Source organism: Prinia subflava, chromosome 2 (genome assembly GCF_021018805.1).
Source record: "Prinia subflava isolate CZ2003 ecotype Zambia chromosome 2, Cam_Psub_1.2, whole genome shotgun sequence".
NCBI lineage: Eukaryota > Metazoa > Chordata > Aves > Passeriformes > Cisticolidae > Prinia > Prinia subflava.
The window spans coordinates 37,293,777-37,365,865 of record NC_086248.1 but is presented as its reverse complement, the minus strand read 5'-3'; the positions used below and the strand labels follow the sequence as shown (position 1 = coordinate 37,365,865).

The 72,089-nt window shown below is 38.1% G+C and overlaps 1 protein-coding gene across 1 annotated transcript; it reads left to right on the top strand.

Annotated features, from left to right (window-relative positions):
* The first annotated feature begins 50,174 nt into the window (after window positions 1-50,174).
* LOC134547611 (U4/U6 small nuclear ribonucleoprotein Prp31-like) lies at window positions 50,175-51,857 on the top strand. The gene is given in 5 exon segments (XM_063391758.1): window positions 50,175-50,199; window positions 51,107-51,236; window positions 51,238-51,680; window positions 51,683-51,748; window positions 51,751-51,857. Coding segments are annotated over 5 exon segments (771 nt in total).
* Window positions 51,858-72,089: the final 20,232 nt, after the last annotated feature.

Here is a 72,089-nt window from a genome sequence, read left to right as displayed (position 1 = left end):
AGCTGACTCAGTCCACTGAGCTCTGTATCTCTTTAGTGTTATTGGTAGAAATAAGTCCTCACTGGATATTGAATTCTTCAGTAAATGGGGCCACCGGCTTACTATCAATCAGATTTAAAGTGAGCTTGGGTTACTACAGTTTTTTTCTCCTTGAAGTGTTAGAAACTGTTGGTTTGTGATATTAATCCAGTATTTGTTCATCCCAGGCCCCCTATCTAAAGTTTTGTTCAAGATGGCAATACTTCAGCTGAGAAACATCAAAGCTGTGACCTCAAAACTCTGCAGTGCCAAGGGACAGCCTAGAATCGATGGTAATTCTCTGCTGAATAGCTGGCAGCTGAAGGTCACCCAAGGACAGAGACAATCAAGTCTCCAAGTTTGAAGAGCAGCACTGTGGAAAGAGACTTGGGGATCCTGGTTGATGGCAAGCTGAACACGAGCCAGCAGTGCCCTGGCAGCCAAGAGGGCCAACCCTGTCCTGGGGGGCATCAGGCACAGCACGGCCAGCTGGGCAAGGGAGGGGATTGTCCTGCTCTGCTCTGAGCTGGGAGGGCCTCACCTCGAGTGCTGGGGGCAGGTTTGGGTGCCACAATGTAAGACACTAAATTATTAGAGAGTTCCACCTTCCAAAGGAGGGCAGCTAAGATGGTGAAGGGTCTGGAGGGGAAGCTTTGTGAGGAGAGGCTGAGGTCACTTAGTCTGTTCACCTGGAGGAGACTGAGGGGAGATCCCACTGTGGTCTTCAACATCCTCATGAGGGGAAGCAGAGGACCATGTACAGATCTCTTCACTCTCATGACCAGTAATGGGACTTGAGGAAATAGCATAAAGCTGAGTCGGGGGAGATTTAGGATGGATATTAAAAAAGGATTTTCACCCAGAGCATGGTTGGACCCTGGAACAGGTTCTCCAGGGAAGTGGTCACAGCACCAAGCCTGACAGAATTGAAGAACCATTTGGAAAATCCTCTCAGACACATTGTGTGACACTTGGAATGTCCTATGGATGACCAGGAGTTGGACTTGATTATTCTGATGAGTCATCAGAATCATCAGTCATCAGAATCATGAGTGCCTTTCAACTCAGCATCTTCTATGATGTTAAGTCCTAGCAAAAACTGAAACCACTTTGGTACTGGATACAAAAAAGGTTTAAGATATGAGTACACCAAGAGGTCATAATACAGAAAAAAAAAGCTCACCAGATCAAGTAGATACAATGAAGGAAATAAGTAAAAATGAGAAGAATAAAACCACAGATGACTGTGGGAAGCCTTCTGATGACACTGCTTACACTGAGTAGGAAGCAGTGAAAAACAGGATGGTGGGTGATGAAAGATGGGCAGAGAAAAGATGGGAACACAAAAGTAAGGTTTCCTGACCTAATTTTTGAGGAAATTTTTAGACCTAGAAATGGAAACAAAGCAGGAGCATTGCTCAAAAAAGGAGAGCATGAAATAAAAAGTCTAACATGAGTAGTCATAATTAACGAGCTGCCTTTGTTTGTTAGTATCATGAAAATCTGCCATGGGGAAAAATTTTAGCAGAACCTTTTAACATTAAGCTTTATCCATACACCACAGTTATTTTTGCATAGCTAGGCAGTTACACTTCGTTTTTCTCTTCTTTTTTTCCCTTTTTTTTCTTTTCTGTGATGCTTGCCAGCCGCATTTTTTCTCACAAGTATCTCACAACCCATTTATGCAATGAGGCTTATGGATATAATGGCTTGATGTTCACTCTATAAAAAAGCAAGGGCATCAGAACTACCATATACAATGCAGGGCAGCATCTTTAGCTTCAGCCTACTCATCTGACTCTTGTTTTTCTGTTGCATTTCTGTCACCTGTTACGTAAGTCATGTAGCCAGTTCTTTAAAACAAATACTTCACCTACCTAGATAAAAGGGTGTCTTTATTAAGTTGTAATTTCCATTTCTTCAAGCTCACCCAAACCTACAGCTAAGCTGGCACATATGATTTACATGTACATATAACATTCCTGGACACAGTAAAAGGATATGTAGGTTAGTTTTAACGTTTTAACATGAGTATCAAATATATGCTGATTGATACAAGTTTCAGAATGTTGATTCATTTTTCAGGTTTTGATATGGTCTTCTTTTTCCTTCAGTCCCACAGCCTGAGATAGCCTCTAACACAGAATGAACATTGTGCAACATTCAACACATTTGTCACAATGTTTATGCAAATAATAATGGTATGAGGTGAGAGAAAGAAGCATGAGGAGACAAGAAAAGATAAGGAAAGGACAAAGATTCCGTGTGTTTCACTCTGTGTCATCCCATATTCTAGAATTTTTTGGTTTTCTGCTTTTGAAATTTCTCTCAAGGTGAATATGTATTAGTGAACAAGAAAGCAATTATTACTAATAAATATTAATAAACAATACCAGGAAAAAAGGTTATGAAAAATAATTATATCCAAGTTCTCTAAGAAGCACCTGCAGAACTAGAACAAGTCCATCACTTGTTTCAATTTGGACAACTTGCCAGCCAAGGTATCTGCTACTAGAATTTATCTCTTTTGGTGCACCATAATGTTAGCACAATGTTTTACTGGAGAGGCTGAAAAAATTCATCTGTTTTTACTTTATTTAGTTAAAGGCCATATTCAGTGTGCCTCTTCCTCTAGTGATAACCTCTTTCTAATACGTTCATCTTATTTTTATCATATTCTATTGCTAGGATAAACACCAGCTTGTCCGCTAACTAAAACTGACCACGTGAATTCTCACTCTCTGTATATCTCAATTAATTTTGCTGCTGATAAAATGTACTTTAATCTTTATTTTTCCACAGCCAGCTGTTCCTCATTTTTCTCCATATATCTTGGTGACTCATCCATGGCTTTTTTCCTATTGGAAGCAAACAAAAATTCATTGATTTCTTGGGGAGAGGATACAACCGGTTTTGCACACATTAGGTGCACATGGCTCAGAAACATACAACTCCTTTTATAATACCTGTTATCTCCTTTAAAGTCTCAGATGGCAGAAAAAACACATGAGCTATTATTTTTATTTCTGAGTATTTGGGAGGCACTCATGCACTACAGTGCAGAGATCTACTTAAGTACATGGGCATAGAGATGATCCCATCAGCCTCTCCAACAATTCAAGTCTCTCCCCCGGTGACGAATAATAACACCAGTTAAGAACAGTACATAAAAATGAGATTTATTCCTCCCTCTATGATCATGATTAAAGGAGAAGGGTATTTTTTCCTAAGACCATTAGTTGTATCCTTCTGCCTGCAAGTCTTGTCTCTGAAGCAATTACTTATTGACATATAAGTCTAAATCCTAAGTACACCTTCTATTCATACCCTCTGTGACCCTCCAGAAGCCTGCAGATTGCTACTGTGTATTAAGAAATTCTGAGTCTGAACAGAGGAAATAAACGAATTCGTCTCTCCTTTATTCCCCTGTACAATGATGTTTTCTTCTCTGTTGAAGAGTCTCTGCTACCTCTCAAAGCTGCATGCCTCATCCATCTCAAAGGATCCATTTTTCTTTAAGAAAGTTGATCAAATACATAGTTGACTTTTTCTTAAGTTTTGCTTTTTTAAAAAATAAAATGCTTACATACAGATTTTTTTTTTCCTGGAAATGAAATTACCTAGGCTTTCAAAGTATATTAGAAGAAAGAATGGTAAAAACAAAAAGTGTTTCAAATCCCATTAAATGTAGCATCCCATTTAAGTGAGAAAATATCTTGAAGGAACTGCTGATTTTCTCACAACTAGATAAAATCTGATGATATTTAAGAAAAAAGAAAAGATCCAAAATACTGCAGCAAGTGTTCATCTTCTTTACATCATCTCTTGATCTTCTGTACAAAAAACACTGCAAGTTTGGGGTTTGGGACAGTATCCAAATAGTAGCATTCCCGAGGGAGATGGGACAGCAGTATTTCTACCAGAAAAAAATTGAATTACTTACTTAAAAATTGCTAACTCTGACATGAATTAAAAAAAAAAAAAAAAAAAAAAAAGCGTGTAAGCGTGTTCCAATAGCGTTTTAGACAAAATATTCAGAAGAGCAATGAATATGCACAACATTTTGGAGGAAATGGCTGAGCCAGCAAAGACCAGCACACACTGCTTCACAGTAAATGGGTTCCAGAGACTGCCGTGCTTTTTGCATTCATTCAGTGACAGATCAGTCTAGAGAATGGTAGCATCTGGATGAGGGCAGATGGCTAAACTGTCAAATAATGACATTTTACAAAACTTCAGCAGTCTAAGCGCAATATGGTTCTAATCCCAAAGGCAGACAGGTAAACAATGGTGCAGAAGTTATAGCACTAGCACATAAGATTATTCATTATAATTATTCTAGGGGAAAGAATTCTTCTCAAAAGATTAGGCTGACAGGAAGATTGAGAGTTCTCTCAGAAAGAATTAGGTAACATCTTCCTTGTTTTGTTCATACATCTATTTTGCTACATTTTCCCCTCAAATGAGTTTCTTGTGGTGTGCTAAAATAACATAAGCCTTTCAAGGTAAAGATGTTCAAATCCAGCATTTTTCTGCAATTCATCTTTCACTGCTAAATTTTATTCAGTTTCAGAAATTCACTCCTAAATCAAAGATAGCCATTAAGAGAAATCTTTGCCCTTACAACAAGAATGCACTTGGATCACTTGGATCCAAAAAAATCTTATCTTTATTGTTCAGAGGAGAAAAATTACTCACAAAAATACCAGAAAATGGTAGCTGATCCTGTGGAGAGAAACTAGAACATATTTCCATTCAGTTGAACTTACATAGAAGCAAAATTTAAAGTTTTGAACAGTCCCACCTAAATCTGTGTAAAATCAAACTTCTGTAAAGAACAAGGGAAAAGCTCCCTCTTTTTTTTTTTTTCTTTTTTTTTTCTTTTTTTTTTTTTCTTTTTTTTTTTTCTTTTTTTTTTTTTTTTCTTTTTTTTTTTTTTTTTTTTTTTTTTTTTGGTTACTGACATGTGTTTTGGAAGTGAAGTCACAAAATGGATCGTCTAGTCAAGAGAGTATTCTTCCATTTTATACTGGAATTTCTGTTCCTTTTTTAGAGGTCACAGCAAGGTACCTTAGCAAGGAAAAGTGAACCATAACCTGTAGTTCATAGCATCATTCTTGAAGAGCAAATGAAGAGTTTAACTGATTTTTTTACATTTGCCAACAAACACTGACACCGTTAGCTATGCAGCTACATGAGCGACAGCTAAGCCTTACAGAAGTGACTGAGGGGTTCTTCTTTCTCTGTGGTCCCTTCTCCTATGCTTAATGTACACTTGTTCCCCAGCCCATAATATTCTGGGATGTGTAGTTTTGGAGATTTCCTTCCCCTGAGAATGGCCAGAAACCTGTGAAGGGCAGATAGACAGACAGGCAGGCCTGTCAAAAGAGAAGGGGCTGGAGGAGAGGGAAGAAAAGAGCTGGAAATATTAATAATATTACAAATATAAAGTTTTCATCTGCTTTTCATTAAACTGCTATATATAAATTTCTGTGCTTTACAGTGCTTGACAGATGTGATAAAATTGCATGGATGGCATGAACTAGCTGAAGTTCAATCTAAATAAAACCAAAGCATTACTGATTGGCAAGGGAAAGACTTTAAAAGAATAAGGAGTAAAGGTATCTGTTTTTTAAAATTGTATCTTATTGCTGGTATAGCTCTTAATGTGCATTTCATACTAGATTTACTTCTTTCTGAGTTCATACTTGGCAACATTAGCTCAGAAGAATTACTATTCCTCTGAGATACTTCCTATACCATTTTTATTGACACAGGGAAAATACTGAGGCTATCTTCAGGAAAGATCGTTCTGCTTGGATATATCATGGCAATATCCATAGCTTTGCCATCTGCAGAACAGAATTACGTAACCTTGGTGTGTGTTGACCACCACACTGAATGGTGCCAATGCCTGTATCAATGTATATGCCATTAATTATGTAATAGTTTAGAGACAGTGTGCTAGTTCTGAATTACGTGTCATTAAACAATGAGGAATCTTTTTTCCCTTCATAGTTATGCTTTCACTCCTGACACATGGACTACAACTTCCAACGTTAGGGCCACCATTTTCCCAAGAAAACCACATTTCTTAGGAATTTCTCTTTCTCAGTAGAACCGTTACAGTCTAAAATAGGACTTGAACTTTCCGAATTACCTTGATAGCATGGATAACCATAGAGCAGATGCTTAGGTGATATAACTATACGTCAGCTGTATACAATGGAGCAAGCCCCAGATTGTCTGTGGTTTTTTGCACCAGGAAATCAGGTTCATTTTTCAGGTACACAAATTCAGATTTATCTATCTATAAATGACAGATATTGTTTACCTGTTTCTTCAAAAGAATTAAGGTAAGGTTCTATAGCATATATCCAGCATATATCCAGATATGACTTTGTTTGTATTAATAAAGAGTAAGCATGGTATTTATGGCATGGAGTACATGCATGTTTTAACTATGATAATAAAGGTTGAAGGATCTGCCCTCTACAGTACCAAGGATTTTGAGAATAATTGTACTGGCTATTCATAGAAGAGCCACCAAATACACTGTTGGACATTTTCATAGTGTGCTTGTTCTCAGAAAGAATTTTAATACTGATTACAGAATCTTCTGTCTCCTGTGGTGAGTGCTAAAATTTCAGAGCCATCATCCCAAGCATAAATTCTGAAGTAATGTTGATCATGCCTTATCTGCTCTGCGTATAATCAAACTCATAAGGTCATATTGCAGCTTGTTTCACTTTTACTGATTTTCCTAGCCTAAGATCTCTATATTTTGTTTCTTATTTCTAAATTAATTTACAACCTCCACTTAGGAAAGTTAAACAAGCAATTTCTTTCATACAGACCAAAAGAAAATAACACTGACAAAGAAATCAAAGAGTGATTTAATACATCCCCTTGTCAAAAAGAGTGAACTATAGTTGAAGTACTAAACACTACCATTTGACTAAACTTTTGTTAAAGCCTTGCATGGAGAAATTAGACAACCTGCTTTGGCAAATATATTTCTACAATCTTTGCTTTTTTACCTGTCCTAAATGTCACTAGCTGCAATTTAAGCCCTCATGAACCTCTTATTTCAGTTAGAAGTGGGATTCTACTATCTCTATAGACACCTAAAACCAAACTTCGTGAACCAGCTTTAAAATTCCTTGCTGACTACAAAGAAATCAAAAATAAAACATATGCATACAGGGGATGTAGCTCTTGCTTGTCATTCTTTCACACAGCAAACCAGGGACAAACACCATGGTAGGCAATACCAGAGTAACTTATTTTCAATGTTACTTTTCCTTAAAATAGGAAGACATTAAGCTGCTAGTGTATAAATATTTAAGGAAATAAAATGTCATCAACTCAGCAATCAAACTGTGAAAATGTGAAGGTGGGATGAATCCAAAACTACATAGCCATAAGCTAATTCATATTCATATTCTAAAACTTTTCATATTTAAAAGGATTTGTAATATATAAATGTCCCGGGGGAAAAAAAAAAAGTAGGAGAAATATAGGCTTGATAAAAATACCAGTCTGTAAGATCACAGCAATTGGCTAACAGAAGCATGTATTTTGGGGAATTTCAATAAGGCAGCTAAGTTAGTTATACGTGGTTCTGAATAATGATATGTCCATATTTAGGTCCAAAAATACAAAAAACCTTATGAGATCTAGTTTCTGTCTACCAATCACACTACACAAAAGAATCAAATCAAGTTGCAGTTGTACCTTCAAATTTATTCCTTTAGAAAAGGAGAACTTGCTGCCATGCCACACTGTATTAGCTCTGTGTCTGAACTTATTGCTTCTCCCTCCAAGTGTACTAGATTGTGAGGGAGATCTGATATCTTAAAATGTTACTAGAGATCTCTTTATCCCTCCAAGCTTCACCTGAGGTACCTAGCTCAGAGCAAGCTTAATTGCACACATTTATTGTTATAAAAAGCTAAGGACAAATAAAAGAAAAAAGGGTAGTTCATAGTAGAGATATTTTACCTAAGGCACTTTGTGAAAATTCCATCATGCAGGGCTTTAGCAAAAGTATAGACAAATGGTAGTATTTATTACTTCAGCTATACTTTATTCTCCTTTTGGCACAGAGATGCATCTTTATCTCATGCCTTGGGGCACAGGAGTGGATCACCTCCCTTCTGGATGGGCCTTTTCCCACAGTGTATGTCACTATGAGGTCAGCAGAGTACAGTGAATTTTACTTGCCCCTAATCACTTAATGGACGGTTGCTAGTGGCATGAGGCTGGTTTGGAAGAAACAGTGGTCCACAAAACAGCTGCAATGAACATATCAGGTGAAAAACTCCATTAAAAAGGTCAAGTAAAGAATGATTTTTTTAAATCAGATGTGATAAAACAGGTAGAACTTATGTTCATTATCGGAAAACTTAACAGAAATTTCAATTCCTTCAATTAATTTATTGAATGAGTATTGCTAAAGCCTGGGTCTCCAAAGAAGTCTGAATGGCTGGAAGGTGAGACAAGAGGAAGTTACTTATTTAACCAAAAAGACTGTGCAGAACCTATATGATGATGTAAATTAAAGACAATACTTCATTAATAAACACTAATTACTCAAATTCAGTATCTTTGTAAGGATGAGAAACAAAAGAAATTATGCACTTTAGTAATATCTCTCTTTAGATAAGGTGAGTTTATCAAAGCAAATAAATATATTAAGAGGATTTAAAGGAATGTAAAAATGTTAAATACTTTGTGTGGGTGGGGACTGCTTAAAGCCACTGGGTTTGATGCTTTTTAATAAGCAGTAATTGTATACTGCTTATTAAAAAAAAAGAAAAATTTTTAAAAGAGTATAAAAAATGCTGATGGGAAAAAATGAGATGAACAAAGACAATAGAATTTAAAACAGCCTGTGGGAAAAAAATAGTCTAAATAAGGAAAATAGAAAAAAAACAAAGGAGCATAAGAGTAGGAAATTTGAATTTAAAACCATCACACAACAGTCAAGGCAGAATAACAGAAAACTCCAGGCAGAGGCATAAAACTAATAATAAATATTTTCCTTAAACATGTTTAAAACAGAAAGCTTGTCAGTAAGATGACAGATGTGGTCAAGGTGCAAAGAGTCTCCAAGGAAGGCAAAGTTGTAGCAGAAATACTAAATAAATTCCTAGTACTTGTCTTCATATTGGAGGGTAATCTATATTTGGGGGATACTAGCTTGAACTTAAATGACCACAGGAGAAGTTTTAGAAGAGAGTGGTAAAATAAACAGTTCAAATTTCAAGTTTCTAACAAACTTCAGCACTATGAAGTCAAGTTCTAAAAGAATACCATATTGGTGAATTATAAACTCCTCTTGCAAGTTTAAATTAAAACTGACTTTAAATTAAAACTGACAATCTACCAAAGGAATAAAAAAATGCCATAAGGATGAATGTGTGAATGTTCATACTAGTCTGAATTCTTTAGTTAGCAAATTTGTTGAAATTAATATGAAGAATAAAATGAGTAGACACATGGATAAATGTGATATAATTGTGAAGTGGGAGCACAGCTCCTGCAGCAGTAAGCCATGCTTCACAAATTATTAATCACATTAAGAAGAATTTCCCAATATTTTAGGACAGCATTGCTAGAGATCCAACCCTAAATCACATAACCCTGAGTAAATGGCTGAGTTCAGCAGCGGGCAGAGACAGGAAGCTGCCTTTCAGAAACACAAACTAGCCCAAGTGCAGAGCCGTGCTGATGCATCTTATGAGTCCCAAAATGGGGTGAGAAGCTGTTCTGCAAAAGCTTGAGGTGCTCGGCATTGTATTTTATTGCTCATGGTAAACAAGACATCTGTGAAATCAGGACAGCAGTGAGTAAATACAGCAAAACACTACAAACACCTCTTGTTCCAGGACATATGCACAGTCAAACTGCTGCCCACACTTAGAACTAAGTTGTGTAAAGTCCCTTCAAAAACCACACAAGCAATCTTAACCACTTGACACAACCACAGTGGCAGGATGTGAGACCTCAGAGAAACTTTTCAAGAGATCCCTGCATGAAACATGGGCCACTTCAATCCTACCTGGCTGCGTTAATGTAAGAAATTCAAGAGGTCAGAAGATTATCATGCTAGGAAGCCTTCAGAACAACAGCAGAGAGCAAGGGGGAGTTCAGTGGCTCAGCTGTCCATCAAATGATAAACTGGTTTGCTTTCCTACAGTCAGACTGATTTTCTACTTCTGTCATGAACAAAGACAGGACAACTCAGCAAGATGTGCAAAGACCCATCATACAGCCCCAACACCTCCATGGACATCATCAGATCTAGAGGAAGTTCCAGAAACTTGCTTTATCTGGTGATTAAACAGCTCAGATTAAAAGGAAACATACTTGCTCCTTCTAACAGAAAAAAGAAAAAAAAAAAGAAAAAAGAAAAAAAAAGAGAAAAGAAAGAAAAAAAACCCTACTTGGCTTCCATTTTGTTTGTTTGCTGTCTTCTGTGTTTGGTAAACCTCTGTGCATTAAATTGACAAAGCAGAGAAAAATTGTGATGATACACCAGTGGTCAGCAAACCATCCTTCAAAGAAAAACACTGCTGATAAGATAAACAACTTGTGATGTACTTAATTACAATATTTCATACTCATTTAGCCATCTCCACATCACAGCACTAACAAAGTGGATTTCAAACAGGAAGAAAGACTCCTTCACACAAGCCCAGAGGGCTAATTATAAAATAGCAACCTACTTTTTTTTTTTTTTTGGTAGCATTTTTTTCCAGTAGAATTTATTGAGCTCATTACCAAGCTGCTTATAAAGTGATTTGAAATGAGGCAACATTAAAGCATTCTGAAAATCCCTTGTACTTAGTCATCTTGACACTTTGTTTGAACTTGAAGCATTAATATGAAATAACTGCAGAAGCCCCATATTCCTGATTCTATTGTTTGACAGTGCATTTAAAAGCTAAAAGATTATATGATCGAGGACTTTTAATCAGCACAGTAATTTGTAGGAGTGTCTCAAGTATTCATAACTTTGAAAAGACCAAAGGGACATGCATGTGAGAAACAAGACAGGTATAGCACATGTCAGACTAGAATAACACAGCAATATGAAACCAGGAGTACAAATACTGCTGGAACTGAGGGGGGTTTTATTGCTTTTTACAGGCAAGACTGAAAATTGAAAGATACACATCAAAGCCACTAAAGAATTCCACACATTGTACCTTATTAGCCTGATTTTACCTTCTGTAATCACATTATATAATATGCATCACCAGATTAACCTGCTTGGGGTCAGCAGAAGGGCCATCATAAATATATTTGAAGTGAAGCCTGTGAGGGTTTTCAAAGTGGTAAAAAAATTTATAGAGAGGAGTAGTAAAATCTATGGAAATCCATAGCACATTAAAGTGAAATCTGTGAATAGCCTTGCTTTTCATCGTTCCCCCCACACACCCCCATGAATTAGTGTCTGAACTAATAATTAGAGGCAATGGAAATGCTTCTGTTGAAAAAATGTTTAAGATCATCCTTTGCTGTAACTGCATTTTAATGTTCTGCCTACCTTATTACAAAGCCTTTAAAGGAAAGGTGAAATAATTTGTAAGAAAAGAAAAGGGGCATGAGCAGTACAAATACTGAATGTATCACATTGTGGTCTCTCCCACAAAAGGGGAAGAATCCCCAAATGTGGTTTATAACAAAGGAGGAGCAGATTCCAGGCAAATGTATGCAACAAGGGTACAAGGAGCTCCCTCCTCCCCCCAGTATTTTTTTGGGTGTAAGAGAGTGATTCAAACCCTTCGTGGGGTGCACTGTGAAATGAGATCTCAGCAGAACAGCTTGGAACCTGCAATCCTCAGCAGCTCTCTTAGTATGCTTGATGGCTTCTTATGCACAGCCTTAAACTAATAAGGAAATACTGAGATAGATGTGTTGGTCTGTAAGCTGGAAAGAATTCATTAGCTAAGCAAGATCTAGCCAAGTCATTACTTAGGAGACCCCCCAAGGAATTCCCATGCAGTTTATAGAAATGGTGTCAGGGCCCTGTTTTTCAAACCTGCACAGTTGTGTTAATAAAAGTGATGCCTGGGGAGGAAAAAACATAGTCCCTAAAAAGTCAATATATTGGGGAAAAAAAAAAAAAAAAGGGAAATAAGTAAAGCAGAAAGGAATAGGAAACAAATACAAATGCATTGGTTGGCCAGCTGCAACATTTGCATCTCCCCACCTGCTTAGCTGCTCTCGGGCTGGAGAATTCAGCACTTGATCTGGAAGGTGACTTGAGAAAGGGTTTCAGGAATAATGAGGTGATGCTTTTTTCATCATAGTTCCAAGTTTTGTACATGTTTTCACCAACTAGGACAGCAGCTTCCCCCCTCAGAATTCTTATAGTAGAGACGCACCATCATTTAGATCAATTTATAGTGGCATTTGCTATCTTAATGAGGATTTAAATGAAACTCTGAAACATTGATGAGATGTCAGAGATGGCTTGCATTTTTTGAAGTTTCTCCCTGCTTCCTTGAGAGGAGAGATGAAAGATCGCTATGTTGTGTTAAAGAAACAAGCATATAAAATAAAGAGAATGACCAGAGGATTTCAAGAAAAATGTGTATTTTGTGTTGCACATTAAATTTTTGTGAGATCAGATAGCATAAAGGTGACAAACTTGTACCTTTTCACTCTTGTTTCTTTAATTTGCATCCATGGGACTTCCATGTGAATGTGATTAAAAGCTGTGACCATCTTTAACTTAATATCTGGAATGATAACAGTTTTGCCAGGTTTTTTCTTGTATCAGTTCTAGAATGGTGGTACAATATCAGAAAATCTACATTATTGCAATTTATGCCCTTCTGTAGTAAGGAAAAAGAAAGATAATCATTAACATTTTGTTGTCAGTTCGGCATTTTATGGTTTTCTAAACAGTATTTAAAGATAGGGATTTTTATTTCATAATTCAGGAAAACACAATCTTAACTTTAAGCCCTATTATATTCCTTTTGCCCTCAAAGCAAATATATGCTTGCTTAGTAATCAACATGACTCATTTTTATATGTGTTTTCTGCTTTTAAAGCAAAAACTGTAAATATGAATAAAGTTACCTATTATATATCTACTTACCTGAAAGGTTAAAATAATACCACAATTTACACAACACAAAGAAATATTTTTATCTTATGGCATAGTTTTAATTGGCTGTTTTCCTTTGTGAAAGTTACAGTTGGTTTCATTTGTACTCCTTTGTGTGTTTTCCACACTTCAACATCATATTTAGGATGTATTTAGCTCTTTGATTTCACTTCTTAAGGGGAGAGCTAGAGCACTTCTCATCACTCACAGATCCCATGGAGGAACATGAATTAAATAGGAGGAGGTTATCTTCTAGATATGAGGTGTTGTGTCTCCTGATTTTAAAAGGGAAGTTGCTGTCTCAACGAGTTATCCACAGTTATTTACAACACTGCTGTTGCTGAAAATCCTTTTCTTTTTTCCAAATGAAATGTTGCTCAGGTCTAACTCAATGGGGTAATCCTTGTGCTCTGTTTAATGCTTACTTGGTATAGCAAAACCTTAATATTCCCATTGATTTAGTTTAAGTTTAAGTTGCTGAACTGGTTGAAAACATTATGATGGAGTTAACATATAAAGGTGAAGTGACAGTGAGAGTAGCAAGATAATTCTCCTGAGTGCAAAGTACCAGCAGGAGCAGAGCTAGAGACAGCATGGACCAGCTTTGCTCCCACTCCAGTTTTCCCTTGACAGATGTGTCAAACGGGGGTAAAAGCACATCCTCAGCTGCTGCCAGTCAAGATAAGGAGTTTCTAGTGAGGAGCTGCACCTGAAAAGTTCATACTCTCAAAAAAATGTGGAGGTTGTGGCAGTTGGAAAGATTGCAAATGTGGCCAACAGGTGAGAGAGGAGGGGGGTCAGAGTTTAACTATGGTTGAAGATGAAAGTATTATCCCAAATAGCTGATGTATGAGAATATATAATAACCTGTACTATCTTTGCATTTTTCAGATCAATGACACCTAGCAGTTTTTCCCCAGCCCCACGATCATGTGTTTTCACTTCTGACTTTTATGAACTGTGTCTCAGACATTTTAATGGAATTTAGTCATGGCTTTGCTCAGCCTTCAGCAACCGACTGACCGGGAGAGCCAAGATTCGTTTTTTAAGAGCGTCATCTCAAGCTGAGGCCAACAGTAAAACTGGGTCTCCTGCCTCCCAAGTAAATGTTCCAGATGCCGAGATCCTGCATAAAAGCCGGTCAACAGCACCACCAGCAGGCTATGAAGTTAGGGGAGAGGTGAATACTGTTAGTGGGCACTTCGTGCCTGGCAGAGGCCTTCAAAGGCAGCCCTAGGAGCACACCTTTCCTAAGGCACACAATCCAGAGAGATGCACCCAAATGCTCTGCTAAACACCTGTACACCTCCCCATGCACAGTAATAAGATTTCTGTCGCCTAATCTGGTTTTCAACTCAATTGTCACTGCCTACGGCTTTGCAAAGGCAGGAGTAGATGGCAAAGAGGTTTTTACAGCATTCTTTCTGTCTCATATGCCCACCTTCAGCATTCAGGGAAGTGTAGATTTTACATTACCACTCAAGATGCTTTGAAAAGTCCCTAGATTAATATCTCTCCACAAATACAATTTTAAACCTTAACCATAGTTCAGGTAGTAGTCTGAGACATCTAAGAGATTTACTTACTCATTTACTTTTAAGAATCTGGACCCTAAAAACATTTTTTATATTTAAAGGATTTTACCAGCAAAGAAGTACCAGCGTATTACACCATTGATGTGTTGACCAAATGGGAAAAGATTAACTTTTTGCTGAAGTAATTAAAGCACTCATGAAGGGTAAAAAGCACTATATTAGCACAATAACTTCTAATTTTTGGTTGTTTCCTTTAAATTTTGACTCTGTGTTGGCACTGTATCCTCTTTCTTGCATATCTTCAGCCATGCAGAAGCACATGTCTACATATTCTAGCATAAGATATTTACACTGGCAATGCCGAGTCCCTGTCAAGAAGTCAACTAGGTGTTACTACATCTACTGGGAAAACTTTTAAATATCCTTAACAATCTCAGCCTAGGTATCTGACCATAGCAGCAACTATAACCTGAGTAAGCTGAGTGGCATCCATCCCTGGAACCAGGATGCCAAGGTTAATTTAGTTTCAGAACCAGCAGAGCTACATAGGAGAGCTTTGAAGGAGCAATGAAAGGCACCGCAAGTCTGGTTCATTTAAAATCATCTGATCTTCTTTCTAGTTAAACACTAAATGAAAACTTTCTCAGCTCAGAAAAAAAAAGGCTCAAGAAAATAACTCTCCAGCTGGTTTTTGCTGATAACTAGAAGCACTAGGAGAAAGCTGTAACTGCATTCTCCAGGAATTTGTGACCACTGGCCAAAGCAGCACTCTATACATATATGACTGTAACAAGACTCTCTTTAATAACACTGTAATTCATGCATGAAGACACTCTCGTATATGTTTCATAGCTAACCTTGCTTCAAATGCATTTCTGTTTTGCAACTCTTCGATATACCTGATATGAATCTAAAGAAATACATAATCTTCTGTTTAAGCCATCTAAAGGGCAGGTATTCAGAACAGATGAAAGCACGTAAAATTATATTACATCTTCCTCAATCCCTCTTAAGACAACAGATTGTCAAAATTAGAATGGGGCTAAAAGACTGACGATTTTATCTAAGAGTTGCTCCACAAACTTGTGTGCAGAAATAATCTTTGAAAGCATGTTTGCACATAAATTCAGTTGTGTCATATCCATCAAGCTGACCATGCTTTCAGATTATTGCCTACTGCTCTCTCCTTCCTCTAAGAGAAAAGACTTTGTGATATAACCTATTGGTAAGACAAAGATGAATAGAATAGAATAGAATAGAATAGAATAGAATAGAATAGAATAGAATAGAATAGAATAGAATAGAATAGAATAGAATAGAATAGAATAGAATAGAATAGAATAGAATAGAATAGAATATTTCATTTGGAAGAGACCTTCAATGATTATCTAATTCAACTGCCTTGCGATTTCAAGACTGAAAAAAAATTAAAGCAAGTTATTCAGGATGTTGTCCAAATGTCTATTTAACACTGACAGCTTTGGGGTACTGACCACCTCTCTAGGAAGCCTGTTTCAGTGTTTGTATATCCTCTTGGTAAAGAAATTATTTCCAGTATCCAGTCTGAACCTTCTCTGGCCCAGCTTTGGACCACTCCCATGCTTCCTATTACTGGGTGCCAGGGATAAGAGATCACCAAATCCTTTTCTGTTTCTTCTCCTCAGGAAACTGTAGAGAGAAATTATTTTTTTTCTCCTTAGATTCTTTCTCTCCAAACCAGAAAAGCCCAAAGTCCTTAGCTACTCTTTACAGGACACTGCTTCCAGCCCTTACATCCCCTTTGTTGCCCTCCTCTGGCATTCATTCACCTTCACATCCTTTTTAACTTGTGGGCCCAGAACTGCACACAGCACTCAGGTGAGGCTGCACCAGTGGTGAATAGAGTGGATTCACCACCTCTTTTGAGCAGCTGTGTTGCTGTGTTTGATGCACCCCAGGATGGGGATTGCCCTCTGGGCTGCCAGGGCTCAGTGCTCACTCACACAGAGCCTGCTGTGGGCCAGCACCCCCAGATCCCTTTGCAGGGCTGCTCTCCAGCCAGTCCTCTTCCCAGTCTGTACTTGAGCCCAGTGTTACTCTGTCCTAGATGCAGAATCCTGCATTTGGATCTGTTAGATTTCATCCCCTTAATCACAGTCCAGTGCCCCAATCTGTCTAAATCCCTTTGCAAGGGGCCTTTGGTCCTTCAAGAGAGCCCACAGCACCTCCCTGTTTGTATCAGCAAACTTGGTAATGGAGCATTCAACTCCTGCATCCAGATCATTGATAAATACATTGAACAGAACTGGCCCTAGAATTGAACCCCAAGGAACAGCCCTGGGGACCGCTGTGGTCAGTCAAATCTAGCCCCGCTCATGGTAGTAAAAACTCCTTTGAGCTCTGCCTTTCAGTCAATTCCACACAGTCAATCCACAGCCACAATTATGAGGAAATAGACTTCTTTGACAAAGTACTCATTAACAATCACTTGGTTGGATCTGATAGTTACCTTGATCTTATGATTTTAAAAATCATATCCAAGTTGTCAAAAATCCCAAAATCATTCTAAATAATGAATGAAAATTTTCTGTCTGCTGTGTGTTATGGCTCATAACTTGTGCATTTTGTAATCAGTAATCATTTGTATAATGAGTTCAATTCTGTTTGTAGGTCACATAACACCTGCTCATCTGAAGAAATATACCAAAGGACTGTGTCTTAACTGCCCAGAATTTCACTGACACTTTAAAACTCAGCTACTATGTTTTCCCTGTATCTTTGTGAACCAATTTCTATTTCAAAGCCATTTCTCCAACTGTTTAATTAGCAACCAGGTAGATTTAATTAATTAGCTAGTTAGATGTGAACCATCAGGGGAGACTGAAATGCAAAAAGGCTCTCCTGCGTCTTCACTTTCAAAAGGACAAAACCTGCTTTGCAAAAAATCTTTCAATTATCTTTTTACTTCCTATGGAAGTGTCTATGTGCACTGATGAAGCTAAGGATCTATGAACTTTTCCATTATAAACTCATTTTTGAGCTCCCGTGGCTTCTGAGCACTGAAGCAATCCACCTCAAGCCAAAACAGCCTATAGGGTCTCAGATCAAAGGAATTTTTTTTTCCTCAGAGGACAGAGCAGTTAAAAAAAACCAACTTTCTGTAGGTATGGCAGGGTGGGTTTCTCCTTTTATCTCACCATTCTATATAACTCAAAACCACTCATATTGTTTTTTTTCAAAGACGACATTGTACCACCCAATAACATATAGGAACTTAGGATCTTGTGCTTCAGTAAAAAAAAACCAAACAAGCAAACAAACACAAAGATAAAAAATATAAAAGAAAATGCAGTGGCTGTGCAGCTGGTGACACACCCTGAAATTCAATAATTCTTTGTGAACAGTAACTGTTCCTTTGCACATTTTATTGCACTGAAGAGCCTTAGGGATCCATGAAGCACACACTGCAGCAATGGGTTACACTAAGGCAGTTTTCCTAAGATAATATTTTTCAAGCACAGACCAAAACAAATGAATACTGTAGTCACACTAAACTGTTCATCACACAGTAGCTTCTACAACTGATGCTGGAGGTTTATTTTTGAAATCTAGTAAATAAAATGAAAATATTTTTGTGAGGAAGCCCTTGGGTGACAAAAAAAGGGATCCACGAAGTGTAAGTGATTCTGCTTAAAACAGTCTGAACTTCCCTCCACCAGTTTATGGTTCCAGTTCAGACAAGCCTGGAATTGTAAATATATTTGTTATTCTTTACAGCTATTCACTCTATAAATACTTTTTCATGTTCCAGTGCTTCTGGTTCAAAAAATTCTATTGCATTTCAGTCCTCTCTATTTTTTATTGTCTTCTGTATATTCATGACCTTCCTTACATCTGGTTAGTCCCATTTAATTCACCAAAAGACGAGGAAAAGGTCACACGGTCATTTTAGGAGTTAGACTCCAAGTATGAGTTTTCTGAAACAGTTTTGGTTTGTGTCAGTGTCAAGTTTAGTCTTTCAAAAAATTCAAGTGTGTAATTTTTCAGTTATCTCATGTAAAGTTATATCCTTTGCTTTATTGCCTCCTTTTTCCACAAAAGCTGACAGAAAGTTTGTTGATATCTCAGAATGAGAAGAGGGAGCAGGGTGTATCAGCAAATCCCAGGAAACAGTTTTTAATAGTATTTCTGTCTTACTATTGCCTTGCATGTGCTCCAGGGCAGATCATTTGCTCACTCAGAAGTTTGATTTTTTCTCTCTAGCAGAAGGACAATATTCTCATTCCTGACAAAGGACTTCAAGAGCTCCAGGGCAATATTTTGTGTTATTATCAAATGTTGCTCTTTCTACTCAACTCAATATTTAAAGTGTTTTTGAAGCATTTGCACATGATAAGGAAATGTTAAGAACGAGAAACATTTGGCTGTAGATGTTCTACTTTATTGTTGTTTTTACTGGATACATTCCTGTTTGCTGTCCAGTGTTTCATACACAGGGATGAAATGTAGCCTTACAAATGGTGTCATGGAGAGGAGGAATCATCCAGTTCAGACATTCAATCAGAGTTACTAGGTGTCACACAGTAACAGAATTTCCGAATTCGGTGTTTGAACTCAGTAAGAATAGTATACATCCTTTTATTTCACCAGAGTCACACCAGGATTACACTTAGGCAAAATAGCATTTGATGGTAGAACTTGAACACTCTATAGGCCAAAAAAAAAAAAAAAAAAAGGATTGATAAAAATATTGTTTAGATCTATGAGCTCTCATAAGAATGGGAGCTTACATACCTTCATGGGTGTGACTTTTGCAAATCTGACCCTATTCTATCTCCCAACACCCAGATGTAGGAGAATCTGCATGCATGGGGTTGCATGCTTCCACCTTGTTCATATAAAATCTTCTGTAAGGATCAAGCACAATTGCAATTCATTTGTAGAGAATTATAGAATCATAGAATCATTTAGGATGTAATATATTCTTAAGGTCATTAGGCACTTCTGAGTCCACCTCTAAACCATGTCCCTAAGTGGCACATCTACGTGTCTTTTGAATACCTGCAGGCAGGATGGTTTCACTACTTCCCTGGATAGTCTGTTCCAATGCCTGATAACACCTGGTGAAGAAATTTTACATTTCAGGTAGAGATTAATAGGTCTCCTCTCAGCCTCTTTTTCCCCAGACTAACCAATACCAGTTCCTCACCAGACTTGTGCACCAGACCCTTCACCAACTTCATTGTCTTCTCTGGACATGCTCCAGTGCCTCAATGTCCTTCTTGTGGTGAGGGGTCCAAAACTGAGCACAGGATTTGAGATGAAGGCTCACCAGTGCAGATTACAGGGCAATGATCATTTCCCTGGTCCTGCTGGCCACACTATTGCTGATAAAATCCAGGATGCCCCTGGACTTCTTGGCCACCTGGGCACAGACCTGTCAACACTCAGCTGAGTGTTGACCAGAACTCACAGTCTTTTCCCACCAGGGATATTTCCAGCCACTCTGCCCCATGCTGTGGCATTGCATGGGGTTGCTGTGACCCAAGTGCAGGATCTAGCATTTTTACTTGTTGAACCTCAAACAATTGATCTCAGCCCACTGATCCAGCCTGTCCAGATCCCTTAGTAAAACCTTCCTACCCTGCGGCAGATCAACACTCCCACCCAACTTGGTGTCATCTGCAAACTGACTGAGGGTACATTCAATGCCCTCATCCAGATCATTCATAAAGTTATTGAACAATACTGACCCCAATATTGAGACCTGCAGGACACCATTTATGACCAGCTGCCAACTGAATTTACCTCCATTCACCACCACTCTCTGGCCGCAGACATCCAGACAGATTTTAACCAATGAACAAAACACCCAAGCCACTAGCAGACACTTTCTGCAGGAGAACGCTGTGGGAAATGGTGCCAAAAGTCCTTACTAAAGTCCTAGTAGACACCAGCCACAGCCTTTTCCTTATCCACTGGGTTGAGATCAGGTTGGTTAAGTAGGACTTGCCTTTTCCAAACCCCTGTTGGCTGATTCTGATCCCCTGGTTGTCCTGTAGGTGCTGCATGATGGCACTCAAGATATCTGCTCCATGACCTTCCCCAGCACCAAGGTCAGGCTGACAGTCCTGTGTCACAGTGCTGCGCTTTGAGACCTCAGCGTCTCTATACCGGCTAGCCCTGGCACCGTGGATATCGTCTGAAGGATCAGCCCGTACGCCGCGCGAACGATGCTGATTCCTACGGGGTTCTTGCTCCTGAGAGATCCTCTCTGCAGCAGTGGTAAAGTGACGTGAACAGAGGCAGGAGGGAGGCAGCGAGTAGCAGCGGAGTTTATTGTATGTACACGCGCGTTCCGGCTGCGCCGCGACTGCGCGAAAGCAGTCTGCGCAGGGTTTTATCCAGATAGGTGAGAGGGAGGGGTGAGGGTACAACAACCAATGAAGAGGATTCCTGGGACCGTTAAACACACGGGAAATTTAACTTTACCAACCGGGGAAATGGGGAGGAATACAAAAAATGCGGGCAGCATGAATGACAAGTAACGGACTGTTACATAACAACAGGTGCACGCACGTGTGAGAGAGAACAAAGGAATAAAACGATAAACCTAATAAACCTAATTTGCACACTGCCACAGTCCTGTAGTTCCCCAGACCTTTCTTCCAGCACTTCTTGTAGATGGGTGTCATACTTGCAAACTCCCAGCCCACTGGAAACTCCTTGGTGAGACAAGACTTCTGGTCAATGATTGAAAGCAGCTCGGTGAGCACCTCCACCAACTCTGTCAGTACCCTTGGGTGGATACCATCTCATCCCACGGACCCGTGTGTGTCTGAGAGCAACAGATCACTAGATCATTGCCGCTGGATTATGGGGGCTTCATTCTGGTCCCTGTCTCCCAGCTGAGGGGCTGCATACCTAAAGAACATACTGTTAAAGACTGAGGAAAAGAAATACTGCAATCTTTTCCTCATCTTTTGTCACTGTGTTTTCTCCAATAGAGTGGAGATTCTCCTTTTATTCCTGATGTATTTCTAGACCCATTTCTATTGCGTTTTCAGTTCTGCTTGGACTCTAGTACTTGTAATATCTTCTTGCATAACCACATGACATCCTTGTAGTCCCACTGAGTTGCTGTTCCTTCTTTCAAAGCTCATAAATTCTCCTTTATTTCCTGAGTTCCAGCCAAAGCTCTCAGTTCAGCCAGGCTGGTCTTCTTCCACAACACCCTATCTTTCAGCCTGCTCCTGTGCCTATAAGATTTCTTTCTTGAAGAATGTCCAGCCTTCCTGAACTCCTCTTTGTGCTTCAGTACTGCCTTGCTAGCAACTCTCCCAACCAGTCTCCGAAACAAGACAAAGTCTCCTCTCTGGCTACTCCAAGATAACTCTTTTTCTACTATTCTTATCATTTTTTGACTTCTGTGCCTAGGACGGCTTCCAAGCATCACTTCACTCACCTTTCCTTCTTTGTTCAAAATCAATGGGTCCAGCAGGGCACGTTCCTTGGCTGGGTCACTTACCACCCATGTTAGAAAGTTCCAGACACTCCAGGAATCTCCTAGACTGTTTCCTCTTTGGTGTGTTGCATTTCCATCTGTTAAGTTGAAGTTTCTCATGAGAACAAGGTTAGTAATTGTAAGACTTTGCCCAGCTGCTAGCAGAATATTTCATCTGCTTCTTCATCCTGTTTGGGTTGTCTATAAACTCCCACCATGACATCTTCCTTGCTGGCCTTTCCCCTGATTCTTACCCATACTCAATGCGATTGACACCATAATTATGCTCTAGACAATCAAAGCTTTCCCTAACATACAAGATTATTCCTCCTTGCCTATCCCTTCTGAAGAGTTCATAGCCATCCATTGGAACATTCCAGTTGTTCAAGTCATCCCACCATGTTTCTGTAATGCAACTGTGTCATAGTTTGTATGTCATTTGGTAACTTTGTCATAGCTCTGTTGCTGCACAGTGGCTTCCTGTTTGTTGCCCATGCATTGGTGTAGATACACTTCACCTGAGTTATTAATTCCACTGCCTTTTGGGGGGAAATGTCCTAATTCGTGCACAACCATTCTCTCTACACTAACTAGCAAGTAGATTGCACCCAACCAGATAACTCTCAGATCCATTTCTGCAGTAATTTAGAGAAGTAATTTAGACAGTAATTTAGATCTTCTCTATTATCTTTCAAGTGCATGTACTTAGTGTTACAATGCAAATCCACAGCAGCTTCGTTCCCTACTCACCAGCTCAGAGCCTGGATTGTTTAATGCAGGTTGCAATAGAGCTCTGTGGCAGTTCATCCATCCCACATTTGAATCAGAGTTGTCTTTGAATCAGCTGTCTTTGACCACTGATACTAAAAAAATATTAAAACACAATTTCTATTCTGCCAATGCTATTTTTTCTCATGGAAATTGGACAGTTTTCCTATGAGGTTTTTAGACTACATACAGTAACTTTTAGCTGTCTTTAAGGCAGGAAAAATCTTGAAAGCTACTCCAAATAGTTTTCTACACTAGTTCTTGAAGACATTTGGTACAACCTCAACAAGTAGATTCTCCTGGCATTTGAGAACTGTGGTAAATGAGAAATTTACATGTTAAAACATCATAAATTCTGTCAAAACAACTCAATATCAGTAAGTGCACACACTCACCCTGTTGGAAATGCCTGCTGGAATTTGGCTTACAATAAGCCTCCATATAAATGACAATAATTTTCAAGGCCCTTAGTTTCTGTCCAAGGTAAAAAAAAGATACAGCCTATTAGGGTGCCTTGCTTTCATGCTTGTATTTTTTTTTTCCCCCACAAAAACATCATAATTTAAAACAAAGCATTTTCTCTTCTGCTTTATTCCCATTAAATGAAAAGCAGAGAAATTCACTTTCAGATAAAATTGTATTGAATTCATAGTTCTGTGTCTAAAGTAACACAGCCAGGCAGGAAAAGGTTCTCAAGGCTTCACACAAAGTGCCCTTGGGACGCTGCCCAGACTACAGTTGTGTGATTATACCCTTCCCACAAACGCGAGCCCTAGGGAAGCAAGAACTGAACTTCTGGTTCATTACAAAATAAATAAATATAACCACTGAAGTTTTACCATTGGAAATGAAGAACTCATGCTGGATACAAAGAAGATTGGAATTGGAAACTCATCACAGATAAGAAAGTAGAATATGGTAATCTCCATGTTTCGTCTCTTGAGAGCTTGTCAAAAATAAATATATTCAGAGACCACATGCAGATGCTCTCATCATTTTAGGCATTGTGCACAACCATATGAAAAAGGGATTAGCACAACAGAAATAAACAGGCCTTTTCTTAGTTCTTTCAAAGACATAGTGGAAGGAAGGAGAAGAATCTCCCTCCTAATTAGAAGGAAAACAAATGAGAAAAATTACTGGGCTAGAAAAAAAAAGAAAAGAACCAAAAGCAGAAAGAACATTCAAACTTTTTACTGAACTTTTAAAAAGAAATCAAAATGAAGGGATTGCAGTAGACATTCTTAGAGATAAATCCAATTTTTCTTCACTCAAAGCACATTCTTTTCTCTGTCCAGGCCAGCATCAATGCTGACATCAGTTATATTTTCAAGGTATCATTTCTTTTTCATTCTAAGATAAAGAACTTTCTTATTGCTGTGTTTGACTGATGTTCATGTGTTATTTTGATGAAAGAGAATAATTTCTGAGGATATGTAAGGTATCTCCCCCATTTTAAAACCTTTAATAAACAAAATATCTGTGTTTCTTGTATCTTGGCACTACCAGCAGTACATATTGCCATACTGTAACCCAATTTAACTATTAAAAACATCATACTTCATACTTTTGAAGTAATTTTTGCTTTTTGTTCCTTTCCTATGAAAAGAATTTGTGAGAAATAGTAACAGGTCCAGCCAAATGCTGATTCCTGACCTTCCTGATGCCTAATCAGAGAACAGCAGTATCTTTGCCCTGCAGTGAAAGAAAGGGTGGTAACAACTTCACCATCACTTGGTATGTGTTGCTGTACATCTGGAGCCATCCTGTCTTTCCTGCAATGGAGCAATGAGAGTTCCCTAGGAACTACTGTAATTCCTGTTTGTGAACTGTGGTGGAGATGGTGTGCTCCTCGGCTTTCCAAATTATGCAGCCTATATATGTCACTTTCACTGATGTGAGGTTCTTGGCTACATTGCTCACAGTCAGAAAAAGGGACACCACCACAGGACTTTTGATATACACTACTTTAAAATAGCCTATAAGAGAGAATATTCATATAATATTACATCAGAGATTTTCCAAATCACATAGGTACCTCCACATCTCTGGTCTATGTTCACACAACCATGGAATATTCTGATTTGGAAGGGACTCACAAGAACCATCATGTCCAGCTCTTTAATGAATGGCCCCTACAGGGATCAAACCCAAGACTGGTGTTATTAGAGTCATCCTCTGACCGACTGAGCTAAGGCTGCTCTTCCACAAGCCTTTTAGAAGTTTCTAGTCTTTTAAGAGTAGCAGAAGAAGCATTCCTTAACACTTTTATAAATCCAGGCCCTAACTTGCATCAGATTTTATTTAGCTGCAGGATCCTCTCTTTCTAAGGACTTTTTTCATAGCCATGACATTTTTTTCATAGCACCAGAGTTGATCATAAAACAGGGTCCTGTTCTTAGAGTATAAAACTTACTTTATAACCTTAATTCATGAAGGCCTATTGAAATCAATAGAATACCTCTAAAAATTCATGCTTCACCATTTATTGTAATTTTGCTTATATGTAAGAGATAAATACAACTGGATTTCTTGTAGATCACTAAATTTAAAACAGATACCCTTGCTTTTGTCCTTACTGAGTTCTGCTTGACTGAAACACACCTTCTGGAAATACATTCATCCTTGAGATGAAGCCATGGAAAACCTAATATTTCTTTTAACATTATGTTGTATTGCTCAATATCAGTTCCATGAATATTCTTTGATATTTTTTCCTTTGCATATTTGGCTTTATCTTTCACAAATTGATTATGTCTTCTCCTATAGTACACCCTTTTGTGTCAGGTTTTGGTCTTTTTGTTGGTTGGGGTTTTTTTCCAAATATTTCTAAGCTATCAATAAACACTGTAAGTTTCCTCACTGACAGCGATTTTATAAGCCAAACTGATTGAAGTCTTCAGGCAAACCTTGCAAACTTTGCAGTCTTCCTTGCAAACCACATTTTTGCTTCTTTTTCCTTGGCACTCTTCAGTTTCCAACATCAACGGGAGGATCTGAGACCAGAACACTGTGAAATAGACATTAATCCATAAATCCAATTATTTTAATTCTACTTACTGCTTAACCTGTTTTCACATGGAGAATCTCCAAAGGCCTTTTTTCTCATAATATTAAACTTCCCCAAAAAACTTTCAACAATGAGTTTCTCTAATTAAATACTCACAACCATATCTACTATTTCAGTCTGGTTTAAACTGACACTATTTCAACATGATCTGTGATCGTGAGTCCTTTATTCAATAAATACTTATGAACATCTTGACTTACATGATTACTTATTTTTCAGGGTCTCTGCTTTGATTAACTCCTACATGATACAACAGTCTCCTTAACAACAGTGATTCCAGAGAAGTTGTCACTTAATGCAAAATGAAGCTTAAATACCTCCAAACATCCTTGCACATATATTAGTGATGCTTGGTTTATTATTGATGTAGACTCCAGTGGGAGAAGCAGGATCAGTGCATAAACTGATGTCTATTAATAAAATGGACCAAAAGGAGGTAATCTCTCTTCAGTGATGTGGCTCTCTAAGCTTCCCAGGGTCCTGGATCCCACGGAAACTCAGGGCTAAACAAAAATATATGTAATGGGATAGGAAATGGCTCTCGGTTCTAATTAGTGGTTTTAATAACCTCGTATTCAAAGTTTTGTTTGTGTCTACTGAAGTTCACAAGTTTTGCAGTATCCAAAGTTCTCCTTTTCTCAAGGAAACCTGAACAAACTTGGAACAATCTTGTCACCATGAGATTTCCTAGTTTTCTGAGCGTTCATAGTAAAGTAGAAGCTCTCACTTTCTCACGCTCTTTCATGTAAAGAGGAGATCGTGTTTTGTAAATATTGCCATTGTTTCCACAGTTCTTCTCCAAGAGAAAAGGAGGAGGAATGGCAGTCTTTTGACCAATATGGTTGAGAGGTGGGGATTCCACTCTCCAATCCATGGTCACTTTTCTGAAAGTATATAATAGAAAGTAATAAACAAAGGGGGTCTCTCTGCCTGGCTGCTCTCTCTCACAACTTTCCAGTCTCCACCTGTGGTCATTTGAGCATGGCAAACAGTGACACAAGCTCCCTTCCTTTGCTACAAGGAAAGCATACATGGGCCCAAGCCCCACACAGACATCTCAAAGGAGTTGGTTAAAGCCATCAGCCTGTCTGGGCTTGCAGGACTGAGAGCTGGGGCTGCCTGTGCTGAGAAACAGGTCAGCCACATCAACATACACACTCTAAAGAGAAACTCCTGTTGAAGTTGTAGCTGAATGCATTATCTCCCAAGGCAAAGAGAAACAAGGCAGCAAATTTACCCAGATGGTGGATCTGGTTCAAGGACCATCCAAGTAACTCGCAGTAAAGTTCTAACACAAAACTGCTGGTAGAAGTGTTTGGGGAGCCCATTCATGCTCATGGGGTTGAGTTCATAAGGCATCTCTCATCAGTGCCAAAAGAGAGCCATTTAATAAGTGGGGTAGAGGAGAGAAAAACATCCTGAAAATCCCATGTCATTTACCTTATACAAGTACAGAAGTCCAGAGGCTAAAACTCACTAGAACTAAACCAGAATTGAAGCATTTTATATAAATAGTCTGACTTGATGGCCCTTCATAAAATGGGACCAGAACACCACGAAACACTGGCTGTTTTCCCCCGTGCTCCCTCTGCCAGTGTTTTTCCAGGTTCCAGGGTCAGTGTGCCATGAAAACCCCTGGCCAAAATGCTCTCTCACACTCTTTTAACTCTAAATGTATTCATCTTATGCTTTGACCAGACCTTACTAAATCAATAGGACTAAGCTTTTCTTCTCTGGGAGATAAGTTTGCCTTTATCTGTGGCTGAAAGTTTTTTGAGTATTTCTAGGCTTATTTAACTCTTCAGCTGAAAACAAAGTAGCCCATCAAAAAGAAGAAAAACATTTGAAAGAAAACTGTCCTTTCATCACAAATTTTCTTCTATAAGCTTCAAGTTTAGTGAGAGACTTGTGGCTTCATAACTGTACACAAACAAGGAAAAACTTTTGACCTCTGTCCTGTCTCATAACTATATTAAAAGACAAAAAGTTTTTACTTTTTTTTCCCATGAGGAAGATTTCCTTCTCTTTGAAGATACTCCATCAAGATAAAATTTTCTTACATCAATATACTTTCACATTAATATACTTCATTTTGTTTTCATGTCAATCTAAAGGGAGTAAAAATGAAAAACTCCAAAGCTGATTTTAATAAATTAATAATAATGATGCTATCCTATCTAAGCTTCTGCATGTGCTACTTGGTATAGAATAACCTCAAGCAAAGAGAGTCTTCAATGAAGCCCTTCAAAAAGGAACACGGATTTGAATCTAAGAATGGAATGAGAAACTTTATATTTACACCATGGCAGATGAAAGAGATGCTATCTATAACATGAAAGCTCTAAAAACATTAAGTCCAAGGTAAACAAAGAAAAGTACAAGCAAGTGTTCAGCAACTACATTGGAATTTGCAGCGAGATATCCGTAGTCAAAGGAGCATCCGTTCAGGCTGGCTGAGGACTGTGACACCGTAACACCTTCCATCTGCATTTGAAAATGGTTTTGGCCCTGAGATCCCAGGGTTCCCATTCTGGTGAATTTTTCCTAGATGAAACCTGAGGACAGAGATTTCTCTTTTTTCAAGTCAGGGAATGAGGAAGGAATGCACTTTATGAATCAATTCCCTTTTTTTTCCATCATCTACTTCTGTGTAGAAAATTTAAGGTGGTAACATGAGTGAAAAACAGAGCTTGTAGGACCTAAGTTTTGGCAAAATGATGAATAAGGGAGAAGCTTCCTTGTCCTTAAAAATGAGAAAAGACATCTCAAAATATATGATGTCTGGGTAGCATTAGCCAAGATTCAAAGGAAACCTGTCTATAAGGGCAAAAATATACCAAAATGACTTGATGGTCAGGATCTAACCCCAATCTTGGCCAATGATTCTAGCATGCCTGAGGGTGGATTACAATGTCCATTTCCCTTGTACTCCTTCAAACCACTTTTCCTAAAACAGACAATTTCAGAATTCTTAGAAGATGAGGTACATGTGTTTGCTTGACTCAATTAGAATATCTCCATGTTGGAGTTAAAATTGAGAAACCTCTGATATTTTTTACCTTTTGAACTCTGTCAAGGATAATTTTTTTATTGTGTTCTATGGGTGCCTTCTGCAGTAAGTGACGTTGTTTCAGCCTTAATAGGCCATTGGGTCGGAGACCATTTTCCACACCTGCAAGGAAAAAAGCTAAAATTAAACCTCACAAGGGCAATTCACTCAGTGAAGGGGAAGTTTTTTACTGCTCAACAGTGACACCTCTTGATATTCAGCAGAATATTACTGATAACCTTCAAAGATAATTTAATGCAGTTTGCAGGACAGAGTACTGCAGGCAGTGCAGTTTCTCCCAGAGGAAAGGTTTTTCTTTCCTGGTTTATTCAGGAAAAAGCAGCTCAGCATCAAATCTATTGTTCCAATATGAGAGGCCAGGAAATGAAAAAATTTATAGGGGAGCAGCTCAGAACAGTGAACCTGAATCCCCAGAAAATGCCCTTGTCATGGAATTAGAAAGTTTTAAAAATGTCACAAAAGGAAAAGTATTGAAAAAGACATTTTATCAGCTTTGAGCATTTCTTCTGAAATGTTAGTATTTTTAATATGTTTGTTGAAATCAATATCTACTCGGTAAACTTTTTATTCATTCAAATCCTACTTTATGTCAGAATTTTTTATTATCAAACTTTTCATATGCATAGCTTCTACAAAGACCTATACGCAAAAGTCAGCAAAGAATCTGGCTGCTTGTATATCCTGTTGAATAGAATTTGCAATAGCAAAAACTGATTTTATTAACTCTTAAAAGTACTACTATAATTCAAATGAAAACTTGCATTTACAAAAGCCAAAGAACTGAAAAACTGAACTAAAAATAAACCAAGTCTAAGAAGTATCCTTCCAGCCGGATATGGATTATGGCCTACCTTTCTGGTAGCTGCTTTAGCTGGCTCTGTATTTGGGATCTAGCAATGAAAAGTTTAAATAATCATTCTTTTTGGCCAAATGCTGAGTTTTACAATGAGAAATTTTCGCTCACATTTATCCCTATAACAGAGGTTGATTGGCCAGCTGAAATTTGTTCATGCATTTTACAAGTAAGTGCACCCTTTTGCCAATTCATCAGAAGCATTTGTGAGAAATCCAAACGCATCCATTTCTGTTGGAGCTCTAGCTTTATTCTGCTCATGGTACAAGTTCATCAGTAAAATAGCTGTAGATCAGCTGAGAATAGCTTGGCATTTAGGTATCCTCCACTGGCGCCAATTAGCATTATGGAATAACAAGATCCACACAGAAAATCTCTGGGGACTGTAGCATAGATAGTAAATGTGTCAGCAAAGAGTTAATTCCTAGCTAATAAATTCTTGAGACACTGAAATGAATTAATTGTGAAAGGGTTTAACAATTTAGTGACAATAATAGACGGATTGTAAATTGGGAGGTTTATTTCAAAACCAGCAAAAACTGCACAGAGAGAGGGTAACAGTAAAAGTGCTAACCCAGAGGGAAGAAAACTTGAAAGCTGTAGGGAAGATTTAGGAGCAGCAATGGTTTTAAGAGCACGCTCTTTATGCCTGTCATTATTTTTTAAGTGGAGCTTTAAACCATGCCTACCAGTAAAATGTTGATACTTCAACATTTGTAAGAAATCAGCTACTTCATTGTTTGTAAGAAATCAGATGTTACTTTTGTCTAGTAGTAGGGTAATGCTGGGTCCTAAAAATCTGGGATGCATGCTATGCCTGCACGCCATAACAAAACCCTGCTGTCCAAGCTTTGCAATATATCTTAGAAGTAAACAAATACGAAAAAGCACATCAGACATGGAGAAAACAAAACCCCAGAGGTGAGACACATAACTGAAAATGCTCCTTATTTCTGGGCAGTGAAACTTGCCATTTTAATGATGACAGGGTTGTCTGTAAAATGTTTTGAGAAAAGCTATTTGAAAAGTCTTTTGGCCTCAACCTCTAGATATATACACATGGGGACATTGAAATAGAGCCAGGAATATTTTAATGCTGATTTTTGGAATCACATTACAGCACCCTACCTATTTTCAGGTTCTTAAGGAATTAGGAGAATAAAAGTATTTAATTTTGTGAGTTGAGTTCTTTATCTGAAAGTAGATATATTGCATTTCTCTGCAACACCTTCACATAATGAACCCTGTAAATGAGTAAAGACCCATAGATTGGATTTTTTTGTTGCTTTTTGGGGAAGAGACTCTTCTCTCTGCTCAGTCCATATAGCTAGATTTAATTTTTGAGCAGCTTTCATCCTGTGAACACATACGCACATGGAAATTTGCATCCACATAGGAGAGACACATACACAAAGGAAAGAAAAATAAATTGCCCCAGCAAATATTGCACAATATAATACTTGGACTCAAACTGACACAAAAGCAGAGACTAAACAATCCAATACCAGTGGAAACTCAATGCATCTAAAAGCCAAGAATGCACCTTCAGTAAGAAGTATTTTCCTTCCTTCTTTGGCATCTGTTGACCTCTACATCTGATAACAAGAGATTATTCTTATTTCTTTAAGATTATTCAGAAAAGCTCAAATTCTTGGCTATAAAACAATTTACCAACACTCCATTAATCAAAATATAGCTTTCAACTCTTATGTAAACACAGGGTTATACCAACCTAGTTTTCTAATGGACTTTATTTTCCCTAACTTTAGAAAGCTAAATAAAAATTAAACATCTAGTCAAAGCTAGCCATCTGGGCTATAGTCCCAAAAGAGGGACAGACAGCCAGGCAGAGAGAAGGGCACCTCTAGGTGTCTTTGCCTGACATCCTTTTTTGCTGTAAGCCCTTGGATAAGACAGCTCTGGATAGCTCTGCCGTCTCCCTCTTTCAGCCATCATAGAAGTGTAAATAACTGAACTACATCTCCCTCTCATTTAGGTGAGTCCAGCTGTGCAAGATGAATGTCCAAACTATGAGTTATGTCTCCCCCATTACTTTTGGCACCTTTGTTCTTTGCTAAAAGCACAAATATGTCATTATATAATAGCACAAATGGAAGAGCCAAATAAGGACTTTACCCAGCTACTATCTCTCTCCTTGCTCCTTCTAGAGCAAAATATGTGAGAGGTAGGCAAGATAAAATGAAGCATGGAGTTTCCTGCTTTGTGTGGTTTCTACTGCTCTGGGTTTACCATGAGAATCGTGCCAGTCATATTCTCCCCTCAAAACAAATAATATGCTTTTAAATAAAATGCAGTAAGGTCAATCCCTCATTTGGAAACTCAAAAAGTGCAGTTTTGTCCTAGATATGTATAATTATCAAAAGCACAGTTTGGAAAAAAAAAAAAAGGAAAGAAGAAAAAAATTAAAGAAATTCACCTTTTTCTTTATTTTAGACAGACCATGAAGTTATATAAGAACAACTGACCTGTTTCTGATGAATAAGATATAAAATAATAACATTAATACATTTTCTTGAAATCTTTAAAGTTTTATAAATTGCCCATGGAGGTTTGTGAACCAAGGTCACTCTGTGTCTTTTCATTCCTTTAATTATCTAGTTCCAGCCTGATACACTAGCCTTGCTAATTGGACACAGAGAAATCCCTTATCAGTGAAGTTAGAAAAGGACCTATGAAAAAGTGTGGGAGACTGCTGTAAATCAAAGAAGAGGAACGGAACAGAAGGAAAGCCAATCAACTGTACCCCTCCGAGCTGTGAGTTTATAGGAAAAGCTCAGCCTCGTTGGATGGAGGAATAAGTGGCCAGCAGGTAGTTACACGTCATTGACCTCTTCCTGACAGATACTGTTGTGAGAGGAACCAAATGCAGATTCACACCTGCCCTTAATTTCTTGGGGAAGGGAAGATTTTAAGCAGTAGCTTGTGCTTTGGTGTGTGTAGGTGCTAAATCCAATGTTATTAATTTCTATTCCCATATCCCCAAGAAGTTCATCCATACCCTCTCAAAGCCCAGTGAGGGAATTAATTGTCCTGTCTGGTTTTTACCATTTTCATGCATGTTTGACAGGTGTGATGCACAACCAGAAAGTCTGTAGCTCTTTCAATCTCTATTTGGTAGAATAAGAAATGTGCATATCTGTACTATCTTTGACTTTCTCATTCTTTTCCTTTCCCAGCACTTCTCAACATTCTTCAAGGTTGTTAGTGAATTTTCTTCTCTAAATCATGGCTTGTCGTTTGAACCACAGCTCTCTTCAGTCTCAGATCTTCAATTTTGAATTTGGATGAATTTAAGCAATTCACTTTCCCCTTTTCTTCCCCTTTTTTTAATGTGAAACCCATTTACTCATCATCTCTTCCATTGCCCTTGTGTCTTAATGACCCTCTGTAGTGCATATGCCAGTGTCTAAGGCTTGCTCTTCTACATCTGCATTTTTTCCCAGTGCTCAAACATCAGCTCTCCACAGAGATATCCAAAACTATATCTGATTTTCACAAGCTGCACTTAGTCCACTGTCATAAGGGGTTTTCACCTAAAAAACCCATATGGTCAGCACCATAATATATTGTCCTTAACACAGAAGGAGTGTATACACAAACTATCTCAGAAATACTAAACTCTTTATTCATCAGAAGATATTACCTAAGCAAGGAAATCCCATTATTACATGCAAAGTTTAAAGGAATCAGTCAGGCTTCCAGGGAAAACAGGGGTATTGTAGAAGAAGAGACAAGAATACATTATCTTTTCAATAGGAAAAAATATAATTTTTAAAATATTTTTAAATATAATTTAAACATACTGTTTCATATGTAGGAAATTTAATTGATTCTATTTGCTTTTGGGATATGAATCTGAAAATTCTCAACATTTTAACTGCTAAAATTTTCCATGGCATTTCCATGACATACAAAAGGCATAGCATTGCCTTGTCATGTTGGCAAAGTGCTGATCAAAGTGCAAAGTGTAGATCAAATAGCATTCACCTGCAATTGCTTTAATATATTTGTTTGGCTAACTTTTTCTGTATCATACTATTGTGTGACTTCATAGTACACTCTGGGGTTTGCATCCAATGAACCCCTAGGTTCTCTCACATCCAATGCTTTGAAAAAAAAAAAAGCCTAGACTTTGGCACACTTCGAACTATGAGGAAGATCACGTTTATGTCCATTTTGGCACATAGCTTTTCTTGGTTTTTTAAATGCTACTGTCTGTAAAAGTATGAAAGAGTTATCATTATTATTGACTGCAAGATCTTCTCGTCCAGAAGCATTCCTTAACGTCAAATCCTGCTCATGATAGTAATGTATATTTGAAAAATATCAGGTGACAAAAAGCAACAAGTTCCATGTTGAACACTGGCACAGAAATGTCTCTTCCCTTTGAATACAGTGTTGGGTCTTGCCAGCAAGCACTGTACACACAAGTAAAGAAACAAATCCAGCACTGGAGATCACATCCAACAGGCAGGCTTTGTGCAGCCATTTGTTTTGCAGAGTAAGAGGGTAGCTTCATACAAAAAGCTCTGTGCAACTGGCCTCTGTGTTTGAGTATAGTCCCAGCACATTTAGCATCATCTTATGGTAACCCAAATAGCAGCTAAAAAGAGCAGAGCTGACTCTATCCACTTTATTCAGGATGTAGTGCATTTCTACATTTTAAAAAATTTAAAATCCTGTCGGAGTCCATGTTTCCATGGATCCTCCACAGAGAAGTGAAAAGTACAGAGATAGAATTAAAGCCTTTAGAAAAATTAGAATATATAAAAGCTTTAAATGCACAAAGTAGAAATCTAACCCTTAGCTTTAAGCTTTACATGCCCTAAGTCCTAGTTCAGTGTAGAAGGACACAGCTTCAGGCCTAGTGATAGAGTACAGACATAACAAAAATAGAGTAGGGTACTGTTTATAATTTTTAGTATGAGTTTTATGTACAACAAGGTAGAACCTTATGCTAGTAAGATAGAGTTTTACGTTAATAAATATGCTATGTGCGTAGGTTTTGACGCTGATTTTCGTAGTTTTACGAACTTTAGAATTGTACCTAGATTGGTTAGTGTGTAGATAAAAGATATGAATATGCATTTTGCAATTTGGGATAAAAGCCTCTGTGTCAGTTGGTCGGGGGATTGATTGATCAATCTGATCTATCGATCCAACCTCCACCTCCTGCAGCCTGAGGAAGGAGCCTTGCCAGGGAGCCGAATGGGATTCTAAAAGTATCATCTATTGTAGCCTGGCATCTGGGCCCTGGGGTCCCGTCCCTTCCTCCTGCGAGGGTTCGGGACCCCAGGGATCCTCCCTGGCCCCTGCGATCCCATCCCTTCCCTTTTCCCCTGCGGCGTTTGCCCCGGGACTCTGTTCGGGGCTGCTGGGAGTCTGTGAGGGTTCCTGTCTCTGCAACCGGGAACTGCAAGGGTTTGGGACCCCGGGACCCTTCCTTGTCCCTGCGGCCCTGCTTTCGGGAACTCTGCCAAGTTGGGGACCCCTCCATTGCCACTGTGATCCCCGCAGCCGGGACCCCCGTCTGGGATCTGTGATCTTGTGTTCCCTTTCTGTTATTGTGACCCCACGGCTGGAAAATCCTCCTTGGGGTCAGATGGGAGGCTGATTTACCTAGAGGCTGTAATGTCAGATATGTGCTTTGCTTATAGTCTTACTAGTTCTGCTTGTTAGGAATTCTGTGCTTTGTTTGCTGTTTCATTAGAACTCTGTGTGTTAAGATTTCTATGCTTTAGTTATTATCTTGTTTAGACTTTGTTTGCCTAGGTTTGTAATTGGTTGTAGAATAAGGCCGCTCTCAGAAGTCTTTGCCTTCAGATATGTGCTTTTGTATAAATAAACTACTTTATTTAGATATTAAAATGCTGTAAGACCTTTTAGATACTTTATACCCGTACAACGGCCTAGGCAAAATCCTACCATCCCATAAATTCAATTGTACTCTAATTTAATTAGAGAAACATGCAAAAATATGAGACTAACACAGCATTATGAGTGACAATCAGAAATCTTTCTGCCTTTTTTTTCCCAGAAGCATACTGCTATTTCATGTTTTTTCAATCTTAGATGTTTTCTTTTAAGAAGCAGTTAATAAATTGAATACTTTCCTGCAAAAACTTTCCAGAAGGTTATTTTTCCTTATGTATTTCATTCACACTCTTTTGCAGACTTGTCAATATCTCTTATTTTGTTCTGTTTTCCTTCAGCATAGAGGAAACAAACAACAAGAGACATTATTTTAAGGTGTTCAACTCCTGGACAAAACGATCATAACAAACTACACTTTGAAAGCACTATCATTTGCCTCTCTTACCTCTTGTCTCCATTAAAGGGGCCTCTCAGTGAATTGGAAATTCCTTCTAGCAGAGATGCATCTCTTAACAGTAAAAGTGATATTTTGCCCATGCAGTTTATGCTGACTACATGCATAAAAGTTGAAGCTATGAATAGAGTTGCTTATGTTGCTGGTTTTGTGAGTATAAAAATGTCACTAAACATCATATCCCTTAGCTGGTATAGCCATAATGACAAAAATGCTAACATAGATGTGGGTTTTCATTTCCACTCTAGTGATAATAAAATGGTGCCTGATTTAAGCTGCTGACAGAGTCCTGAAAGATTTGAAAGTTGCAACAGGTCCATGGCAAACAGGTATCACAAGAAAGATTAATCATTAAATGCAGATGTTTAGAGTGGTGTAGCCTGCGTGTCCCAGTCAGTGCAAGCTCTTTTTATCATGTAAAGAGCACATTTACAATTGTTCAGACTTGTGTTAACTTGTCACTAGTTTAGACTAAGAATAGTCTTACACATAAGGCTAATAAAGGCTTTTTCTTTTAGACTAGTAAAAATCACAAATAAAGTAAACCTGTAATATGCACTAGATATAGAGAATAGCCTCGAATGATGATCTACAGTGCACATGCCTAAAGGTAAGAGAATGGGCTACTATCCTGTGTGCCTTAGATTTCTATTGTTTTACTCCATAGAAAATGAGGTAGATACTTTTGGCAGATACTCTAGCAGTTACCTAGATAATTTACAGTTTTTCCCATTTTCTTTACCATCACCTTCAAGAAAAACTTTTTAAAGCTGAAATTTAAGATTTACTGCTTCATCTGCCCTCCATTCCGTTTCGGTTATTGTCGAAGATTTGGTGAAACCATAATAGTGAAAGGAAAAACCAGCAAACATACACACAAAATTTGAGATGATTGTTAAACTATGTTTGATGGAAAGTAGCAATGAGTAAACCTGAGAAAGACTATTCTAATCAAAATAAAAATATGCTGTGGATGTTTATCAGAATGCTTCCACTTCTCTTTCTTTAGGCAGTAAAGTTTAGACACCCTTTGATCTCCTTAACACTCTTTGGCCTAAACTTTAAAACACTAAAAACTACCTCTTTCATGATATTTCAGTGCTTCTAATCCCTGCAAAGAGGGAGAAAATACTTGTCAGGTTTATTTTTGGTTTTGGGCAAAGGTTGAGAACACTCTTAAAAACAGAAATTTAGACTCAATGGCTGAACAGTGACAATATCTTTCCGGCTGAGCCTTTCGGTTCCCAAGAGGAGATAATATCCCCCCTCAATTACAGTAGCCAAGAAGAATGAACAGAGGTTCCAGTAATAAATATAGACAGAGAGACGTCTGGTTTCTTTTCTGCCTCAGAAGCTATCAAGAAAATTTAATCAGGCTTTTCTTTTCCAGTCAATCCTCAGATTATTTTAATACTTTCACGTTCAGTATTGAAATTCTGTCATCCTCGTCAGTGTTTTTTTCCTGATGGCTGCATGCAGTCATTGCTAAACAATTTGTTAAAGTGTTATATTTTTAGAGAGGTCTTTTTTCTTACCATCTAATAGCAATACCATTTTGCAGGGGTCATAAGGAAAGAACATATCCATGATGAGAGAAAAACCAAGCGAATGGCAAGATATGAGCATGTTCCTATCTCATTCCCTTTGCCTCCTTATCCTCTTCTAAGCAGAGAAAAAACATCTCATACCAACCAGTTTTTTACCGTATACCTAGCCTGGTGTTTTCTTCCCTACACTAAATTATGTAGTGCTTCTGCAGAAAGTGTGTACAAGAGCTGAATGTAAATCAGAAAAAGATGCAATTGTGAAACTAAAAGGCAGTCACTTCTCTCTAAAACCATGTTGCTATATGGCAGGCTAGTCTGCTCACCTTGTAAGATCATGGGATTACTGTAGTACCTCAGGTATCTGTGCATAACAACACTGAATTTAAAATGCATCCTGTCCTTCATATGAAATAACTGACACAGACCTGAGTGAATGGGAAGGAAAAAGGGGTGACTTTACTGCTAGAGAGATAAAAGTATCTTCTACATTAAAATTAATATAATAAAAATCAACTCTTAGGTTTTCTGTGCAGCTCAGACTTAGAGCTCCAATATGGCAGGGGGCTGAAGAGAGAAACCCCCTTTATTTCTGAATTGGAACATAAATATCAACAAAAGAGAAATACATTACATAAAAATTGACACCTTCGACTGATTGTTCACTCTAGCTTAGAGCTCCCAACTCATGAACTTTCATTGTTCCTATTTTTTATCATGTGCTTGTTAAAAACAAAACAAAAATAGTTTGTTGAACTAATTGCCAGCTTTTAAATACAACAATAGCTTTTACTGCCAATCTTTACCATCACTTCAATGGTGCACAATACTTGCATATAAAGTATTTTACACAAAATAAAGTACAAAGGAAGACAGAAAATCCTTTAGGCTACTCTGTACCTCTCATCATGACAACATTAAAGCTATTTTTAAATTAATGTCAAAATAGCCAGAGTAATTTACTTTTAAACAATCCTTTCATGACCTTCTGAATCTATAGGTATTTATGGAGCCTGGAAGGGACATTGTTAAAATTACAATGTTTTTAGCTGATTCATATTTTTATATTGCACATTCACTAGAATGGGGTTCCCACTGAAAGACGGGCAGAGGAGAGTGTAACAAAAGTGTAAAGCACAGTCTCAGCCAATAATTTTAACGTTTTTTTACACCTCTGGTAAGAAAAGTCTAGCACGATCTCACACACGTACCACACAAGTTACTACTGAGTCAATCACTGGTGTTTCAAAAAAATTCATGAGTATTAATGCTTTCATTGCATTCTGCTGCTTTGACTAGATGGCTATTGTAAGAAAAGCACTCAGCTTCCTTTCTCACACCACTTATAAATAAAACCTGTTTTCTTCAGGTCATGGGAGAGTTGTGAAATGGAGTGAGTGACTTGCTCTAACTTTTGGTGAAAACTAACCTCTTCTTCTTGTTCTTAGCTATTTCTTTTTCTGTTTGCAGGCATGTGGAACCACCTTTTCAACTCCAGTTTCTAACAGACCTGAGATTTGTAAGAGCAAATTATAGTCAAGCATTCTCAATGCAAATCTTGTAACTTTAGAACACCAAAAAGGCCTCTGTCATCCCAGTGGTCTGAGCATGTCCTGTAAGGTAGCGGCTCCTAGAAGGTAACTGCTCTGGTGAAGGAAGGAAGATTTGTCAGTACTTTGCACTGACTGAACAACTCTTGAAGGGTCATTTGCAGCCACAGTGTTCTTTAGAAGCTAAAGCATCACATTCCCACATGCAAACCCAGACACATTCCAGTGGGTTTGAGATGTCAGTTCATATTTACAGCCATCACTTTTAGCATCTCAGTTAAGAAGGCCAAGTCTGGATTTATTCTTCTAACATCAGTATGTCTGAATTAGAAGACTATTAGCACCACTGAAATTGAAAGAAAAGACAGTCATCTCCAAGATCAGTCCCACCTACTTCTAGTGTTTCTCACTCTCTTTTTGTATTTACAATGTTTTTGAGGTTTAGTGTCCTTTATAACCATGGGCTGTGTTGCTAAAATTAACAGAACTGCATAGATTTGATCCAGTAACAGAACAGTTGAATAGTCTAAAATGAAAGATTTTAATCCGTGTTTTGAAGAGATGACATTGTTTATGAAACATCCAGTGGATGGAAACAAATGTTCTCAAGGTTTTTTGTTGCAGAAAAGCAATTGTTCTCCTAGTCACACACCCTCCAGGGATGAGTGTGTATGAGACTGATCCAGTGATTTCTTATACAACACAGCAGGAGCAGTGATCCATATAACCAATTATTCCTGTACCTTTACTGACATGGTGAATCATGTAAGTTTTTTCTTCAGATGATAATTTCACTGCTCTTTTAGTTTGTGCATTTATTTCTTTATTGTTTCCCTTAGCTGAACCTTTTGTGGCATGAATTCATTAATGTTAGGTAATGAGGTGGAGATTCAGGCTTATAAAGAGGAATTTACACAGCCTAAATTGCAACTATATTATAGTATCACCATCTGTTTTACTCTTACAGAAAATTTACACATTCTCATTTCAATTAAGTGTGATAGTCAAAATAATTGTAAAATCATTCTCCCTCAGACATTACAATAAATAAAGATAGCATTACTTCTCAGGGACTTAATAACACTTAGTGTAAAACATGTACTTCTATTCAAGTTTTATAACCTTATCTTTATCACCTTTTTTGATAAATATCACAGTATAAATAAAACAAATTGAACAGTTTCATTTTGTAAGCTAGGATTAAGATAATACATTTAAGACACAAATGGCCCAAAATAATGTTGATTTAAGCAGGACTGAAAACTTTCTTCTTTTTTTCACTTGTCAGAGTCTTCAAGGTACTGCAAATTTTTTAATCGAGCTTAGACAGAAAACTCAAAGCTTCATTTATGTTTAGGAGTCAAAACTGAGGTTTAGGGCCCAAGAAGAGTTTTCCTTTTAACTACTTCAAAATTATTCCATTTGAGTTTAGTTTGTTACATTTGCTAGAATTTGCTCATATTTTGAATGACATAAAAATTGGGATGCCAGACACCTTGCAAAACTGCTTAAAGGAAATGCAATCTTATGATCTTTTAATTGCTTTTCTGTTTATGCACTATTTCAATTTCAGTTGGTTTGGTTTGGTTTTTATGGGGTTTTTTTTTTATTTTCAAAAAATCACCACCTAAAAAAATCCAAAACCCAGTTCACTAACAAACCTAACCTGAGGCTCAGAACTGCATTATCCATCCTTGATGGATAGCTGGTTTTTTTTTACCTTACCTTTACAAATAAAAACAGTAAAATTGCACTGCTTCTAGCTTCACTTTTAATATGCTGCATTTTGTGTTTCTTCCTTCAATTCTCAGAAGCATTTCCAAACTCTTTGCTTATTTGGTTTTATAGTTTCCTTGGGCACAGCTTGCTTGTCTGGTCAAAAGTGTGTTTCCAGCATGCCCGCTGATTTCTGCAGCCACTGGATTAGGCCAATATATTATCTGTGTATTTCTTTTTTGCCAGCAATTCTAGAAGATTTACTGGGCTGCTTTAAAAAATGCAAACATCTTTATTATGGCAATCTATTCCTATTCTATACAGTCCTTTTGTTATAGTGGAGATGCAAATGAAGAAAATATCAATAACTTAAAATTATAATTGGTTTAATCTATTAGACCAGACTGTATTTTTTAATAGCATGTACTTTGGAGTCTACAAAAAAAGAGGAAGAAGATAATAACCATCACTCAAGTCTTGGTCTTTTAATCAGAATATAACTAGCAGTGAGGGGATCAATATTTTATTTATGCTTCTGTGATCATATTCAGATGCTCTAATGCAGTTGCTGAAATATCAGCAAAAAAAAAAATTGAATCCTGACCAATCATGCCCCAAAATATGAGTGGCATCTCTGAGGACTTAGAGAAGCACACCTAGCTATCTCAAACACTGTCAAAGAAGAAAGATCCCACAAGGTAAACCACCACAAGAGGAATTAAGAACAGATGGCAAACAAAACCAGACCAAAGTGGAGGTGAAGGTTTGGAATTAGCACACTGGACAAAATTCCACTGTGTAGACGGTGGGAAAAGTGCAGACAACAAATGGGAAGTGCAGCAACAATGGGAAGGTGCAGGACCTGGTGAGGCAGATCTAGGAAACCTACATGGACAAAAATTCCCACCATGGCAAACTGTGAGAAAGGGAACAGCCAGTTATACACACGCCATCCCAAGTTGTGGGAACAGCATATAGACCGCATGGATTTACAGTACTTGGATTCAATAAAAATGGTATCTATAGAACACTCAGGGGAACCCTCCATGAAGCAGACCAGAGTAAAGAAGGACCAGCAGAACACAGCAGGAATCAACGTGGCGATGTCTTTGTTTAATCTCTGTCTCCTCTCTATTTCTCTCTCTCCCTTCTGTCCTATTTATATCTCTCTACCTCACATTTACTGTTAAATAAAATCTGTACTATTGACTTTGGTCTCATTTACACCTTTTCTTGGGCAGAGGCATTGCTTAATTATCAGATCCTAACAGCATCTATGAGTCACTGTCCCTGGGGAATATTTTTTTCCATGCCTCAGATGTATCAGGGCATTACTTATTCACGTTGACAGACAATTCTAAGCATTCTAAATGAAAAATCTAAACATCTGGTAACGGTGGATGGCCTTGCAAACCCACATCAGCTACATTTTGGAGATCTAAACAAAAAATAAGATTTCATTCTACTTCAAACTAACCTAACTTCAAATCTCAGTCTTTTTTTAGCCATCAGAAAAGCTTTTATTAATTATAATGAGTTTCAGATAAAAAATCTGAAGACCTTCAGAAGATATATTTGTTGAGTTTGACTGTAGGTGAGTGGTACACAGCAAGACTCACTCAAGAGTATTTTCTACACTTGCTCCAGACTATTTTTCCACAGCACTTCCATCTCTTGGGATGACTAATAAATCCACAGACCATCCTCACCTTTCCAAATTATTGTGCATTTCATCATGAAATAAAAAATCAGTAATCTATCAGTAAGACCAATGATAAACACTGACTGCAGCTTTGCTGATTCATACACTTTCTACCAGCTAATCCCTCTAGAACCAATTGGAATATTCTGTTTCTATTGAACTGATGCAAGGAGCCTGCATCTTTAGAAGATTTGAACTCAAAATTCAGGGTCTATGTAATAAAAGACCCAAATCCCCCTTTCTTCAAGACACTGTTTGTAAATAAATACATGAACAAAGAGCTCTTAATCTTACTTTGAAGACTTTACATCAGGCTCTAGAGATAAACCAGGCAGTTTTCCAAAACAATTTTTTACAGTCAGCACACTGAAAGCAGTCTATCAGTAACAAAAGGAAAAAAGCAAATTCAGCTGAATCAAAACTGCTCTAGACAAAAAAGGGAGCAAAGGCAACAGTGATGATTAAGAAAAAAAAAAGTGGATATTGGTCACATTATCCTATTGCTGAAAAGTACTAATCAGTCACAAGTAATTAGCTCTGTTACAGCAACAACAAAAAATCCCACTGAAAGTAAATGTTAGAAGCTGTGTGCACCTGGGCTGCTGGAAGGGTAGTTGATAAAAATAGTTAACATATACTTTGTCATCAGGTGTTTTACAAATTAAGGCATTGCTGGGGACTACACAAGAGAAGAGAATGGCAGGCAATAATTTTACCAAGAGGCTGGGGGAAAACTGACTTACCTGGGATCAATGAAAGCTTTCAGAGGCACAAGGTGTGGAGGTGTCCTGTGAAATGACACTACATCAGAGTCCTCAAGGAGCCTTTTTTGAGGGCAATCCACTTCTGAAAAATATATTTTTTTTGGTAAATCACACTTCACTCATATGAAGTTTCTCAAGACTTGTCCTCCCAAAGAGAAATGATTACAGGCTTCACATCGTAAATGGAAAACACTACAGAATTTATACAAGTCCAGATTTTTACTTGTTATAACTGAGACTGCCTCTGAGTCTTCATTCTCCTTGTTATATACTCATTCTTTCTCCTTAGAACCACTGCTGTCACATTCAATCACACACAATTAAGGCTAGCAGCTGAAAAAAAAAAAAGAAATCAAATGCAGAATCTGGTTTTCAGCAGGACAGCTCCTATTCATACTGAAAACAGGCAGAATTTTAGCTTATTTTACTAAAAGCAACTCATAAATGCACTAAAAATCTCTATATATTTACACACACTCTATTTTTTGCCATCTCTGTAACCAAGACAGGGAAATATGTTGACAATCACCATTGCTTTCCTGCAGCCTGTCAGCTGTGCTTTTCTCTCTCATAAAAGCCATGGAATTTTATGTACACAGGGGTCGTGGTCTGAGACGCTACAGGCCAGACCTGGCCAAAGAGGAGCCCTGCCTCTGGAGGTACATAGATTCAGTGATCCAACAGGATATTTCACAGTCAGGTTTTGTGGCTGAGCTCATGCTAGATGCGCCTCTTATCTATGTGCAAATACTCCCCATTCCTCATGAAATAATCCATGAACATTCAGTGGGCTTCTGTGGAAGGAAGAAAATCTCACACCACAACCACCACTCATGAAAGGACTGGGAGAATTTGTCCTGCTGACATTTGGGAACCTTGTCATTCTCACCTGGTTTCCCTTTCTTCTTAGCTGTTGGTCTTAATTTAATTTATTGCACATAAATTAGTTTATAGGTTACATTTTATTTTCTGGTCCTCTCTAATCTTTTTGAAAGGATGTGGGAGATGAAGGGGAAGTATCCATACATTTATTTAATACATCTGTTCACACAGAAAATTATGAAATATCAAAAGCAGTCACCATTTGCCTAGTTTTGGGTTTATCAGTTGATATAATCAGTAAAAGCCCTACTGGTTTCAGTGAGTTTGGGGCAATGACAAGTCATTTTAAAAGTCCTATTTTCCCTTTTTAAAATGTGCTAAAATTTAAATTATATTGTAAACATGATCAGCTTTGCCTTTCACAGAGAGATGCTAGTCTTCATCACCTCCTTATATATTACATGGAAGCATTTTTTTAAAAATCATAGCACTGTCTCTGCAAGAAATCTGTATTAGCAGAAAGAGGCACTTTTCTTATTTACATCTATATATTTAAATTAAAGTTAAATTCAAACACTCGACCACTTGTAACCACGTTGTCGTAACGTAACAGTCTATGGTTTGCTGTAACATTGCAAACTTAGTATCCCAAAACTGTAACAGAGAAGCAGTCTTATTACCCATGGTTGTTTATTTTCTTCTGTGTCATTTCTGTTTTGTGGCAACTCAAATGGGAAAATAATATCTTCAGATCCTTACATAACAAGAACTAGACAATTGTATAGTTATAAAATATGATCCAGCTTTCTTTTACCTGAAGTATTCTTCTCTGATGCTGTTCTTTAATCAGCCATCTCAACTAAAAAAATAAACCTATAGAAAGAAGAGTGATATTTTTTCTGAATCCAAAGTTTTCATAACTTCATGTTAAGTCTAATCTTACTTAACAGCTCTGTTGATGGCCATTAGGATGGCAGCAATTGATTTCTGTTATTAGAAAGGCTGGCAAATATCAAAAAAGACACAATATCCACATTTATTTGAGGCCCATTTCCAAGAAAAATAAAGTCTCCCCTACTAGAAAACAAAACAAAACAAAACAAAACAAAACAAAAAACAAAAAACAAAAAACAAAAAAAAAAAAAAAAAAAAAAAAACAAACAAACAAAAAAAAAAGTGTGTCAGTAAAAAAGAAGAGAAAAGGACTGACCTATACCTAGCACAAAAAAATAATATTTGCTAATGTGCGCTAGACCAAATATCCGTGTTCCACAGAAGTGAAAAGTGAAACAGTCAGAGAATAAACTGTTACTTGGTGAGTCCCCAGATAGGGCAGAGGGAGGGCCAAACTATCATACAGTCCATTCTTTGTTATATTTAAAAGAGACATATACTGGAGCCAGAAGGTTTTTTTGAAATGTTTAAAGCAATAAAGTTAGAGGCATTAAATCTTCTTGAAAATATCAGGTTCTTAGGCATGCATTATTTTGTCACAGGGGATAGGAAAGAATCTCTTGTGGTCTTTTCTTCATGTATTTGTCTCCAAGGGCAAAAGGAAAACTTGCTATAATGTACAAGAACTTAACTGCCAGAATCACCTCAGAATGTTCCAAGGTATGTCCCTCTTTTCTTGAAGTCAGTTTCTAGTATGCAGTTACAATATCTTTCTATAAAACAGGGTTTCTGTGGCTTTACCAATGCAAAAGGCAAAAATAAATTTAAACCCAAATATTTCTGCCTCATCCTGTATGATCGATCTAAATTAGAATTCTAAATCAAGCACTGAACTGGTTGATTCCTTACTGGAATATCTGTGTGCAATTCTCTTCCTCATCACCCTCCACAAAGCAGCAGCCACTACCCTTCCACATAAAGAAGCAGAAGCAAATGCTTACACATCTGCATTCTTTCCAGAAATCTCTCTCATCAACCTTTCATTTTGAACCATATTGCAGGGGCTACACATTTGCTAAATCTATGGTACCCCAGAAAGGAGGGGGGAAAAGAAGGTGCCTAAGTAGATGACACAAGGGTGTGTGTCAAAATTTAAGTCTGCATTTTAGACCACAGCTATGGACAAAAAAACCCTGATAGATATTGGGGAAGCAAAAAGGATCCAAAGAAGCAGGATGTTAAGACCCATTCACACAGTCAGCATTAAAGGAAGGATAGGAAAAGGAATAGGGTTCCATTCCAGCCCTCAGACTTTCAGGAGGAAATTTTTGAACATCATGTTCTGATGTCATACAAGAGCTGGATAAGGTCTTGGGAGAATGCTTAATTGTAAGTACTGGAAAGCATTATTATTTTATAGGTAAATTTTAATTTTTTTAAATGCTCTAGAGTAGTTTTGCATGTCCCTCCAAATTTTTTATATTTTCTGGGCAAAGTTGATTGAAAAAAGAAAACACTGGGTTTAGATATTTTTGCAAAGAAATTTCCTTCAGGTGTTTCTGGTAGAAAATTAGCGGACTTGATTTATTACCCCAGCTCTAATGTGTACTAGCTGCTAGAACTGACTACACAATGCAGTGTGGGACTTGGATGATTTTAACCACTCTGAAATATTTCAAAAGTAATACCAATAAAAAGGAAAAAAGGATTTCTCACATAGCAAAATGTACCTGCATACTCAGACCAATAACAGGTGAAGGTGTCTGGACTGCATTCCTGCAGAACTAGCTTCTTTGTCCTCTTCTGGCTGTACACACATTACAGAACTTGTATAGTTCTGTCTGTGCCATGCAGCCTTTCTCAATTGATACTGCAGAACCAAAGGAAAGGAAAGTACCTAATACAGAGATGTGAGTCCACAAGATCATTTGTTAAATTTATTTCTGCTAGCACTGATAAATTAACCAATTAAAAATAATGTTTTTTCCTCCAAAGGAAATTTGTAGCAAAGCAATAGAGAATAGCATGGAGTGTTATATATTGAATTCCAAGCCACAATTATAGCAACAAGTATATATTAGTGCTGGGAGAAAATTCAAGTCCACTAATTTTCTACCAGAAATTCCCAAAAGAAATTTCTTTGAAAAAATATCAAAAAACAGTGTGTCATTTTTTTCAATCAGCTCTGCCCAAAAAATATACAAAAATTGGAAGGATATGAAAAACTACTAGACATTTTGGTTGGGTGGGGTTTTTTAATTAAAATTCATCTATAAAATAGTCATACTTTTCTGCACTTACATTTAACAGCCTCCCAAAAACAGTTATGTTAATCTTAGTGGCATAAATAGACTTATAGACTGAAAAAGGTTTTTGTTGTCTTGTCATGGTATTAAGCAGTTGGAGAAGGTTGGATATTTCTTGTACAGAGAATTAGAAGTGCAGTGTTTGGTGAACCACAGGCAAATGGTCCACAAATTGGGCAAATTGTCCCAAACATCTGTAGATAAATCTTTCCTGCTTTATACCTTCTGCCACATTCCTGCCCCTGTGCCTGCTCTGGCTCTCTCTCAGCTTCCTCATGGGCACTAAAGCCATGACAGTTATACCCACCAAGACTGCAGACTGGGTGTTTTTTCAAGTAAATTAAAGCCTCAACAAAATGTAAATGTTTCCAGAATAGAAGGAACTGTACCATAAAAAGCTATTTTAAGTGTCCCTTTTAAAGCCTTTATTAAAGAAAAGCATGGAAAACATAAATTCTGATGCTTCTTTCTATACAGGTACATTAGAAATAAGCAAGAAAACATTCAGAAGGGGTTGACTTTGTCACTGCAAGTACACTTACTGCAATATAAATCTGAATAAATTAGTGAGGACAATGGATTTCTCTGATCTTGATAAGCTGATAGTGGGAGACATCTGAGTTCTCATGTTTCAGGGGATGCTCAGTCCCTAGTTGAATTACTGTTTTTGCCAAAGCAGCCAGGGGCCTGTAAGTTTGACTTCATGTGACAGTTCAAGCACATATTCTTAACAAAGGTTAGCCATGTGTATCACATAGAAACACACACACACAAAGGCACAGAGTCTTGAAAACACTGGGAAAAGGGGGGGTTTTAAGATATGTTAAATTAATTGCTGTGCAATTCTAAGTTTAAAAGCAATTGCTGAATACAGTCCAATAGATACAAATCATGGCACAGCGCTAGAGGTTAAACCCTGCATATGTGGCCACACAGTAATTTCGGCTGCGAATGACAGCCAAAATGTTTGGGTTCAGAACATTGAGAGTTTTTGAAAAGTAAATGAAGTAGGTCAGGGTCTCACTAAGAAGAATGTAAAACACAAACCTCCTTACTGGAGAAAACTGTCACAACTCAGATATCCTAATGTTGTCATCAAGCAATGAAATCTTCATATGGAGAAATGTAGAAAAGCAATAAACTTGGACAGTCACAGCAACAAAGTGTTCAGGAACACTCAGAGCCAGGGACAAAAACCTTATTAATGCCATACCATTTATATGCATATAGGCAAATATTAGAGTTTAATTTACCAGTACTTTTAGGTAATACTTTACAAATGCCATTTTTCTCTGCTGTGTTTTATATGTCACTGAAAACTGCTAATGCTCATGCATATTAAACTGTTATCTGTTGTAAAATGTTAAAATGTTAGGTTAAAAAATATACTTGTTTCTGTATATGTGCCCTTCGAGCTAATTCTGTCTTCTAGCAAGAGTATCTCAGAGCAGCAAGAATGAGCATTCCAGATAATAGTTTTCTTTATGGATCTTCTTCTCTTAGCAGTTCAGCAGATGAAGTAACAAGCATCTGCCCAGCAGGTGAATTTCTATTAATTTCTGTGCCTTGGCAGTGGCTCACAGCACTGACATTCTTTCACAAAACACTTTGTATCAAAGAATCAGCATTTTTCTAGTGATAAGTCATTTAATAAAATTCCTGACATGGTCCATATACAATGCCTAAACAACAGCAATGCAGTTAGGAGGGTTTAAAAAGTGTGTCAAAACGTAAGTTTATTGCCATCTGTAAAAAAAAATCTGCAGCACACACAAAGGATGGTGGATCACTGGAGAAAACAAGAGGTTATTGTCTTACCAGCCTCACAATTTGTTCTCAGCCTCAACCTCTCATGAGGCAGAATGTTTCCAGCACGTTCCAGAATCACTCTTCTGAAATGGGAGCCTCATGCTTTCTGAGCTAATCAGCCTGAGCCCTGGCTGACACCAGAGCCTGCTTTTAGCCTGTCATTAGTCAGCAGACTATCAGACCTGCCCTGTAAAAGCGTGATCACATCAAACAACGGTTTCACACCAGTGGACACATCCAATACGCTCATGTGAAGAATGCATTTGTTTCACATCTGCCCCAACCTGCTCTTATATTCCTCACTGCTTAGAAAATAAAGCCTCCTGCAACACAAAGTACATTCCAGGTTGATGCTCAACATATTACCTCTGTGGTGAAAAGGCTTCACAGACTGTCAAATAAATTCTTCTTAAGACACCATCCTAAATTTCCATTAAGCCGTAGGAAATAAAATATTTTATAATGTAATTCCAAACACATAGTCATTTGTCCTCTGAGTGCTCCAAGAATGTTTACAAACTTCTGTGCAGGCTGGATACTAAAACAGTTCTGGTTAAAAGGTCAGTTTAAGGGTTTAGGGCAATAATGACCCAGTTTATAGAAGTGAGGAAGACGAGGCCATAGAAAGGTAAGGGATGAAAATGAAGCATAATAAAAACTACAATTTCAATAAGTTGTTCTGCAGGAATGAACAACATCATCCACTCCTACTTTCCCCTGCTGCCAAGACGGCCTTTGTTACAGCTGCAGTTTATAAGATATATCACTTGAAAGTAGAAAATTTTCATTTCTATGAGCAAGTATGCAAACTACTCAGGTAAGTTTGGACAATAAATAAACTGACCTGAATACTTCAGGAATTTTTTTTAAAAAATTGTTGGAAAGAGAGGATCTTCAATTCATAGAGGGAAGATGGACTTTTTTATTATTATTAAGGGAATAACAGAAATCTGAGACTTTCTGATCCAGCTCTGTCTCAGGCCCTTTTGTGACCCTGACCTGTGGTCTGAATGCATTTCTCTTGAAGTCAACACGAGTTTTATGACTGTCTTTACAAGAATCAGCATGATTTAAGAAATTTCAGCAGCACTTGTTGACCTCATATCCATCATGGAACAGCACGAGGCAGACACACACCAGTGAAGCTGTGCTCATGGCATTCAGCTGGTGCAGCCTGGCCCCTTCCCACGCAGAGATCCCAGCTGGGGATGAAAACAGCGTTACCCAGTGCCATGCTGTGCCCGTGCTAGTAATCTCTCCCTCTCAGCCTATCTACACAAGAGACATCTTGACATTATGACAAAGAGACTAAATGAAAGACAGACACTTGACAACTGGACCTGGCAGCTAGCCATTCCACAGGAGTCAGTGCAATAAAAGACAGTGCAAACTCACACATAAACTAAATCATCACTGAAGAAGTTTATCTCGTTTTTCTTTCCTTCTGTAGGAATTGACCTTTTTTACTGTAAGTGTGAGAATATCCTTTGTTAGTGTGAGTGTGGGAACACCAAAATCACCAATTTTTTTTTACTTAACCAGCTAAATTTAGACTGCTACACATTTGACTTGATTGACATTAGAGCTGAACAGCTTTCCAATCTCACTGCTGCCTGATTTAGTTTTATTTTAGAAGGCATGCATTCCAAATAATAAAAAAAAATACAAGTTGAAGGAAAAAATATTTAATTTAGGTTTAGTACAGCCCAGAACAAAGGTTTGAGCCCTGTCTCCATCATTTTCACTGCTGTCCAAGCTGCCAGCCTGAAAGATCCTCCTGCTGGCGGCCCAGTGCTGGACACTGTCTGCCTTCTCCCTCATCTCTGTCCTGACCCACACTGGCTTCATCCCCCACACTGGAAGCCAGGGTGTACAGCTTCCCTGAGAGCCAGGGTGAGAAGGTGGGGCATGAGCTGAAGGAGCATATTGAGCACAAGTTCCACAAGTGGCAGGAGCCCGCCCCGGTCAAGCAGGTAAAGCTGCTACCAGTGCTGCTGGACGGGCAGAGGATGAAGAGAGGGAGCAAGGAGTACCAGCAGATGAAGGAACACTTGGAGATCCACAAACAGACCAACAGGATGAGCTTTGGGGAGATCGAGGAGGACACCTACCATGAGGACTTTGGGTTCATCCCGGACCACCTGGGCAAGGCTGGCAGCGGCTGCGTGTTCCAGACCCAGGCCAAGGAGGCCACCAAGGCCCAGACCAGAAAAGCCCTGCAGAGGACCCTGCAGAGGATCCTGCAGAAGCTGAGTGTTTTCTACAGGGGCAAATCCGTGATTCGGGAGCCCAGCTCAGGCAGGCCTCAAGCATGGCCTTCAGCCCCCCGCAGGGGATCAAGATCATGAACCCGCAGGCAGCCAAGAAGTGGCTGAGGCAAACCAGAAATATTTCTCCAGCATGGCCTAGCTCCTCAAGGTCAAGGAGGAAACAAGTGGGGCCCCCTATCCTCCTGAGCCCCCTGGAACCCCCTAATCCCACTCCAAATTCCCAGGGACCCCCCAAAATCCCTCCAGTCCCATGTCACCCCCCCATCCTTTGCTGAGGAAAGGGTAGACCTTCAGCAGCAAATAGAGACACGGAGGACTTAAAACATTGGAAGTGCTGGTCCCAAGGTCTCTCTGACTAATGGAGTTGTCTGGCTCCTTCATGGGAAGGCAAAATGTCCCATCACACCAAGGCTGTGACACTGACAGCAGAAGACAGGCCTTCTCCTTGCCTACATCTTCGTGGTGAAAACCCTCCCCTTCATCCCCTCCGAAAACCTGCTCACGGAAACCACAGGCACAGTGGCACTTGAATCCTGTGAACTACTCAGTTACTCCCCAAGACAGACACTCTGTTGGTGACTGACAGAAAATATGACAAGAAATGGCTTTTTGAGTGGAGAATTCTTCCCGACCTCCCCCATACAGCAGCAAGCGACACAGACAGGGAGCCATTTGTAGCTGTCACACTGTGTCCTGCCATTATTGCAACATTAAACTTGAATTATGGAGCTGCAAAAAGATGGTGGGCTTTTGAAAGCATGAAGGTAATCTTACACTGCCATACATTTGTACACTTCCCAAGACTTCAGGTAAACACTGAAATTAAACTTGTTTGTTTGTTTCACAGCTACAGTCCTGAATTGTTTTGAGACAAATAGCAAAGCTACTAGGAAATCTTTTCTGAGAAATCGTCAGAAGCTCTAAAAAAATACAGCACTTCCCAACTGTAGAGGGTATATCTAAAAAACCAGCAAGAGTCTCTGCAAAATCAGCCCTTCAAGAAGCTTAATAGAAAAAAATTCTTTTTCTGTCCCAGCAAATAGCTTTTAAAGAGGGCTTTGTTGGTTTGGTTTGGTTTGGTTTGATTCAGTTCGGTTTTTTCCCTGCTTTTTGCATTATTTTGTTAGGGAATCTAGAAATAATCTTTTCAACAAAAAACAAAAATTATGGATTTGACACTGTTTGGGATATCTTGTATTTCACATTCACATTTTGCTTTCGTCAGATACTGACATTTGTCTTTATAGAACATTTGCCATTTAATAAAAAAATAATTTCTAAACTATTATTATTTATTTTTTCTAATAAAAAAAAAATTTCTGACTGTTTCTAAGCTTCAATTCCCCTCTGGAATTCTGACTGCCATTTGAAAAGGGTTGCCATACTTGTACTTATGTACAGCCACAAGAATTTCTAATAGAAAGTACTTTCTGAGAATTCAGTAAAAACTCATTTTCCAGGTAGAAAATCTATCACAACTTCCATTAAAGCATTATAGCCTGACTTTACAATTTATGTATCAGATTTTTCAGAAGAAACTCACAGCTAAATATCCTATCCTTCAGAGAATGGAAGTCATCTGGCTAGGCAATAGATTAGTGATAGCAGATAATTGATCTGGCTAAGCAAGGGATTATAGATAATGATATTCACAATATTAAAAAATAATCCATAACAAAATAAAACACTGATATTTTAATGATAGGTAGTTAACATCCAGATCAAAGCTAATCAAATTTATTTTTACAAATTAATTATCTAAAAACTTTAGCAGTCAATTATCTGTAGACATGCTGTGATATTTTCATAGTGTTTAATGACTACATTTTAGCCAGGAGTTTATTCACAAACTGGTGAACAAGAACTCATTATTTATGACTGCCCCTGTGAATCACACAGGACAATTTCTGTTCCAGAACTGGGAGACAAGCACCCTGTACAAAAAAAGAGGAATCTTATTTTCCTACTGTGATATCATTTGCAAAATCTCAAACTATGTTCAGTGAACATTACAGAACCAAAATAAAAATGGCTTTTAAAAGGAAAAAATATAGAAAAGGCTTATAACCTGAGAGGACATTTTTGTAAAAATATTTCTGTAGCAAGTCACTTAGTTTTCCTGATACTCTGTTTTCATATATACTTATAAATAAATCTCACACCCCAAAGTTGTGCAGGCACACAAATAAGATGCTGGAGAGCAATAAGTTTTATTGACAAGAACATTTACAAATATTATTTTGCAACAGTTACCATCAGCTTAGCCTTACATACCTCCTGAGCTGCCACACACACCAAGGAAATGTATCTAAACCATTTTGGAGGCAATTGCAGAAGGAAGGAGGAATGAAGAGAAAGATTTGTATTATATACATACAAAAAAAAAACAAAAACAAAAACAAAAACAAAAACAAAAACAAAAAAAAAAAAAAAAAAAAAAAAAAAAAAAACCAAAAAAAAGGGAGAGAGAAAACAATATAAAACCACTTCAAGATGACTTTCATACTCTCTGGAAAGAAAATTCTCTCTCCAGACTGCAAGTTCAACATTTTGAAGTTCCACGGTGGTGGAAACTTAGGCCTGCAGGGAAATTCCTGGCACAATCTTTCCATGGCAGGGAATTGTTTTTCTGACAAGAAGCAAGAAGTGATGAAAGATGCTCTTAGGCCATGAATTAGTTTTGGTTTCCTCACTACTATCAGATGCTGAAATTAAAATAAAATGTTCCCAAAGTCTAAGAAAAAGGAAGAGGCAAAGATTTTCTGCAGTAAAACTAGATATAGGAATTATATTTGTGTTTAACTCTTGTTTATCATATGATTTTATATGCCTAAACTGGCATCCACTTGTGCAAAACCATGGAATCATAGAATCATTAAGGCTAGAAAAGATGTTTAAAGTCATTGAGTCCACTATTGCTGCTGTCAAGTCCACCTCTAATCAATATCCAAGCACCATCATAGTAATAACATGTAAAAATACACTCTCTAGACAGCTGAAGAAAACCCTATTCTAAATCTTGAGATCTTTGCAGAAGTTGCGGCTCCATTTCAAAAATCCTTGTCTCCAACCCCTCTTCTCCAAACTATTCACACATTGTCTAAATCTATGTGAAAAGGCATGAAGACATTAACTAGGATTCCAGCAATAAACAGATGACTTCAAGGAATATCTCCTTTAAATCAGTAATTAACTTGCTCTCCCAGCACTCCTGACTACACAAAGCCAGCAGCTGTTTGAGCCATGAAGAAGACAGGAGAGAATGGAAGTCCACAAGGAATTCCCTTCCTTTATGACTCTAGGATCACTAGATCACCACTGGGTAATCAAAAAGTTCAGGCTGGAAGGGACTGCAGAGGGTCTCTAACCCACGTCAAAGCTGGATCACTGATCTCGACAGACCATGAACCAGCTCACAGCTGGGACTGTTTGAGAACACTTATGTACTACTGTCCTTAAGAAATTGCCTGGTAGATTGTATCCCACCCTGTCAGACTCTGACCTATCAGCCTGATCATGGTGACCCATGACTTTATGGACACCTGAACAGGTCAGATACAACTGAGAATTTCAGTGAGTGCCAAAAGCAATAACTACTTCCTTCAAAACTCCCCACAGGTCTATCACTCTGCATTCTCTTTGTTTAAGGCAGAAGACAGACACTAGCTACCTCAGAGCCACCCTTCTTCTGCATGCCTAGGGTTTTGTAGAAAGGCAGTTTTGTACCGCAGTGCTGAGACTATTTATAAATTAAGGGATGTAGCACAGTTAGGTACCAGTTCTGCACCTAGATTAGAAGAATTGTTGTCTTCTGAGACAAAACCAAGGCTCTACATCTCATGGAATTCTTTATGCAAGTAATCATATCCAATCATGTATACTCAAGCAAAACACAGGACAAAGAAAGTGAAAGCAAAATGAAACCACAAAACTGTACACTGATCATCCTGTGTTGCTTGCTGACAGAAGAATTGGAAAGAAACTGGAAAATGTCATTAATTCAGCTTGCAATATTGAAGAGGAGTTCATATAATCGAAGAACGTGGGAACATGTATAACACCACACCACCATTTTTACATTTTATTTGAAGAACAAAATCATACCTGACAATTTACACTTGGCCTGTTGTCACTCTTTTCCTACATCCTCAGTGTCTTCTGAATTACGGACCATATGTCTCAACAGAAAATTGTATATATCTTCCTCCCTTTGAAATCCTGTCGCTGCTTTAAAACTGAGAACTACTGGAAAATATCAGCACACTCACTTAGAAAAGGCTGATGGTCTTCCAGGTGAAAGCACCAAATAAGACATTCATGGATTTCAAACAACATAAGCAATTATGCTTTTGTTTTCTAGTTTAGTTTCTGCTGCTTCCTCTACTCCCCGTAAAAAACTGATATTTTTCTCTAGTGAACCAAATATTGTCTGGCTGTCTCTGACATTTTTATCCTTTTTGGAGAGACTTCCCCACCTGATAAAAGCTTCACATAAAACTGAAGGGGGAGTTTATAGATAGCATCTGCAGTATGTAAGCCCCAAAAACACAGTGTGGAAATAGGGAGTAAGAAGACAAAAACACAAGGATAAAAGGGGTAGGGTTTTTTCTGTTTTCTTTAAATGTATAGTGACTCTTTCAGAGCACCCCAACAACTGACAGAGGACCCCATATACCACATCTGCAAAGGATTTCTGTCTTACATTTCTTATGTAGGGAGCAAATGATCTGTCAGATTATGCATACTCTCAAATTCTAGACAGAGTTGATCAGGGTCATATGAGAGAAAAATTACACTGACTTGCAGCACTAGCTCATGATTTAGGACAAGGGGAATGATTTTTTTTCTCCGTTGCAAACTTGACTGTATGATCTTCAGTAAGTTGCCTCACCTTCCTGTGCTTCCATTTCTCATCTGTAAAGTCAGGACAATAGCATTTTCCAGGTATACTGTGAGGAAAAAATACATTAAAGACTGGGAGATTGCCCTGGTAGTACAGTGGTTGGAACATAAAGGAGCCAAAATAGAGTTTTGCTATTGAAGGTTGTCATTAAAATACTGAGTAGTGCTCCTTATTAGAGCTGGCTGGAACACTTCCCATCAAATACATACCGATTTCATCATTTGGCTTTCATCAGAGCCAAAAGCTTTTTAAAAAATCTCAGTTTTGACAATGTTTTTGAAGGAGAGGTTTCTTTGATGCGGGCTGGACACCTCAGTTATTTCCAGAGACAGGGGTCATGCCTTTCAAAGCATCTAAGAGGTTTATCTTTGACCCTAGGAAGAAGAAAAGGTTGAAACCTAAAAGGCTACTATGCTACACAATCACCATTGTCCAGCCGGTCCTGCCACTCCTGACTCAGAACACACTGGGGAGAAGAACTCCTGTGCAAAGCAAAGAAAGTGCCTCTTCCAAAAAGGCCATGGAAATGAAACTGTTGGGCAGGGTTTTCAGCAACTGCCAGCTAATCCATTCAGAGTCAGCCAAAGTGCTTGGTCTGACCTACCAACTTTGGCATAAGTATGAGCTGCAGCCTGATTATTCAAACCACAATTACTTAAACCTGCATTTGAAGGCCCATGCAGTTGCTTTTTATCCTACATTTTTCCCTACATTTTTCTATTTTTTTCCCCAATCCCACATCAAGGATATACAATGCCACTTACACAACATTGGGGCAGATCCAGGGGAAGTTCTGCAACCTTTCTTTTTGTTTCAGTTCCTGCACACTTTGAAGGGTCCTTCATGTCCAACGGCTCAACAGTTCAAGCAATGCCATTGTCTCTGCAAATATATATATTTATTTATTTTTTTTTTTAATGGATGGATGTGATGGATGTGATGGTTTCATTTTCTAGCCTAATGTACAATAGGCATTACTGTAGGATTAAAAAAAAATTAAAAAGAAATTTTTAAAAATCCCCAGAAAAACATCTCATGACCTTCCTGCCCCCTACAAATGCCTTCAGGTTTGCTATCTAGCTGCCTCCTGCTTGGACTGAGACGGGAAAACCCCTCCGTGCAGGAGCGGGGGAAGGAGCGCGAGTGCGGGACCGAAGGGTTCAGGCTCCACCTAGTGGGAACAGCCTCCTTTCCCTTGTAAAAATCGCTCCTGGGTGGGCAGACTGTGCTCCCACACACGGCTGAGGGCTGGCAATCGCCCCCAGAAAGGACAGCTGGAAGGACAGATCCTGTTCAGACGATGTGTTCCTCCCGGGCAGACCCGATGGCACAGCCCCTGCGCTCAGCATCCCGGTGATGCTCGGCATCCTGTGCTTTTCCTGCATCCCAGCTGACGAACCAGTCCCTCACCAAACTGGGCCAGTGGGCTTGAGGTAAGGGGCATAATTTGATCCAAACAGTTTACAGGGATCTGCACATCCACCAAAGGACCAAAAATGACTGTACTTCCAAAGCATTTCAGGGCACAGTGGTGCTTCGTAAGCAAATGTGGACTTTCCCTCCAATGTTTAATCTCTGTCTCCTTTCTCCCTGAGGCAGAAACTCAAAAAAAAAAAAAAAAAAAAAAAAAAAGACCCTCAAAGAGTATGATTTTCTGCTTCACACAAAGCTTGTTATCCTGGGGCTGCTTTTTCTGTTTCCTCTCTTCTATTCTCTTTCTCCCCTCCCCTCTCCAGAACAAAAAAGATCATACATCTCATCAGGATCTGTCTTCATGGGAGATTCTTTTTTTTTCCCTTCTTTTGACAACTTTCTTTTCATAAGGAGAAAAAGTATATTTCTTTTTTTTTCAATATAATTGTATTCTGCTTCGAGTACTTTGATATAGTAACAACTGTCATGAAGTAGATATGCTGCTTGCTGTTTTATGAAAAAAGACATTTAATCTGAAGTACTAATCATTTAGTCTCATAACTTTTCCCATCTGTTACAAGCTTCTTATTTTTGGTGGGAGGGGGTTAATTCTGGACATTTATTTTATGGGCAAAGTTTCAGATTAATTATCTCTAGTGAAAAAAAAAAAATCTCTGCCTAGCATGTTAAAAATAGCCTTTCCTGAATTCATTTTTCTTTTTAAGGAATTTTAAAGTCCTTCATTTTTGCCTCTGTAGAAAGTAATTTTTTGTAATTATGATCTAAGGATAGAAGAAAGTCAAAGATTCAGGGAGATCTAACATCCTTTATTGGACTGAAATAGATAGAAAGAAGAGACCAGTCTTCACACACATGCACCTAACACCTGAAGGATGCCCTGCAGACCCTAGAGCAAGCCTTTTTTGCAGTGAAAATAATATGGATATTCTTTAACTCCCATTGTGTCTCTTCAAACAACTGACAGCATTACAAGGAGTGCCATCACAGATTTTGTATCTTTCCAGCTAACAGTAAACAGGAATAGGAAATCAAAATCTGAACGTTGCAGATCTATTTTCCATAGACCATTAAGTTAGACTCTGTTTTTAAAATTTAAGTTATGCAGTGAAATTTTTTAAAAAGCAGGTTTGATACCCACATCCTGACAAAAATAAATATCATGTCTAACATTGCAGAGGCTCAACAGTCCAGCTGAGCATTTCAATAGAGTTTGGGTCCCACTCTGGCTCTCTTGCAACCAGAAATAAATTCCCTCAGCTTTCAGCTGAATAAAGGTTTATGTACAAATCCAGCAGAAGGGATCTAAAAAGGCAGGCAGCTCTAGGAGATGTTTGGGCTTGGATACAACGCTGTGCTGTAGATGCTTGGACATAAAAAGCTTTTTGGCTGTATGGACCCAGCATAGGAAAGATGCTCTGACCCTGCAGAAGAGGAACACAGGACCAGGTAACCCAATTGCAGGCATACAGGCATGTATGAACCATCAGCAATGACAATGTTTGCTGCTAACAGTCTCACAAAGCACTCTAAGAGGTTTGCTATTTTCTCTCCTTGTCTTTGCAAGATTTGAGTTATGCTTTCTGTGTTGTTTTGTTAGTGGCATTCAGTTATGTTCTCATACTACTCACTGTGTTTGCTGCTTGACTACTTGCATGCTGTGCCTGTTTTTGCTAAATAATGTGGAGCTGCTCACTTCTATGAAACCTGCTGCCTTAAGTAGCCTGTCTTTCATCCCTTCCATGATGCTTAAACAACAAAAACTTGAGCTGCTAGTCTAAGGAATTTGAGACCTTTAAGGCTTCATTTTCTCTCTACACTGCTATTGTATCCCATCACATTTATCTCCTGCCAAAGAGGAGAAGGATCAGGGCCCACTGTAAGCTAGGAGAAAATAAAATTTCCAAGTTGCACCTCTGCAGGGTAAAGGGGACCAGAAAGATGAATTTTGCATGGGAGAGAAAGCAAGCAGTATAAGGTAGAATTTTACCCATGAAATGAAAACTTTGCTCAGAGAGCTGGTAGGCCTTGTGAGGGACAGCTTGCCCAGGAATCAGAAAATCAATCTTTCCTTCTGTGCTAGCTCATAGAATTTGAAGACAGCAGTAAGAAAGAGAAGCCAACCACAAGAGATGGGATTTCTCTCTCCTGAAGGCAGATAATGAGTTTGTTTCATGGGTTCATCACAAGTTGTCTCTGTCACTCCTTCCTCCTCAGGGCAAGGACTCCTCTCATTCTTCCCCTTCTCCAGTGTGGGGACCCTCCCACAGGAGACAGTCCTCCATAAAGTTGATCAACATGAGTCTTTCCCAAGGTCTGCAGTTCTTCATTATCTCTTCCAGTGCGGATCACTCCCATGGAGTCCTTCAGGAACAGGCTGCTCTAGAGTGGGTCCCCTGTGGGGTCACAAGTCCTGCCAGCAAACCTGCTCCAGTGCGGCCTTCTCTTCCCAATGGGTTGTAGATTCTGGCAGAATCCAGGACAGACTTCCCACAGGGAAGGTTTGGCCATCCACCTATTTCTGTATGGAATTCTCGGTCTGGCTGATATCTGCCCCACTGTGGATTTCCATGGTCTTCATCAGGGACTGCAATGGAATCTCATCTCTGGCACCTGGAGCACATCCTCCTCCTTCTTCACCGACCTTGGTGTCTGCGGAGCTGTTTCTCATACTGTTCTTACTTCTCTGTCATGTTACAGGTTGTTGTGTGGATTTTCTGCCCTCCCCCTTCTTCACTCTGTTATTCCAGAGGCACTACTACCATCACTGATTGACTTGGCCCTGGCCACCAGCAGGTTCATCTTGGAGCCAGCTGGCATTAGCTCTGCTGGATGTAGAGGGAGCTTCTGGCAGTTTCTCACAGAAGCTACCTCTGTAGCCCCCCCACTACCAAAGCCTTGCCAAGTGAGCTCAAGACAAGTAAATATAGTAATATTATCTTTCAGGCATTGTATTTATTTATGTTTTGAAAATATTGCAGATTTTCTGTGCTAATTTTATTTTTTTTAAAGGCCATTTCTCATTAAAAGAATAGGTGGAAGAAATGTCATCAGCTATTTCAAGTACATAAAGTTCCACACCTGCATAAATGTCTGGAAGACCTAAGGAACAGCTTGTGGGTGGTTTTGTTCTGTGTGTTGGTTTGAATCTCCTAATAAAATAAATTTTCAACAAATATAAAGGTAGATGCAGAACATTATTATTGAACCTGTGCAGACAGATGTTACAGCTGAGGTATATTAAGTAGGCTACACCACCTGATGAATGGCTTGTGCATGCACAGGCAGGAACCAGGTGAGTTAATGAAAAACTGCTGTGATTAGGTAACCTTTTTCATGGTGTGTGAAATATTGAAGTTTTGTTTGAATAGGTGAAGTTTTAAAAAGGTATTTCTGTCAATTCCTAAAACAGACATTCTCAATATATAACACTTCATATTAAAAGAAGCAAAGCTATTTCAAAAAGACATAGTTCATCAAATGTTGTCAGTGGGTATTCTGATTTTTAAGGTCATTGCCATTTACATAAATAATTCTGATTTTTTAAACTATTTCTTTATATATCAGTGAGAACCTTAAAATATTAGGGGTTTTTTGCTTATTTTTATCCAGTTACCAGTCATTTTCATATGGATAAAAACCAAGTCAGTAGCATGTGGGAAGAGCAAGAGGACTGAGCTCACCCAGGATCCCTGCCTCCAGTCCCCCAAACCTTCTTCCCTCTATCTCACACTTACTCTGCTTCTGGTTTTCTAGTCTCCCACACAAATTACCTGAAGAATTATTCCCAAGGCACCAATCTTTTAAATTGCATGGGGTCATGAACTGTCCATGTGAAAATATAGGTGGTTCCCCCTGGGTTTCCAGTATCACAGGCTGCAGGCTCTTCTATGAAACATTCTGCAGCAGAATAGAAGTTTCCATTACATCATGCATGGAATGACTTTAATATTGATCTAACATTTTATACAAGGAAATAGTGTAATACTGCCTTATAAAAATGAGTTTCAAATGCTAAATGTCAGCATTTTTAAGAAACGTGAGAACAGCTGTACCTGGTCAGAGACAAGGTCAGTCTAATTTAGCATTCTGTCTCCAAGAGTAGCCAATTCCCTAAGTGCTTTGTAAAAAGCGTAAGAGGAGGGCAAGCAGAGCGAGATGCTCACCTAGGTTACTCTCCCAGCCTCCAGAAATCTGCAACTCAGGAGCTTTTGGCATCAGGCTTAATGAAAAATACCAGGAAAGCAATAACATGTCAAAGTAAAGCATGCACAAGCCTATTGCTTTATATATTCACATATATAAATTGAAAACACATATAAGTCTCTCGGTCTGATCCTAAGGCCCTTCAAGCAGAAATTTCTTTCAAACTTTTTTGTCAGTTTTACTATCAGATAAACCTCTTACTAGCCAGCCCAAAGAAGACACCCCTCTTCATCTTCCGCATCACCAATAAAATTAAACATTGAGTGGCCCAGGATAAGTGGTTACACAACAAGGAGAAACAACATAAAATAAAGCTTTACTGGTAATATTCTGGGAATTTAGACTCAAAACACCTGTGGGTCAGAAGGGGCCAGTGTATCCATCAGATCTTGTACCAAAATTGTTAAAAATTACTACTCAAGGTTAGGCATCTAGAGCTAGATTCATAAAATAATTGGTGCACTAAAACAGCCATAGGCATTTTGCCGTCAGAAGACTTAGTCATAAGCATGGGAAATTCTATACAACTCATGGTATGGGAGACAACCATTCAGGAATCAGATTTATAGGGAAAAAAAATTAAACCTTTTGCTTCAAATTGTCATCCTTAAAAACCCTTACCCAGCTGTACCCTAAATCTGCATGTACCTAGAATCTATTCCTAACTTCATTTTTTACCTTAATGTACTTCAGGTCCCTGGAGTAGTTCTGGATTTGTGTGTTGTGTATTGCCAAATGTGCCTGATTTTGATACTCGTGGCTCTCTGGGGACTTCTGACTAAGCACCTATAAAATGAAGCAAAAAGGCACCTTCCTGTGAAAGCTGTTATAAACAGTGAGTTTTTGAGGTGGTCTCACAGCTCCTCTAGAAGCTGTCATTTCTTATAGATCAAGCTCCAAAAGGAAAATACTCATCTGGACAGGACCTCTGATCCAGCCACTGCTCTGAACTTGTTTCTCAAGGGACTTTATCTGCAGGCAAGAACCTTTTTGTAAAAATATTGGAAATGCTCCTGTCAGAATGCAGCTGTGCATCTTTCCTTGGGCCTGTACCCCATGGACCTTCTCTCAGAAACAGTCACTAAATTATTTCATTCAAATGAAATTAATTTAGCAGTCAATCAGAGATGGTCATTTCTTTCCACCCAAGAGCCTGGCAGGATGCTTTTGAGGAGAGGTGGCAGATTTCAGTTTTTTGTCCCTTCTCACACGGAATGGATTTGAATTTATGTGTAACGTTCCCACTGCAGTGACCCAGGTAGCAGGCAAAAAGATATTTTGGAAAAAAATTCCCTTCAAGTGATCAACTTTGAATAGAGCACTTCAATGGCTATTGAAGTCCAATTTGCTACCACTAAAGCATTAAAGAAATTAGTTATTTCATGATTTCAAGGATGTTTTTTGGTAACAGTGGCAATCTGTGTAGGCTAAAGTCTCTTTACAGGTAAAGAAGTCCGTCTTTGTGTGTCTTTTACATTTGTTTCATATACTTTTGTTCCGTGCCTAGCTCTGAAACAGAAGAAGCACACTGGGAAAAGTGTGATTGAGGTTTGCCTAAGTGTTTGGATTGTTTCTTCCATTCTGTAAGCATGGCTTCAAAACAGAAAATATTTCCAGCACAAGATTTGCACGAAACAATATCAACAGCAGCAAAAAAGATAATACATGAGTTCAAGCCTAGCTTATTCTTTTACTAACCTGTTTCTTCATACAAGTAAATCCCTGAAAGGGATCTTCTTTCTTCTTTTCCATGGCTTATGATTTATAAGAGATTGAGAAATGCATCTTCTTTTAGTGTTGCAAGATCTTTTGAAATCCATAGATAGCTATTGCTATGGTAGCTTAACATATTATTAACATGCAACAGACCAGGGTGAAATGTATGAACATATATTTAATGTAAAAGATGTAACTGCAGGAAATTTAGACAATAAGCTTGAACTGAGATGGCAATCTTAGTATTAAGTACTATTATAAAATAAACACTATTTGCACATAAATATAAACAAAAGTACTAACTCTATTGTCATGAAGCAAAAATATTTATTGCTAGCAGCAAAAATACAAATAGTTCTTGAGGCTGCAAAATAATTACATTTGAAAACACACTTTTCCCAAAGAGGGAATTTTACAAATGTCAACCCCAAAGCCAAACTATGTTTGCATTATTATTAAAATGTGCCTTTCTGTTCTGCTCTGTTTTGTCTCTTTTTTTTCTTTTACTTTTCTCTTTCTAATAAATCCTTACCTGATCACTCTTCTTCCTATTTGTGCTTTGTCATCACAACCTTTTGTTATGCCTTCATTATTCCTAGTAATAGTGCCTTGCCTCCTTGCATTTTCTTTGGGTTTGCCTTTTTGTTCTTCCATTATGTCCCTTTCAGACATGGAAGATTTGGCTCTTCGGTTTCTCCTCAAGCACTGAAGGAAACTTAAAATCACTGTCTCTAAACTACCGCAAATATCACACTGCCACGTCATAGAAAGCTGGGATAATTTGGAGGTAGAGATGCTTGAAGATATCCTTTTGATCTACTGATTCAGGCATGACCCAAGGAATGGGACAGATTCTGTCCTGCTCCCCACCTCCCCCACTCCCCACTGGTGATGATTTCACTCTCATTTCTTTTATGGACTGTCCAGACTATCCAGAACAGATTTTCAGTGCCTAATTTCCAAGTTCCTTCTCCCTTGAGTAGCAGGTAGGCTGTTATTCAGGAAGTTCATCAGGAAAGTTGAGGGGTTGGATAGGATGACCTTTAAAGGCCTTCTCCAACCCAAAATATTTTATGGTTCTGTAATTCTAAATGAGGCAATTTAAGCAAGAGTCAACTAGTATATGTACTGGCTGATTTCCACATGCCATAGTGTTCATGGCCAGCAGAATGCTGAGATTTTAAATTAACACTTAAAATTTGCCACCTTTAGATATTTAGATCCAGATTGCAGTAAGGAACCTTTTGCCCATCTAGCATTTAGCACTTAGTTAGCAGTAGTTCTATTAAGTAACACATGCCTAAGGGTATACCTATATATTCTTGTTATATTTCTTTCAAGATATTAGTTTTTAAATACAGCTTGAAGTGGTGATACCAGTACTGGCACTGACTTCCATAAAAAGTATCACAGACAGTCTGGCAATTTTCAGGTCAACCATAGAGCCAGCACGTGCCATTCAGCATCCAAGGTTTTTATGAAAGGATGCAGCAAAAAGCTTCCTCTGACTTCCATGTGCACACACACGCACAGAGGTGCACAAACTCAGATGTTTTATCTGTGTTTTCTGGATTCATTCCCTTAAGAAGCCTCATAACGTACACATATTGCAGTGCCACACACCACAGTTCATCATAAGTCTGTTTATGGATCTGCTCTTTTTGTTTAGAGCACTTAGATGGAAGACACAGACTCTAGATCAATTGTTTCTTTCACTTAAATTAATCTCTTCCTCATTTAAGAATCCTTAAATTGATGTTGTTTTTCTCTGGTTAATAATTAAGGGGAAAATACTGTAATTACTTGGTCATGAGACCTGGTATTAATGAGTCGCATTTGTTATGAAAATACAGGGGAACAGGTTTACCACATTAGACAAAAGACTCACCCAAAGGTGGAGTTGATATTCATGTAGTAAATCGCAGATCCATGTGATAAATTACATTTATCATGCACCTTTGACTGACTCACCTGTGGTCTGCCTGCTAATCTATCTCTGTCAAGATTCATTCCAACACTCTTCACCTCTGAGCAGTTCTCAAGTGTCTGCTATTTTTTAACATTCTGTAACCCAAAAAAAAAAAAAAAAAAAAAAAAAAAAAAAAAAAAAAAAAAAAAGGGGGGCTTTGTTCACCAAAAAAACCCTCTCAAATTACATTGTGTTAAGGAGGAAGATGGGCAATACTTAGTTCTGAACCAAAGAGATGTTTGAGGTTCTCCTTATTCTTAAGAGTGCAGAAAAGCATGTTTCTTTTTAAGGAACAATAACTGGTCAAAAGCTTTTTCCCATCTGAACCGGCAAATGTTTCTAGCTTAGGCATGCTGGCATATATTTGACCTCAAGAGTGGAACACAGTGATTTATAGACAGGTTGCTGAAGTTCATTTAGAGGTTCAGAACTGTATCAGTAATTGTTCTGAGGCCTATGTAGTTGCCTCATAACAGCAAGATAATTTAGCTTTAATATAGAAGGAAGTGCAATAGCAGTATCAATTAAAAAAATCATAAAACCTCCTGAACCATTTCTGAAAAATGGTGGGGTTTTTTTAATGTTAAATTTGTAACATAGCTTAACTGCATTTGTGTTGTAAAGTTTTTATTGGCACTTATTTGGGATGATTTCTGTGATAAACTCTGGGATACACCACAACTCATACATACTGTACCCAAGTACAGACACACACCACTTGGCTAAAAATAATTTGATTTTATCTAGACAATGAGGTTCTACAAATACTTTCATCTGCTAAGAATCTACCTCCAAAAATACTTGAACATCTTCACTTTTTTTACTTTGCTTTTCTTTCCTTTACTTTATTTTCTAAAAATATTTTAATGTGTATATGATTGAGAAAGAGATAAAAGGGACACGTATTAATGAAAGTATTCAGACTTTGTACTATCTATCTAAGTGCCCACTTCAAAAAGGGACTTTGATGAATGGAGTGCCAACTGGCTTTAGTCTTATATGTTTTAGCAAATTCACAGTCTAGCAGAGTTTGCATTATTTATTAAATTAATTTGATGATGAATTTCTAATTTCACAATCGTGAAATTGTGAAATTAGAAATTGTCATCTACAATTGTGCACTTATTTGCTGATTTATTCACAGATGTAAAGAGAGACACACTTCTTCACAACACCCAAAAACAAGCGTCCAGTGTAGAAAATTTTAAACCTAATGACTTAATTTTGGCACGGTTACAGCCAGCCATACACAGAGTTTTCCAATTGGGAAAATTTCAATTATAAGTCACAGACACTTGAGCTGCCTGTACATTACAGCACATATTTTTCTGAGAGCGAAATCACCTAGTACTGTGGATTAGGGTTCAAAATGCAATAAAAAATAATTAGTCTTAAATTAATCAAAAATCAAATTAAAATTATCCAATGGACAGTTTTTGCAAGAACAATCATGTGAAAAAACTATTCCCAAGAAATATTTTACTTCACGGAACGCTCAGTACACCAAGAGTGTTCAGATATTTGTGTTGGCTGGTTAAGCATATCAAGTAATATTATGTTGCTTTTGGACCAAATGATTTTTTTTTTTTTTTAGTTAATCAGCAGACTACATAAAGGAACTTGAAAAGGCAGGATCCAGAACAAAATCCAACACCAGCTTCAAAAAGATATTTGATTATTAGACAGTAAATTTGCTTATCTGGAGTTTTTCACACTAGTCCTTCTCGTTTGATGAATATTTGCAGAAAGCAAACTCAGCCATTATATCAACATGCTTGAAGTAAATTTATTTTAAAATCTGAATGGAGATATGTAATGTTTGCCTAAAGCTAAAAGAAATAGGGTTATGAACACATCATAAATACTATGCAAAGCTTTGAGTTCGGTTGCTGAGACACATTATCAAAGGTTGTGCTATCAAGCCAGGCATAAAACATAACTGTAAGATCATCTCTTACCTAAAAGTTCAGAACAGAGTTAGAAATTATAAATTTTGAAGTGATTCCCACACAAGCATAAACATGTCTGGGGGATTATTTGAGTGTTGTCAAATACAATGCTGAAGGAAAATTATTTTTCTGCATTTTTCTACATTCATAAAGCTTTCCTTGTAATAAAATTCATGTTGCAAAACATGTAATATGATCTTCCGTGTATATTTCTAAAGATGGATATGCCATGTAGTTATATACACACACAGGATGTTTTTCTTCAAAATATTTTCAGTTAACAAGGATTCTGTCCCATACATATACTGCACACGTATAAACCAATATGCTTGTGCCCTGAGGAAACAGGAAAGTATTTTGTTATTTTCTTTTTAAGGAGCTTCCAATTTTGGATTTTTTTTTATGGGCTATTCCAGTATTGTCTTTTGAAATAAAGAAAACAGGAAAATATTGTGGGAAACAATAATCATTCTTTCAAGACTTTTTTTAAAGCTCAACCAGTGCATAAAAATTAAGAGAGAAAGGAAATTGCTACTCTCTCTCAAATATTATCTGAATATATGGTTATCATTCTGTATAACCGTGGAACATCAGATTCTCCCACGTATGTTGGAGGCACCAGATGTATCTTGGTTAAAATTCTCAAGATCAGAGTGGACAGAATCACATCCTTCAAGGTGTTTTTGTAAGGAAAGACATAAAAAAGTTTGGATCCTTTTTTAAGCCAGGCACTTTTGCCCTTTGTGAGTGGCAGAACTTTGAGAAGGGAAACTGCTAGATTGTGCTTTAACTGAAGCAAAGGTTCCATTTAGCTGTTTTCTTCTGCCAAGAGAGAAACTTAAGTATACAGGCATTCATGTTCTGTAGGAAATGAAAAAGTATGGAACAGGATTACTTTCTTTTTTTTTTTTTTTTTCAGGACTGGGGTCAACCACGAACAGCTTTTGGGTCAATCTCCCTGCATTACAGTCTCTGCATCCAGAGTTTTCCCTCCATCTATGTAAGCTGGCTGCCGGTGGTAGTACTTTGCACTGCCTTCTCAAAGGTTGACAAGGTGATGTATCTACCTGGCAGGCTTTTGTACTGCTGGCAAACCACAGACATAAGATAGGCAAAAAATCTCAGTCCCAACTGTGGTGTGCAGTGTTAACACCAGGAGTAATTTGTTTTCAACATTTTTTGCATTGATAAGAGTCAAGAGAGAAAAAGAGGTATGTTTAGTTGAGTGGAAGATAACAAACATGCAGTGCCACATTCCCTCTGTGTGCTCTTTGTTATCAGCAGGACTAGAGGCATTATGTACTGTACAATGAAAGATAACCATACAGTGAGAGATAGCTGGCTTTGTAGCTCTATTGATTAAACAGGACAGCAGGCTAATCAGAAAAAATGTTACAGGGATGGGAGCTGAGCCACTTGGAAAGTGTGAAAGATGATGGCTACACTTGAAATGCTAATTTTTTAATAAGATTTTAAGGCAGAAAACTGTTTCCTACATTATTTGTTTTTATTAAAAAAAAAACCAAAAAACCTATGTAAAGAGAGGTATCACTCCATTGCCAGTTTGCAAAGATAATAACGGTATATGTATCTGAGACAGCCACAAGACCATTTACAAAACAGGTTTAATGCCTTCATAAATAAAATTTGCTGGTCTAGAGTTTTGTTACATACCAGTATTTAAATGGGGGTAGTATGTCAAACAAATGGGTATACCAACTACCTAAAGACTTTAGGGAAGGCTTTTGCATATAGAAATACTTAAAGACTTCAGAAACCAGTCATGTTAAAAAAAAAAAAAAAGAAAAAGAAAAAGAAAAAGAAAAAGAAAAAGAAAAAGAAAAAGAAAAAGAAAAAGAAAAAGAAAAAGAAAAAGAAAAAGAAAAAGAAAAAGGAAAAACCCCTCATGTCATTAAGGCCTTTGTGACTCTTTTGTGACTTTTTATTTGTTTATTGCTTTGCTCAGCTCTAAGCATTTAGGCTAATATTTTTCACAGCACATATCTGTGTCAAGATGAATTTGCTTGTAGGTAGCACATTGTATAATTTGTCTTCTAAGGTCCTGCTCAGTCTGGGGCTAGGAAGGGACAGATCCAGACTGGAATACGATGGATGTGGTAGGTGTATGGCCACAGAAATTCAGGCCAGCTCTGCAGGAGCAGCCTAGAATTATGAGGATTCAGAGGTAATGTAAAGTCATTATTTTCCCTCTTGACTTTTGGCTTTGAGGTCTGTGCTTCATCTCCTAGAGGCACAATATAGAGTCCCACCTGACGTGCTCTGCATTGGAGTGCAGGATTTCACTGGAAAAACCTCTTTCCACGCTACTAATCTCTCTGTTCTAATTTTATCAGATTGCTCATGCTCCTTTGGGGCTTCATTCATGATTCCCCTCTGGTGGGGTGTAATCTACTGTATCTCTGATCCATCTCTCCCTGCTAGGAGCTTCCTCTGCTACCTGCTGGCTTGCAGCATAGCAATTTACTATTGACAATGTTACTGCCAGTAGTTGGGTATGATGACTCGGTGTAACAATTTTGGCTCTTTCTTGCCAATATGTGTTGCCAAGGATTCATAGACACTTATTCCAGTGTTCATATTTACCCCAGAAAGGTGGGCAGGGGGAAAGTCACAGGAGGCACAGCACATGCATTACTGCGTTGGTGAATGTGTCAGCCCCAGCTCTCTGAGATGCGTATTTCAGATGCATATTGGAAGTTAAATGCATTTATTTAACCTTTCTGTATCCTTTCCCATACAGAATGATGCCATTTAGAAGCAAACTGATAGAGCAATTTATACTACGTCTTTGACAAATTGAATTTAATAAACAGAAACAGCTTAGTGCAGTTTTAATAAATCTGCTCATTTCTCCACGAGTTTCACTCCTCCATTCCTGCCTTTGCCAGGTTCCTGGAGCCTACAGCAGCCCCTTGGCAATATTCAGCATTTAGACTGCAAATTGTCCTTTGTTTTTGAGCAACAAAAATACTCCCAGGAAGAGTTTACCCTGAACTGGGAGAAGAGTCATGATAAACTAAAGGTCACACAGAAGATTTGCAGCTTGATTCTGCAGCCACTTAAGTCAGTGCGTAACCCTTGTTCCTTTAAGAGGAGGAAGAATTGAGCCCAAAGCTTTGTTATGCAGTTGAAGGTACAGTGCTGTGTGCCTCTTCTGTTTCTTTACATAGAAGCAACCTCAAGACCTTTGTCCAAAATTCTTCTAATTTGGTAGAGCAAGTAATATGAAGACATTTTTAGCTGAGGCTTGGATCTTTTCGAAAATTGTTTTATTAGAAATCAATTTGATTTTAGAGATCAGTCTGATTGTCATGCATTTTAAATTTAAATTATCAGAACCTGTTTTTTTCTCCAATTATCTGCTCCTGTCAATTCAAATTTAATCAATGTTAACCACTTCACCTGCTTTTTCAGAACTCACTGATTCAAAAATATTTTTGAGTTTATTTATCAAAGAAGCCAATCATACAGGTTGATTCATCAAGATACTGGCAACACCTGTGTCTATATTATTTGGTGCTCAAACAGATTTTGTTCCCTGTAGAGCAACCCCATGACACAATCACAGGATGCCTTAGTCCCACTGACCACTCAGTGCCCACTGAACCTGCTCCCCATGAACATCAGGGTTATGGTGAGAGAGACTTCATTTGCAACATGAACTCAAAGCTGCTGGTCATTCTAATCTGAGTACACGCAACAAGAAACTTCTTTACTCAAAAGTCAGAGGTTTACTTCACCATGTGGCTGCCTATGCATTGCTTCTCTTATTATGCATAACACCAGAGTATCCCAGAGTTTTTTACGGAGTGCATTATGCAGTTTTTACCAGCTGACCGATAATACTACCCCACGTCTTGCTAGGTACGTGTGTGTTCATAGCTATTCGAATCTTTTCCAGAGCATAAGATTAATAAAAATAACCTTACAAAAAAGTCTTCTGTGCAGTTAATTTCAAATTGCCCCCTTTTCACCCCTATTATAATATGCTGAAGGCTTTGCTTCAGGCATGGGCATTTTCACTCATGGATTTACATGATTTTGCACCTATCGTTGAGCCCCAAGGTCCCACTGTCAGCCAGAAAGCAAGTGACCAACCTGAAATCAATTGGCCCATACCCAAATTTAATTAAACTTCTCTCCTCAACTCAAGAGAAAACTGATTTCCCTCATTATACCTTATGTGGATAATATGTGAAATTAATTCTCCTTCACTAAGTTATCACTGCATTGAGCAGACAA